The 72,089-nt window shown below is 41.0% G+C and overlaps 1 long non-coding RNA gene across 1 annotated transcript; it reads right to left on the minus strand.

Annotated features, from left to right (window-relative positions):
* Window positions 1-6,359: 6,359 nt before the first annotated feature.
* LOC128639150 (uncharacterized) lies at window positions 6,360-36,609 on the minus strand. The gene is made up of 6 exons (XR_008399146.1): window positions 36,558-36,609; window positions 30,564-30,881; window positions 24,573-24,890; window positions 18,568-18,885; window positions 12,524-12,841; window positions 6,360-6,793 (listed from the first exon to the last, which is right to left on the minus strand). It is a non-coding gene; the product is annotated as an uncharacterized LOC128639150 (long non-coding RNA).
* Between the last annotated feature and the right edge of the window lie 35,480 nt (window positions 36,610-72,089).

Here is a 72,089-nt window from a genome sequence, read left to right on the forward strand (position 1 = left end):
CCTTCACAACAACCAGACTCAACGACTGGTCAATGCTATTATGCACCGTATGTGTCAATATAAATTCACACCATATACGTATATGTGCGTGAACAGGAGACAGTTACGATCTATGTTTCAGAATATTAAGATACAAATAATTCTGAGTACTAAAAACGGTGATCTAATATGTAAATGTGACGATATAAAACGTGTAAAAATAGTGTTAATTTTAAAAAATCACATGGAAAAAGATCAGAGACTCTGAAAAAAGTAAAATGAGACAAAACCGGTTTGTCAAAAATGTGAATTAGATAACAGGGTGATATAAGCAAAAATAACGACCAAAATGTGCAGAAAAGTGATCAATGTTGTGCAAGAAAGGTGCTTCTGTGCTTGACTCCTAATAAACAATAGTGTCTGACTCCAATGGATTGCTAACAATTGACAAATCCAATCAATATATCTTTGCAATAATAACACATGAAAACATAAAAAACATATCTAAAAAGCAAATGGCCAATAATAAAAGTCCTAAAATATTGTCCAGTTTAAAGTCCAATATTGTTGGTCCACACTGGTATGGGACTGGAGGGAGAAAAAAACCAAATCAACTTTGGATTGTATCCTGATCCAGAGTCCTAATACTTGCTGGATGAATCTGTGAAAAAACAGAAAGAATACCTCACATAAAGGGCCTCTAGGGTGAAGTTCAAATGGTATCAAACTTACCCCCAAAGCCAAAATTCCTGGTACTGGTGTAGCCTCACAAACCTCTACGCGTTTCGGCCCTGCAGCGGGGCCTTTTTCAAGATTAGAAAAAGGCCCCGCTGCAGGGCCGAAACGCGTAGAGGTTTGTGAGGCTACACCAGTACCAGGAATTTTGGCTTTGGGGGTAAGTTTGATACCATTTGAACTTCACCCTAGAGGCCCTTTATGTGAGGTATTCTTTCTGTTTTTTCACAGATTCATCCAGCAAGTATTAGGACTCTGGATCAGGATACAATCCAAAGTTAATTTGGTTTTTTTCTCCCTCCAGTCCCATACCAGTGTGGACCAACAATATTGGACTTTAAACTGGACAATATTTTAGGACTTTTATTATTGGCCATTTGCTTTTTAGATATGTTTTTTATGTTTTCATGTGTTATTATTGCAAAGATATATTGATTGGATTTGTCAATTGTTAGCAATCCATTGGAGTCAGACACTATTGTTTATTAGGAGTCAAGCACAGAAGCACCTTTCTTGCACAACATTGATCACTTTTCTGCACATTTTGGTCGTTATTTTTGCTTATATCACCCTGTTATCTAATTCACATTTTTGACAAACCGGTTTTGTCTCATTTTACTTTTTTCAGAGTCTCTGATCTTTTTCCATGTGATTTTTTAAAATTAACACTATTTTTACACGTTTTATATCGTCACATTTACATATTAGATCACCGTTTTTAGTACTCAGAATTATTTGTATCTTAATATTCTGAAACATAGATCGTAACTGTCTCCTGTTCACGCACATATGCGTATATGGTGTGAATTTATATTGACACATACGGTGCATAATAGCATTGACCAGTCGTTGAGTCTGGTTGTTGTGAAGGTCTATAGTTTGGTATAAAAACCTTGTTGTAATTGAGGATACAAATCCTGCCATATATGTTTGCTTATTTTTGCTTATTTTTTGCATATTTTTTGCATGTGATTGATTCTTAAACAAGAAACTGTTGTAACTTAGTAGTACCCTTTGTTTTTTATGAGGTTTTAATATTATATATTATAATAAATAATCAATTTTAGTACATAACCCACCCTGAGTGTGATCCCTGATTGTACCTAAGCCATAGGCGCTCCTATTTATCTTTCTTGGAAAAAGGGGGGTAGCCTTGCCTACAGGTATTTAAGGTGTAGTACTGCTGGCAGTGTCAAACTAACCTTTGTTTTTTGTTTCCCACCCTCCCTCCCTAGAAGCCATGAAGGTAGAAATAACAAACAACTCGAAGAGGTCACTAAATCGGAGAGCAGTACCAGCAAGGTTAGGGGCAAGATTTAGCTAGTTGGTCGAGTCGACGTAAGACCACACATGCTCCTCATTATGGGGAAGAATACAGCTGCAGTGGAAGGTGGCAGGTGACTCGTGTGGTCTATGTCAGCCGGAAAATAAGTTCATATGCACCTGTTTTTAAGTATTCGATATGTGATTTTTGCTATTGCGGTGAAATTCTGGTCTGGCACATGGACGGGGCAGCGAGGGGATGGGAAGAGCCTGTGACATGCACGTGAGTGGTGATCCGGTGGTCTATCTACTGGGTGGGCTATGCTGCGGGTTATCCTTACCCCTTTCTACCCTACCACAGGGAGGTTTGTGGTCCTCCCCCTGATAAGTGGACCCAAAGTTTAGATTGTGGTCAAATGCTGGCTCATTTTTAAGAGAATGTTAATTTTGTTGATGATGGCAACTTTTTGCTCTCCTCTCTAAAACAGCCACTTGGTGGCAAAAATTAATTAAATAGTAACTTTTCCAATTTTCTTCAAAAATTCTTTTATTGCGTCTTTATTTTAAGTCAATACATCGGGTAATGGGTAAATGGGTTTATTTAGTGTTTAAGATGGTGAATGGGAAGCAACTAGAAGCATCCAAGACCTTAAAAGAAAATTAAATGTGCATGGGTGCATTTCATTTTGAAATAGAAAATTGATTCAAGTAAAAGTTATTTCTGTTCTTCATTGGCATAAGCAGATATACTGTGAGGTCCTGTGCACCAGTATATAAGCTCAGATAGCTGGTGTTGAAGTGTATTATGTCTGTGAAGACTTAATTTGTGTCAAACTGGTGCACAAAGCCTCATAGCACCATCTATTGGTTGTTCAAATTACTGTTTACATTCCAGAACCAAACACAGCGCCATCTATTGGTTGTTCAAATTACTGTTTACATTCCAGAACCAAACACAGCGCCATCTATTGGTTGTTAAAATTACTGTTTATATTCCAGAACTAAACACAGCGCCATCTATTGGTTGTTCAAATTAATGTTTACATTCCAGAACCAAACACAGCACCATCTATTGGTTGTTCAAATTACTGTTTACAATCCAGAACCAAACACAGCGCCATCTATTGGTTGTTCAATTTACTGTTTACATTCCAGAACCAAACACAGTGCCATCTATTGGTTGCTTACATTTACATTTCTGCAAAATAATAAGGATTACTCCTGGAAAGCTAAAATACATTATTATTTCCAATTTTGCCCGTCTTGCAATTTAAGGTAAAAAATGGCATTTATAAAATATCTAACCATAAAAATACAGAGCTCCCGACTGTCCTATATATTGCATGATTGTCACTGTGTGGGACTTTGTAATGATGTCGCTCTTGCATCTTCCCCTTCTGGGCAAATGTCGCTGGTAACAAAACCAGGTACTGATCTGGCTCTGCCTGACCTAACTCTACCCTCTATACGCCCACCCTGCACTTGGCATACCTACTATTGTGTCTCTTTTGTAAGGGCTTCACCCACAAAATACCTCTCTCATCTCCCAGCCTCAGAGAGACTATGGCTGGGAGATATGGAAATGTTAAATACATCACAATATTACATAACCATTTCTAATATCCCAGGGGGTGACTTTAACCTATTTTGACAACCTACACATACTGCTACTTCTCCCCTAACTGACTCAATATAGCTAAACATGAAGACAACAAAAAAACCCCAAACGGAAAATAGAGGCTCCAAAACTCATTTACACTTTACAAATTGTTATCTAAATTTACACTCATACATTTATTTAGCTTATTTCTTTTCCTGTATTTCTATTAGTTAGAAAATAAGATCTATACATCTTCACATTGACAACACAATACATGAGGCTAGGGGTGCCGCCAGGTGATCATTACTGCTATGGCCGCTATAAGGACAGGAATCTACTTATTGCCAGGATCTCACTCTATTAAATGGGGGTCTTATCCTTATCTGATCCAATGCTGTGAGATATTTGTGATAATTACGGCCTCATAAGGACCACTTGTCTGAGAGAGCAGCATACGTTTCTTGATGTATTAAAGGGATAGTAAACCCAAACATTTTCTTTTGTGATTCAGACAGAACGCAGCATTTTAAAAACGTTTCCAATGTTCTTCTATTATCAAATATGATTTGTTGCTATAATATTCCGTGTTGAAGAGATACCTAGATAGGCATCTGGAGCATTTCATGGCAGGAAATAGTGCTCTTGCAAATGGATAACATTCTTGTAATACTACTGCTGCCATTTAGTGCTCCAGAAATGGGCTGGCTCCTAAGCATACATCCCTGCTTTACAAAAAAGATACCAAGAGAACAATTGACAATAGAAGTAAATTTGAAAGTTGTTTAAAATCCTATGATCTATCTGAATCGTGAAAGAAACATTTTGGGTTTCATTTCCCTTTACTGAGGGCAACATAAGGAGGACAATATATATGGGATATGTCCCTTTTATATAGTTCCATATGATCACTGTTGTGATGGTGATAACCAGATACTTATCTTACCATATAAATCCTTAAAAAGAAGATTCACTTGGCACATTATAGCGCTTATATTGGGTTACAGTGCCCCCTATTAAAGCCCATGGTACAGTAAAATTATCACCTAACATTAAGAGTTCCAGGGGTGCAGATAAAAGAGTCATTTTAAGGAGTAGTTATCCCCCCCCCGTGATATATACAAACCTCATTATTAAAAGTTTATATAGATCCTAAGGTTTTTATTTCCCAATAGAGGGCACTGTGTAACAAGAGCTACATTCATAGTTCTCTGCAGTTAAGTGATACAGCAACCCCTTGGCTTCAGTAATACACAAATTGCATGATCCAATAACTAAAAGCATAGTAAATGTTTTCACTAAAATATTGCTTTAAAAAGATACACAGGATATTTAAGATGATAATATAGGCAATCTTCATATATAAATGACATGAGAGTGTATGTAGAACTATATAAGTTTTATGTGATCTAGTGCAGTTTAGAAGTGCTATTATGTTGATGAAGAAAAAAACACTCAACCAAGGATCACTCTACATACAATCTTCTTATTCACCGCTAGGAAATATGGGTAGGGGAGAAATTTAGGAAATAAGATTTACTGTATAATATTATGATTAATGAAAAGGTTTTGTAAAATATGGGTTTTAAGGCAGAATGGTTTAAAAATAAGTTTCCTTATGGCATTTGTTCAAGTGCATATGTGTGTGTGTGTGTGTGTTTCTCTCCACGAGTCAAAGGAAAGGAGTGTAGGGCCTATCAATGAGATAGTTTTTATTATAGCTATAAGAATGCGTTTGGGCGGCGAAGCTAGGATGCTCTGTAAGCCTTAAAAGCGCATGTTCTGGGGCACGATAAGGTTAGTGTCTCTCCTTGCACTGCTGCAGGTATGGGACACAAAGACTTTATTAAAGGGACATGAAACCCCACAATTTTCTTTCATGATTTAGGTAGAACATACCATTTTAAACAACTTTCCAGTTTACTTCTTTTATCAAATTTGCTTCATTCTCTTGGTATCATTTAATGAAGGAGCAGCATTGCACTACTGCTTTCTAACTGAACACATGGTAGAGCCAATGACAATCGGTAACTATATATGCAGTCACCAATTAGCAGCTAGAACCTAGGTTCTCTGCTGCTCCTGAGCTCACCTAGATAATCCTTTCAGCAAAGGATAACAAGAGAAGGAAGCAAATTAAGTAATAAAAGTAAATTGGAAAGTTGTTTAAAATTGCATGCTCTTTCTGAATCATGAAAGAAAAAAAAATATATATAGGGTTTCGTGTCCCTTTAATACCAGTTCATTCAGCACCAGTGTACAAGTGCAGGCTGCCAGGCTTCACACCAAAAGCCCAAACATGCATCAAAAAAACCCCAACAATATGCAGCAGCATTGTAGTGATAGTGAGTTCCAATACATTTCCTATCACTGCAGTGCTGCTGCATATTGGATTTTTTGTCACAAAGACTTTATCACAGATGTGTTTCACCTTGCTCACTGCTTTACTGGGCATAGGATCATAGGTTAAAGTGTGCAAATGTTGGGAACACAAGGTACATGTTAAAGGGTCATGAAACTCCTAATTTTTCTTTAGGATTTAGAAAGAGTATACCATTTTAAACAACTTTCTAATTTACTTTTATCACCTAATATGCTTCATTCAATCGATATCCTTTGCTGAAAAGCATATCTAGATAGGCTCAGTAGCTGCTGATTGGTGGCTGCACATAGATGCCTCATGTGATTGGCTCACCCATGTGCATTGCTATTTCTTCAACAAAAGATATCTGAAGAATGAAGCAAATTAGATAACAGAAGTAAATTGGAAAGTTGTTTAAAATTGAATCCTCTATCTGCATCATGAAATAATTTTTTGGGGTTTAATGTCCCTTTAAGGCACAAACCCTTAGGCAGCAAATACTCCATAGGATTTCATAGGAAACAACGAACAAAACTTACAGCCTTTGTGAAGATCTCTTGAAAGCTGCTGGCGCTGTTGTGCTACTCCCGGTGCAGGGGAGGTAACATGCTCAGGTTTCGTTAGATCTCAAGGAGAACAGGAATGAGGGGCATGCATAAGAGCGGTGCTGTTATTTCATTGCCGGCGGCCATCTTAGTTAAGGTCGCCGGCACAGTGGTGAAAGGTGAGGAGAGAGCGCAGGAGCCCTTCGGACTTTGGTGCCCCCCCAGCACTTGGGCCCTGGTGCTGCTGCACCAACGGTAGTTCCATCCTTGGGAAATCCCAAGCCTAGGTTGCAGAATTTGCTTTGGGTCCCTCTAGAAAGAGTGAGAAAAGCACAATATTTAACACAAAAGCAAGCAAGGAAGTGTTTAATGTCTCTTTAAGGAAATAAAATTGAATAACATTTGCAAAACAAATTTTTATCTTGGAAATTCAGTTTGCAATCAGTTAAGTAATAGGGAATGCAGCATAGAAACCCAACAGCCAGACCAGGATTTGAACTCTAAACCTTTTGCTTACAAGGCACCTTAGCTATCCACTAGGCCACAACGGAATATCTTGCTGCTTGCTGGCAGGGCCACTACCCATTATTTTCTGGTTTTAAACCATTAATAGAAGAATAGGTGCATAAGCAATAAGTATGTGACTTCCTTTAGGAAAATAAAATAGAATACAATTTCCGGGGGGAAAAAATAAAGAAGAAATAATCTTAAGATAGTTTGTTGTAAACTGCATAGAGAATGACTTGCAACATATAAGAGTAACAACTGGGGGTGGATTCAAACCCTTGACCTTTCACTTACAAAGCTGACATGCTAACCATCGGGCCACATTAACACTTGGAACGTTGAGCCGCTGCACCAATGGTAGTTTTATCCTTGGGAAATCCCAACCCTAGGTTGCAGAATTTGCTTTGGGCCCCTCTAGAAAGAGTGAGAAAAGCACAATTTTTAACACAAAAGCAAGGAAGTGTTTAATGTCTCTTTAAGGAAATAAAATTGAATAACATTTGCAAAATAAATTTTTATCTTGGGAATTCATTTTGCAATATATTAAGTAGAAGGGCAGGCAGCATGGAAACCCAACAGCAAGACCGGGATTTGAACTCTAAACCTCTCGCTTGCAAGGGAACTCATCTATCCGCTAGGCCACAATGGAATATCTTGCTGCTCTTTGCTTGCAGGGCCACTACCCATTATTTTCTGGTTTTAGACCATTAATAGAAGAATAGGTGCAAAAGCAATAAGTATGTGACTTCCTTTAGGAAAATAAAATAGAATACAATTTCTGGGGGGGGGGGGGGGGAATAAAGAAATAATAGTTGGTTTTTTTTTAACTACATAGAGAATGACATGCAACACATAAGATTTGCACCTGGGGGTGGATTCAAACCCACAACCTTTCACTTAGAAAGCTGACATGCTAACCATCGGGCCACATTAGAAGCACAGTGGTAAGGGACGGCAGGAAAAGTAGCCATCACTTTTATGATTTTAGCCCTATCATGGCACAAACAGTGTAGAAGTAAAGTGATTATTTGACACTAAGGACATTGAACATCTCTTCTTTTTGCTTAAATATTGTTCTTTCCCCATACTCCCTAAAGAGGTAAAAAAGCTAATTCCGTTACTTGCTAATGCAGCAGATCAAATAGCGGTTTTAGGCAGTTTGCAGCATTTTGAAAAGATGGGTGGCAGAACACAACATCAAGGGGTTTTTAATTTCTCTTTAAGGAAATAAAACAGAACTACATTGGCAAAAGCACAAATACCACTTAAATGCAATTTTTAACCCTAAATGAAAAGCAAAGCAGGCGGAGAGCAGCAGAAGCTAGATTCAAACCACTAACCTTCAGCTTGCTAGGCTACTAAGCTAACCAGTGGACCACTTCTTCAGGCTGTGGAGAAGCAGGCCGGTCCATTACCCATGATTTTCATTTTCCAGTCAGGTGAGTCAACCTGACTCTATCTATAAACATATAGCTGCTGTGGAGCAGTGGTAAGGTTACCGGTTAGCATGCTCAAGGCCAGTGGTTCGAATCCACCCTACGGCTACCATTTCCATGGCATACCTGCCATCCATCAATTGGTCTGCAATAAACACCCGTTTAAAACATTCCATATCTCAGGGGTATAATAATAATAACTGTATGGTATAACATAGTCAATATGGGTTAAAATATGCATTGGGAAAATTACAAATCTGGAAGAGGAGTGGGTGAGACTGCAAATGGGGGAGGGGTCTGGATAAGAAGGGGGAGGGGTCTGGATAAGAAAGGGGAGGGGTCTGAGGATCAGAAGCGGAGAATAGGGGAGGAGATTGGGGGGAATTGAAGGTGGAGGGAGGAGCCTGGATAGGAAAGTGGGGAGGGGTGGAGGGAGGAGCCTGGATAGGAAAGTGGGGAGGGGTCTGGATAAGAAAAAGACACTAAATAGGGAGGGACTGGGTTGGGAAGATAAAAGGGGGAGACAGGGATTGAGGGCTCTGGAGGGGGAAGGACAATATGGAGGGAGGAGCCTGGATAAGAAAAAGACACTAATAGGGAGGGACTGGGTTGGGAAGATAAAAGGGGGAGACAGGGAATGAGGGCTCCAAAGGGGTAGGGGGAAGGACAATAGAGGGGAGGAGAAAAGGATGTGGAGGGAGGAGTCTGGATGGGAAAAATGGGGAGGAATCGGTATGGGAATGAGGGAGATGGAGGGAAAGGATAATAGGAGCAGAGAAGGTGGAGAGAGGAGTATGGATAGGAAAATGGGGAGGGATCTTGAGGGGAAAGGATAATAGGGGGAGGAGAAAGGGTTAAGAAAAAACAGGATGGGGTTAGTGGAGAGGGGGAGGGAATCGGTTCAGGAAAAATAGGAGGGGAGGAGACTAGGGCTTAAAAAAAGGAGGAGGAGTACCTTGTGGAAGGGATAGGAAGAGGAGGGGCCTGAATGGAAAAAAATAGTAGGAGGAGGAGCCCGGTTGAAGAAAATTTTAAGGAGCCTTGGTTCTTACCAAGGAGCATGCTAATTTTACTTCTTTGTGATACCTGTGCTAAAGGTAGCGCAGCCTGGATATCAGAAGTGACCATGCAGGGGTTTTGGCACCATGACCCCTGGGGAACCATTCCTGTAACCTGACTTAAAGGGGCAGTCAAGTCCAAAAAAACCTTTCATGATTTAAATAGGGCAATTTTAGACAACTTTCCAATTTACTTTTATCACCAACTTTGTTTTGTTCTCTTGGTATTCTTAGTTGAAAGCTAAACCTAGGAGGTTCATATGCCAATTTCTTGGACCTTGAAGGCCGCCACTAATCTAAATGCATGTTGACAGTTTTTCACCACTAGAGGGCGTTAGTTCATGTGTTTCATATAGATACCATTGAGCTCATGTAAGTGAATTTAACGAGGAGTGAGCACTTTAAATGGCTAAAATGCAAGTTTGTCAAAAGAACTGAAATAAGAGGGCAGTCTGCAGAGGCTTAGATACAAGGTAATTACAGAGGTAAAAAGTATATTTATATAACAGTATTGGTAATGCAAAACTGGGGAATGGGTAATTAAGGGATTATCTATCTCTTAAAACAACAAAAATTCTGGTGTTGACTGTCCCGTTAAGGACAGATTTATTGGCTGCTGACCTCTGATAAAGAATGTTTGACAATTGTTTTAGCTGTTCCCGAAGCCTTGACGTCTGTTTCCTGATGGAACCTCTGACATTAAACTTAAGCCTGGCAATCGACAACTAAGTGGGAATAAGTAGAGTCTGGAGTGGGAGGGCTCTGGATGGGATAACAATTGGGAAAGGGGTTTAATTGTTAAGATAAAAGAATGTGGATTGGTAGGGGCAGGATCTTGATGGAAAAAATAGGATGTAGAGAGGGTCTGGATGAGAAAAGCAGGATGTGGATCTAGAGGGGAGGTGGCCTGATGATCTGAGGAGGAGGAGGGATCGGTTTGTTAAAATACAATATGGCGTCGATGGGGAAAGGGTTCTAGTTGGGGGAAAAATAGGATGTAGGTAAGGGGCACGGATCTGGTTGGGAAAAATAGGAGGGGGGCTGGTCTGGGAAAGAGAAGTGATCTGGTGGGGGAAGGGCCTAGCTTAGGAAAACTCGGAGGGGAAGGGTACTGGAAAAGGAAAAACTGAGGATCTGGGGGGGGGGATCAGGTTGCGAAACAGAGGTCGGGATGGGAAAGGATTGAATGTGGATCGGCACGGCCAGATTGTGATGGAAGACCAGATGGCAATAATAGGGTTTGTAGAGGGGCTTTATGGGCAGGATCCGGCACATCATTTAAAAAGAGGATGCGCTGTCAGAGATGTAGCATTATGTAAAATCAGGATGGGGTGGATGGGTGCATATTTAGCATGGGGTGTAGGGAGAGTATGACTATGGTTGTGACGGAGGATTTGCCCTTTGAAAGGGGGACTGGTTGGAATGTGTAAAGAGCAAGATGAAAATGCACCAGACCTATGTAGAATGGGCTTTGGGAGGCAGAGATATGGAAGGAATCTGTGGGGCAAGATCAGACTTACAATGCGGTTTAGGTGACGGGGTAAAATGTGGGATCTAGTGAGGTAAAAGGGATATAGATATATTGATTGGTTCCTGCATGGTTAGTGGCTTAGGCCCCTGTTACTTTCTCAAATGTTCCACTTTTTGAATGAGAGAAACCCTAAGACTTACTTGAAGTGGCTGACTGGCATTGCCTTTTTCTGAGCTGTTAGTGAAAGAATGTTAAAAGTGAACAGATACAGATTTAATACCCTTATGGCATTTGTTCAAGTGCATATGTGTGTGTGTGTGTGTGTGTGTTTCTCTCCACGAGTCAAAGGAAAGGAGTGTAGGGCCTATCAATGAGATAGTTTTTATTATAGCTATAAGAATGCGTTTGGGCGGCGAAGCTAGGATGCTCTGTAAGCCTTAAAAGCGCATGTTCTGGGGCACGATAAGGTTAGTGTCTCTCCTTGCACTGCTGCAGGTATGGGACACAAAGACTTTATTAAAGGGACATGAAACCCCACAATTTTCTTTCATGATTTAGGTAGAACATACCATTTTAAACAACTTTCCAGTTTACTTCTTTTATCAAATTTGCTTCATTCTCTTGGTATCATTTAATGAAGGAGCAGCATTGCACTACTGCTTTCTAACTGAACACATGGTAGAGCCAATGACAATCGGTAACTATATATGCAGTCACCAATTAGCAGCTAGAACCTAGGTTCTCTGCTGCTCCTGAGCTCACCTAGATAATCCTTTCAGCAAAGGATAACAAGAGAAGGAAGCAAATTAAGTAATAAAAGTAAATTGGAAAGTTGTTTAAAATTGCATGCTCTTTCTGAATCATGAAAGAAAAAAAATATATATAGGGTTTCGTGTCCCTTTAATACCAGTTCATTCAGCACCAGTGTACAAGTGCAGGCTGCCAGGCTTCACACCAAAAGCCCAAACATGCATCAAAAAAACCCCAACAATATGCAGCAGCATTGTAGTGATAGTGAGTTCCAATACATTTCCTATCACTGCAGTGCTGCTGCATATTGGATTTTTTGTCACAAAGACTTTATCACAGATGTGTTTCACCTTGCTCACTGCTTTACTGGGCATAGGATCATAGGTTAAAGTGTGCAAATGTTGGGAACACAAGGTACATGTTAAAGGGTCATGAAACTCCTAATTTTTCTTTAGGATTTAGAAAGAGTATACCATTTTAAACAACTTTCTAATTTACTTTTATCACCTAATATGCTTCATTCAATCGATATCCTTTGCTGAAAAGCATATCTAGATAGGCTCAGTAGCTGCTGATTGGTGGCTGCACATAGATGCCTCATGTGATTGGCTCACCCATGTGCATTGCTATTTCTTCAACAAAAGATATCTGAAGAATGAAGCAAATTAGATAACAGAAGTAAATTGGAAAGTTGTTTAAAATTGAATCCTCTATCTGCATCATGAAATAATTTTTTGGGGTTTAATGTCCCTTTAAGGCACAAACCCTTAGGCAGCAAATACTCCATAGGATTTCATAGGAAACAACGAACAAAACTTACAGCCTTTGTGAAGATCTCTTGAAAGCTGCTGGCGCTGTTGTGCTACTCCCGGTGCAGGGGAGGTAACATGCTCAGGTTTCGTTAGATCTCAAGGAGAACAGGAATGAGGGGCATGCATAAGAGCGGTGCTGTTATTTCATTGCCGGCGGCCATCTTAGTTAAGGTCGCCGGCACAGTGGTGAAAGGTGAGGAGAGAGCGCAGGAGCCCTTCGGACTTTGGTGCCCCCCCAGCACTTGGGCCCTGGTGCTGCTGCACCAACGGTAGTTCCATCCTTGGGAAATCCCAAGCCTAGGTTGCAGAATTTGCTTTGGGTCCCTCTAGAAAGAGTGAGAAAAGCACAATATTTAACACAAAAGCAAGCAAGGAAGTGTTTAATGTCTCTTTAAGGAAATAAAATTGAATAACATTTGCAAAACAAATTTTATCTTGGAAATTCAGTTTGCAATCAGTTAAGTAATAGGGAATGCAGCATAGAAACCCAACAGCCAGACCAGGATTTGAACTCTAAACCTTTTGCTTACAAGGCACCTTAGCTATCCACTAGGCCACAACAGAATATCTTGCTGCTTGCTGGCAGGGCCACTACCCATTATTTTCTGGTTTTAGACCATTAATAGAAGAATAGGTGCATAAGCAATAAGTATGTGACTTCCTTTAGGAAAATAAAATAGAATACAATTTCCGGGGGGAAAAAATAAAGAAGAAATAATCTTAAGATAGTTTGTTGTAAACTGCATAGAGAATGACATGCAACATATAAGAGTAACAACTGGGGGTGGATTCAAACCCTTGACCTTTCACTTACAAAGCTGACATGCTAACCATCGGGCCACATTAACACTTGGAACGTTGAGCCGCTGCACCAATGGTAGTTTTATCCTTGGGAAATCCCAACCCTAGGTTGCAGAATTTGCTTTGGGCCCCTCTAGAAAGAGTGAGAAAAGCACAATTTTTAACACAAAAGCAAGGAAGTGTTTAATGTCTCTTTAAGGAAATAAAATTGAATAACATTTGCAAAATAAATTTTTATCTTGGGAATTCATTTTGCAATATATTAAGTAGAAGGGCAGGCAGCATGGAAACCCAACAGCAAGACCGGGATTTGAACTCTAAACCTCTCGCTTGCAAGGGAACTCATCTATCCGCTAGGCCACAATGGAATATCTTGCTGCTCTTTGCTTGCAGGGCCACTACCCATTATTTTCTGGTTTTAGACCATTAATAGAAGAATAGGTGCAAAAGCAATAAGTATGTGACTTCCTTTAGGAAAATAAAATAGAATACAATTTATGGGGGGGGGGGGGGAATAAAGAAATAATAGTTGTTTTTTTTTTAACTACATAGAGAATGACATGCAACACATAAGATTTGCACCTGGGGGTGGATTCAAACCCACAACCTTTCACTTAGAAAGCTGACATGCTAACCATCGGGCCACATTAGAAGCACAGTGGTAAGGGACGGCAGGAAAAGTAGCCATCACTTTTATGATTTTAGCCCTATCATGGCACAAACAGTGTAGAAGTAAAGTGATTATTTGACACTAAGGACATTGAACATCTCTTCTTTTTGCTTAAATATTGTTCTTTCCCCATACTCCCTAAAGAGGTAAAAAAGCTAATTCCGTTACTTGCTAATGCAGCAGATCAAATAGCGGTTTTAGGCAGTTTGCAGCATTTTGAAAAGATGGGTGGCAGAACACAACATCAAGGGGTTTTTAATTTCTCTTTAAGGAAATAAAACAGAACTACATTGGCAAAAGCACAAATACCACTTAAATGCAATTTTTAACCCTAAATGAAAAGCAAAGCAGGCGGAGAGCAGCAGAAGCTAGATTCAAACCACTAACCTTCAGCTTGCTAGGCTACTAAGCTAACCAGTGGACCACTTCTTCAGGCTGTGGAGAAGCAGGCCGGTCCATTACCCATGATTTTCATTTTCCAGTCAGGTGAGTCAACCTGACTCTATCTATAAACATATAGCTGCTGTGGAGCAGTGGTAAGGTTACCGGTTAGCATGCTCAAGGCCAGTGGTTCGAATCCACCCTACGGCTACCATTTCCATGGCATACCTGCCATCCATCAATTGGTCTGCAATAAACACCCGTTTAAAACATTCCATATCTCAGGGGTATAATAATAATAACTGTATGGTATAACATAGTCAATATGGGTTAAAATATGCATTGGGAAAATTACAAATCTGGAAGAGGAGTGGGTGAGACTGCAAATGGGGGAGGGGTCTGGATAAGAAGGGGAGGGGTCTGGATAAGAAAGGGGAGGGGTCTGAGGATCAGAAGCGGAGAATAGGGGAGGAGATTGGGGGGAATTGAAGGTGGAGGGAGGAGCCTGGATAGGAAAGTGGGGAGGGGTGGAGGGAGGAGCCTGGATAGGAAAGTGGGGAGGGGTCTGGATAAGAAAAAGACACTAAATAGGGAGGGACTGGGTTGGGAAGATAAAAGGGGGAGACAGGGATTGAGGGCTCTGGAGGGGGAAGGACAATATGGAGGGAGGAGCCTGGATAAGAAAAAGACACTAATAGGGAGGGACTGGGTTGGGAAGATAAAAGGGGGAGACAGGGAATGAGGGCTCCAAAGGGGTAGGGGGAAGGACAATAGAGGGGAGGAGAAAAGGATGTGGAGGGAGGAGTCTGGATGGGAAAAATGGGGAGGGATCGGTATGGGAATGAGGGAGATGGAGGGAAAGGATAATAGGAGCAGAGAAGGTGGAGAGAGGAGTATGGATAGGAAAATGGGGAGGGATCTTGAGGGGAAAGGATAATAGGGGGAGGAGAAAGGGTTAAGAAAAACAGGATGGGGTTAGTGGAGAGGGGGAGGGAATCGGTTCAGGAAAAATAGGAGGGGAGGAGACTAGGGCTTAAAAAAAGGAGGAGGAGTACCTTGTGGAAGGGATAGGAAGAGGAGGGGCCTGAATGGAAAAAAATAGTAGGAGGAGGAGCCCGGTTGAAGAAAATTTTAAGGAGCCTTGGTTCTTACCAAGGAGCTTGCTAATTTTACTTCTTTGTGATACCTGTGCTAAAGGTAGCGCAGCCTGGATATCAGAAGTGACCATGCAGGGGTTTTGGCACCATGACCCCTGGGGAACCATTCCTGTAACCTGACTTAAAGGGGCAGTCAAGTCCAAAAAAACCTTTCATGATTTAAATAGGGCAATTTTAGACAACTTTCCAATTTACTTTTATCACCAACTTTGTTTTGTTCTCTTGGTATTCTTAGTTGAAAGCTAAACCTAGGAGGTTCATATGCCAATTTCTTGGACCTTGAAGGCCGCCACTAATCTAAATGCATGTTGACAGTTTTTCACCACTAGAGGGCGTTAGTTCATGTGTTTCATATAGATACCATTGAGCTCATGTAAGTGAATTTAACGAGGAGTGAGCACTTTAAATGGCTAAAATGCAAGTTTGTCAAAAGAACTGAAATAAGAGGGCAGTCTGCAGAGGCTTAGATACAAGGTAATTACAGAGGTAAAAAGTATATTTATATAACAGTATTGGTAATGCAAAACTGGGGAATGGGTAATTAAGGGATTATCTATCTCTTAAAACAACAAAAATTCTGGTGTTGACTGTCCCGTTAAGGACAGATTTATTGGCTGCTGACCTCTGATAAAGAATGTTTGACAATTGTTTTAGCTGTTCCCGAAGCCTTGACGTCTGTTTCCTGATGGAACCTCTGACATTAAACTTAAGCCTGGCAATCGACAACTAAGTGGGAATAAGTAGAGTCTGGAGTGGGAGGGCTCTGGATGGGATAACAATTGGGAAAGGGGTTTAATTGTTAAGATAAAAGAATGTGGATTGGTAGGGGCAGGATCTTGATGGAAAAAATAGGATGTAGAGAGGGTCTGGATGAGAAAAGCAGGATGTGGATCTAGAGGGGAGGTGGCCTGATGATCTGAGGAGGAGGAGGGATCGGTTTGTTAAAATACGATATGGCGTCGATGGGGAAAGGGTTCTAGTTGGGGGAAAAATAGGATGTAGGTAAGGGGGGACGGATCTGGTTGGGAAAAATAGGAGGGGGGCTGGTCTGGGAAAGAGAAGTGATCTGGTGGGGGAAGGGCCTAGCTTAGGAAAACTCGGAGGGGAAGGGTACTGGAAAAGGAAAAACTGAGGATCTGGGGGGGGGGATCAGGTTGCGAAACAGAGGTCGGGATGGGAAAGGATTGAATGTGGATCGGCACGGCCAGATTGTGATGGAAGACCAGATGGCAATAATAGGGTTTGTAGAGGGGCTTTATGGGCAGGATCCGGCACATCATTTAAAAAGAGGATGCGCTGTCAGAGATGTAGCATTATGTAAAATCAGGATGGGGTGGATGGGTGCATATTTAGCATGGGGTGTAGGGAGAGTATGACTATGGTTGTGACGGAGGATTTGCCCTTTGAAAGGGGGACTGGTTGGAATGTGTAAAGAGCAAGATGAAAATGCACCAGACCTATGTAGAATGGGCTTTGGGAGGCAGAGATATGGAAGGAATCTGTGGGGCAAGATCAGACTTACAATGCGGTTTAGGTGACGGGGTAAAATGTGGGATCTAGTGAGGTAAAAGGGATATAGATATATTGATTGGTTCCTGCATGGTTAGTGGCTTAGGCCCCTGTTACTTTCTCAAATGTTCCACTTTTTGAATGAGAGAAACCCTAAGACTTACTTGAAGTGGCTGACTGGCATTGCCTTTTTCTGAGCTGTTAGTGAAAGAATGTTAAAAGTGAACAGATACAGATTTAATACCCTTATGGCATTTGTTCAAGTGCATATGTGTGTGTGTGTGTGTGTGTGTTTCTCTCCACGAGTCAAAGGAAAGGAGTGTAGGGCCTATCAATGAGATAGTTTTTATTATAGCTATAAGAATGCGTTTGGGCGGCGAAGCTAGGATGCTCTGTAAGCCTTAAAAGCGCATGTTCTGGGGCACGATAAGGTTAGTGTCTCTCCTTGCACTGCTGCAGGTATGGGACACAAAGACTTTATTAAAGGGACATGAAACCCCACAATTTTCTTTCATGATTTAGGTAGAACATACAATTTTAAACAACTTTCCAGTTTACTTCTTTTATCAAATTTGCTTCATTCTCTTGGTATCATTTAATGAAGGAGCAGCATTGCACTACTGCTTTCTCACTGAACACATGGTAGAGCCAAAGACAATCGGTAACTATATATGCAGTCACCAATCAGCAGATAGAACCTAGGTTCTCTGCTGCTCCTGAGCTCACCTAGATAATCCTTTCAGCAAAGGATAACAAGAGAAGGAAGCAAATTAAGTAATAAAAGTAAATTGGAAAGTTGTTTAAAATTGCATGCTCTTTCTGAATCATGAAAGAAAAAAAATATATATAGGGTTTCATGTCCCTTTAATACCAGTTCATTCAACACCAGTGTACAAGTGCAGGCTGCCAGGCTTCACACCAAAAGCGCAAACATGCATCAAAAAAACCACAACAATATGCAGCAGCATTGTAGTGATAGTGAGTTCCAATACATTTCCTATCACTGCAGTGCTGCTGCATATTGGATTTTTTGTCACAAAGACTTTATCACAGATGTGTTTCACCTTGCTCACTGCTTTACTGGGCATAGGATCATAGGTTAAAGTGTGCAAATGTTGGGAACACAAGGTACATGTTAAAGGGTCATGAAACTCCTAATTTTTCTTTAGGATTTAGAAAGAGTATACCATTTTAAACAACTTTCTAATTTACTTTTATCACCTAATATGCTTCATTCAATCGATATCCTTTGCTGAAAAGCATATCTAGATAGGCTCAGTAGCTGCTGATTGGTGGCTGCACATAGATGCCTCATGTGATTGGCTCACCCATGTGCATTGCTATTTCTTCAACAAAAGATATCTGAAGAATGAAGCAAATTAGATAACAGAAGTAAATTGGAAAGTTGTTTAAAATTGAATCCTCTATCTGCATCATGAAATAATTTTTTGGGGTTTAATGTCCCTTTAAGGCACAAACCCTTAGGCAGCAAATACTCCATAGGATTTCATAGGAAACAACGAACAAAACTTACAGCCTTTGTGAAGATCTCTTGAAAGCTGCTGGCGCTGTTGTGCTACTCCCGGTGCAGGGGAGGTAACATGCTCAGGTTTCGTTAGATCTCAAGGAGAACAGGAATGAGGGGCATGCATAAGAGCGGTGCTGTTATTTCATTGCCGGCGGCCATCTTAGTTAAGGTCGCCGGCACAGTGGTGAAAGGTGAGGAGAGAGCGCAGGAGCCCTTCGGACTTTGGTGCCCCCCCAGCACTTGGGCCCTGGTGCTGCTGCACCAACGGTAGTTCCATCCTTGGGAAATCCCAAGCCTAGGTTGCAGAATTTGCTTTGGGTCCCTCTAGAAAGAGCGAGAAAAGCACAATATTTAACACAAAAGCAAGCAAGGAAGTGTTTAATGTCTCTTTAAGGAAATAAAATTGAATAACATTTGCAAAACAAATTTTTATGAATTCAGTTTGCAATCAGTTAAGTAATAGGGAATGCAGCATAGAAACCCAACAGCCAGACCAGGATTTGAACTCTAAACCTTTTGCTTACAAGGCGCCTTAGCTATCCACTAGGCCACAACAGAATATCTTGCTGCTTGCTGGCAGGGCCACTACCCATTATTTTCTGGTTTTAGACCATTAATAGAAGAATAGGTGCATAAGCAATAAGTATGTGACTTCCTTTAGGAAAATAAAATAGAATACAATTTCCGGGGGGAAAAAATAAAGAAGAAATAATCTTAAGATAGTTTGTTGTAAACTGCATAGAGAATGACATGCAACATATAAGAGTAACAACTGGGGGTGGATTCAAACCCTTGACCTTTCACTTACAAAGCTGACATGCTAACCATCGGGCCACATTAACACTTGGAACATTGAGCCGCTGCACCAATGGTAGTTTTATCCTTGGGAAATCCCAACCCTAGGTTGCAGAATTTGCTTTGGGCCCCTCTAGAAAGAGTGAGAAAAGCACAATTTTTAACACAAAAGCAAGGAAGTGTTTAATGTCTCTTTAAGGAAATAAAATTGAATAACATTTGCAAAATAAATTTTTATCTTGGGAATTCATTTTGCAATATATTAAGTAGAAGGGCAGGCAGCATGGAAACCCAACAGCAAGACCGGGATTTGAACTCTAAACCTCTCGCTTGCAAGGGAACTCATCTATCCGCTAGGCCACAATGGAATATCTTGCTGCTCTTTGCTGGCAGGGCCACTACCCATTATTTTCTGGTTTTAGACCATTAATAGAAGAATAGGTGCAAAAGCAATAAGTATGTGACTTCCTTTAGGAAAATAAAATAGAATACAATTTATGGGGGGGGGGAATAAAGAAATAATATTTTTTTTTTTTTAACTACATAGAGAATGACATGCAACACATAAGATTTGCACCTGGGGGTGGATTCAAACCCACAACCTTTCACTTAGAAAGCTGACATGCTAACCATCGGGCCACATTAGAAGCACAGTGGTAAAGGACGGCAGGAAAAGTAGCCATCACTTTTATGATTTTAGCCCTATCATGGCACAAACAGTGTAGAAGTAAAGTGATTATTTGACACTAAGGACATTGAACATCTCTTCTTTTTGCTTAAATATTGTTCTTTCCCCATACTCCCTAAAGAGGTAAAAAAGCTAATTCCGTTACTTGCTAATGCAGCAGATCAAATAGCGGTTTTAGGCAGTTTGCAGCATTTTGAAAAGATGGGTGGCAGAACACAACATCAAGGGGTTTTTAATTTCTCTTTAAGGAAATAAAACAGAACTACATTGGCAAAAGCACAAATACCACTTAAATGCAATTTTTAACCCTAAATGAAAAGCAAAGCAGGCGGAGAGCAGCAGAAGCTAGATTCAAACCACTAACCTTCAGCTTGCTAGGCTACTAAGCTAACCAGTGGACCACTTCTTCAGGCTGTGGAGAAGCAGGCCGGTCCATTACCCATGATTTTCATTTTCCAGTCAGGTGAGTCAACCTGACTCTATCTATAAACATATAGCTGCTGTGGAGCAGTGGTAAGGTTACCGGTTAGCATGCTCAAGGCCAGTGGTTCGAATCCACCCTACGGCTACCATTTCCATGGCATACCTGCCATCGATCAATTGGTCTGCAATAACCATAACTCAGGGGTATAATAATAATAACTGTATGGTATAACATAGCCAATATGGGTTAAAATATGCATTGGGAAAATTACAAATCTGGAAGAGGAGTGGGTGAGACTGCATATGGGGGAGGGGTCTGGATAAGAAAGGGGAGGGTCTGGAAAAATGGGGAAAAATAGGGGAGGGGTCTGAGGATCAGAAGCGGAGAATAGGGGAGGAGATTGGGGGAATTGAAGGTGGAGGGAGGAGCCTGGATAGGAAAGTGGGGAGGGGTGGAGGGAGGAGCCTGGATAGGAAAGTGGGGAGGGGTCTGGATAAGAAAAAGACACTAAATAGGGAGCGACTGGGTTGGGAAGATAAAAGGGGGAGACAGGGATTGAGGGCTCTGGAGGGGGAAGGACAATATGGAGGGAGGAGCCAGGATAAGAAAAAGACACTAATAGGGAGGGACTGGGTTGGGAAGATAAAAGGGGGAGACAGGGAATTAGGGCTCCAAAGGGGTAGGGGGAAGGACAATAGAGGGGAGGAGAAAAGGATGTGGAGGGAGGAGTCTGGATGGGAAAAATGGGGAGGTATGGGAATGAGGGAGATGGAGGGAAAGGATAATAGGTGGAGAGAGGAGTATGGATAGGAAAATGGGGAGGGATCTTGAGGGGAAAGGATAATAGGGGGAGGAGAAAGGGTTAAGAAAAACAGGATGGGGTTAGTGGAGAGGGGGAGGGAATCGGTTCAGGAAAAATAGGAGGGGAGGAGACTAGGGCTTAAAAAAAGGAGGAGGAGTACCTTGTGGAAGGGATAGGAAGAGGAGGGGCCTGAATGGAAAAAAATAGTAGGAGGAGGAGCCCGGTTGAAGAAAATTTTAAGGAGCCTTGGTTCTTACCAAGGAGCTTGCTAATTTTACTTCTTTGTGATACCTGTGCTAAAGGTAGCGCAGCCTGGATATCAGAAGTGACCATGCAGGGGTTTTGGCACCATGACCCCTGGGGAACCATTCCTGTAACCTGACTTAAAGGGGCAGTCAAGTCCAAAAAAACCTTTCATGATTTAAATAGGGCAATTTTAGACAACTTTCCAATTTACTTTTATCACCAACTTTGTTTTGTTCTCTTGGTATTCTTAGTTGAAAGCTAAACCTAGGAGGTTCATATGCCAATTTCTTGGACCTTGAAGGCCGCCACTAATCTAAATGCATGTTGACAGTTTTTCACCACTAGAGGGCGTTAGTTCATGTGTTTCATATAGATACCATTGAGCTCATGTAAGTGAATTTAACGAGGAGTGAGCACTTTAAATGGCTAAAATGCAAGTTTGTCAAAAGAACTGAAATAAGAGGGCAGTCTGCAGAGGCTTAGATACAAGGTAATTACAGAGGTAAAAAGTATATTTATATAACAGTATTGGTAATGCAAAACTGGGGAATGGGTAATTAAGGGATTATCTATCTCTTAAAACAACAAAAATTCTGGTGTTGACTGTCCCGTTAAGGACAGATTTATTGGCTGCTGACCTCTGATAAAGAATGTTTGACAATTGTTTTAGCTGTTCCCGAAGCCTTGACGTCTGTTTCCTGATGGAACCTCTGACATTAAACTTAAGCCTGGCAATCGACAACTAAGTGGGAATAAGTAGAGTCTGGAGTGGGAGGGCTCTGGATGGGATAACAATTGGGAAAGGGGTTTAATTGTTAAGATAAAAGAATGTGGATTGGTAGGGGCAGGATATTGATGGAAAAAATAGGATGTAGAGAGGGTCTGGATGAGAAAAGCAGGATGTGGATCTAGAGGGGAGGTGGCCTGATGATCTGAGGAGGAGGAGGGATCGGTTTGTTAAAATACGATATGGCGTCGATGGGGAAAGGGTTCTAGTTGGGGGAAAAATAGGATGTAGGTAAGGGGGACGGATCTGGTTGGGAAAAATAGGAGGGGGGCTGGTCTGGGAAAGAGAAGTGATCTGGTGGGGGAAGGGCCTAGCTTAGGAAAACTCGGAGGGGAAGGGTACTGGAAAAGGAAAAACTGAGGATCTGGGGGGGGGGATCAGGTTGCGAAACAGAGGTCGGGATGGGAAAGGATTGAATGTGGATCGGCACGGCCAGATTGTGATGGAAGACCAGATGGCAATAATAGGGTTTGTAGAGGGGCTTTATGGGCAGGATCCGGCACATCATTTAAAAAGAGGATGCGCTGTCAGAGATGTAGCATTATGTAAAATCAGGATGGGGTGGATGGGTGCATATTTAGCATGGGGTGTAGGGAGAGTATGACTATGGTTGTGACGGAGGATTTGCCCTTTGAAAGGGGGACTGGTTGGAATGTGTAAAGAGCAAGATGAAAATGCACCAGACCTATGTAGAATGGGCTTTGGGAGGCAGAGATATGGAAGGAATCTGTGGGGCAAGATCAGACTTACAATGCGGTTTAGGTGACGGGGTAAAATGTGGGATCTAGTGAGGTAAAAGGGATATAGATATATTGATTGGTTCCTGCATGGTTAGTGGCTTAGGCCCCTGTTACTTTCTCAAATGTTCCACTTTTTGAATGAGAGAAACCCTAAGACTTACTTGAAGTGGCTGACTGGCATTGCCTTTTTCTGAGCTGTTAGTGAAAGAATGTTAAAAGTGAACAGATACAGATTTAATACCCTTATGGCATTTGTTCAAGTGCATATGTGTGTGTGTGTGTGTGTGTGTTTCTCTCCACGAGTCAAAGGAAAGGAGTGTAGGGCCTATCAATGAGATAGTTTTTATTATAGCTATAAGAATGCGTTTGGGCGGCGAAGCTAGGATGCTCTGTAAGCCTTAAAAGCGCATGTTCTGGGGCACGATAAGGTTAGTGTCTCTCCTTGCACTGCTGCAGGTATGGGACACAAAGACTTTATTAAAGGGACATGAAACCCCACAATTTTCTTTCATGATTTAGGTAGAACATACCATTTTAAACAACTTTCCAGTTTACTTCTTTTATCAAATTTGCTTCATTCTCTGGGTATCATTTAATGAAGGAGCAGCATTGCACTACTGCTTTCTCACTGAACACATGGATGAGCCAAAGACAATCGGTAACTATATATGCAGCCACCAATCAGCAGATAGAACCTAGGTTCTCTGCTGCTCCTGAGCTCACCTAGATAATCCTTTCAGCAAAGGATAACAAGAGAAGGAAGCAAATTAAGTAATAAAAGTAAATTGGAAAGTTGTTTAAAATTGCATGCTCTTTCTGAATCATGAAAGAAAAAAAAATATATAGGGTTTTGTGTCCCTTTAATACCAGTTCATTCACACCAGTGTACAAGTGCAGGCTGCCAGGCTTCACACCAAAAGCGCAAACATGCATCAAAAAAACCACAACAATATGCAGCAGCATTGTAGTGATAGTGAGTTCCAATACATTTCCTATCACTGCAGTGCTGCTGCATATTGGATTTTTTGTCACAAAGACTTTATCACAGATGTGTTTCACCTTGCTCACTGCTTTACTGGGCATAGGATCATAGGTTAAAGTGTGCAAATGTTGGGAACACAAGGTACATGTTAAAGGGTCATGAAACTCCTAATTTTTCTTTAGGATTTAGAAAGAGTATACCATTTTAAACAACTTTCTAATTTACTTTTATCACCTAATATGCTTCATTCAATCGATATCCTTTGCTGAAAAGCATATCTAGATAGGCTCAGTAGCTGCTGATTGGTGGCTGCACATAGATGCCTCATGTGATTGGCTCACCCATGTGCATTGCTATTTCTTCAACAAAAGATATCTGAAGAATGAAGCAAATTAGATAACAGAAGTAAATTGGAAAGTTGTTTAAAATTGAATCCTCTATCTGCATCATGAAATAATTTTTTGGGGTTTAATGTCCCTTTAAGGCACAAACCCTTAGGCAGCAAATACTCCATAGGATTTCATAGGAAACAACGAACAAAACTTACAGCCTTTGTGAAGATCTCTTGAAAGCTGCTGGCGCTGTTGTGCTACTCCCGGTGCAGGGGAGGTAACATGCTCAGGTTTCGTTAGATCTCAAGGAGAACAGGAATGAGGGGCATGCATAAGAGCGGTGCTGTTATTTCATTGCCGGCGGCCATCTTAGTTAAGGTCGCCGGCACAGTGGTGAAAGGTGAGGAGAGAGCGCAGGAGCCCTTCGGACTTTGGTGCCCCCCCAGCACTTGGGCCCTGGTGCTGCTGCACCAACGGTAGTTCCATCCTTGGGAAATCCCAAGCCTAGGTTGCAGAATTTGCTTTGGGTCCCTCTAGAAAGAGCGAGAAAAGCACAATATTTAACACAAAAGCAAGCAAGGAAGTGTTTAATGTCTCTTTAAGGAAATAAAATTGAATAACATTTGCAAAACAAATTTTTATATTCAGTTTGCAATCAGTTAAGTAATAGGGAATGCAGCATAGAAACCCAACAGCCAGACCAGGATTTGAACTCTAAACCTTTTGCTTACAAGGCGCCTTAGCTATCCACTAGGCCACAACAGAATATCTTGCTGCTTGCTGGCAGGGCCACTACCCATTATTTTCTGGTTTTAGACCATTAATAGAAGAATAGGTGCATAAGCAATAAGTATGTGACTTCCTTTAGGAAAATAAAATAGAATACAATTTCCGGGGGGAAAAAATAAAGAAGAAATAATCTTAAGATAGTTTGTTGTAAACTGCATAGAGAATGACATGCAACATATAAGAGTAACAACTGGGGGTGGATTCAAACCCTTGACCTTTCACTTACAAAGCTGACATGCTAACCATCGGGCCACATTAACACTTGGAACATTGAGCCGCTGCACCAATGGTAGTTTTATCCTTGGGAAATCCCAACCCTAGGTTGCAGAATTTGCTTTGGGCCCCTCTAGAAAGAGTGAGAAAAGCACAATTTTTAACACAAAAGCAAGGAAGTGTTTAATGTCTCTTTAAGGAAATAAAATTGAATAACATTTGCAAAATAAATTTTTATCTTGGGAATTCATTTTGCAATATATTAAGTAGAAGGGCAGGCAGCATGGAAACCCAACAGCAAGACCGGGATTTGAACTCTAAACCTCTCGCTTGCAAGGGAACTCATCTATCCGCTAGGCCACAATGGAATATCTTGCTGCTCTTTGCTGGCAGGGCCACTACCCATTATTTTCTGGTTTTAGACCATTAATAGAAGAATAGGTGCAAAAGCAATAAGTATGTGACTTCCTTTAGGAAAATAAAATAGAATACAATTTATGGGGGGGGGGGGAATAAAGAAATAATATTTTTTTTTTTTTAACTACATAGAGAATGACATGCAACACATAAGATTTGCACCTGGGGGTGGATTCAAACCCACAACCTTTCACTTAGAAAGCTGACATGCTAACCATCGGGCCACATTAGAAGCACAGTGGTAAAGGACGGCAGGAAAAGTAGCCATCACTTTTATGATTTTAGCCCTATCATGGCACAAACAGTGTAGAAGTAAAGTGATTATTTGACACTAAGGACATTGAACATCTCTTCTTTTTGCTTAAATATTGTTCTTTCCCCATACTCCCTAAAGAGGTAAAAAAGCTAATTCCGTTACTTGCTAATGCAGCAGATCAAATAGCGGTTTTAGGCAGTTTGCAGCATTTTGAAAAGATGGGTGGCAGAACACAACATCAAGGGGTTTTTAATTTCTCTTTAAGGAAATAAAACAGAACTACATTGGCAAAAGCACAAATACCACTTAAATGCAATTTTTAACCCTAAATGAAAAGCAAAGCAGGCGGAGAGCAGCAGAAGCTAGATTCAAACCACTAACCTTCAGCTTGCTAGGCTACTAAGCTAACCAGTGGACCACTTCTTCAGGCTGTGGAGAAGCAGGCCGGTCCATTACCCATGATTTTCATTTTCCAGTCAGGTGAGTCAACCTGACTCTATCTATAAACATATAGCTGCTGTGGAGCAGTGGTAAGGTTACCGGTTAGCATGCTCAAGGCCAGTGGTTCGAATCCACCCTACGGCTACCATTTCCATGGCATACCTGCCATCGATCAATTGGTCTGCAATAAACACCCGTTTAAAATCCATAACTCAGGGGTATAATAATAATAACTGTATGGTATAACATAGCCAATATGGGTTAAAATATGCATTGGGAAAATTACAAATCTGGAAGAGGAGTGGGTGAGACTGCAAATGGGGGAGGGGTCTGGATAAGAAAGGGGAGGGGTCTGAGGATCAGAAGCGGAGAATAGGGGAGGAGATTGGGGGGAATTGAAGGTGGAGGGAGGAGCCTGGATAGGAAAGTGGGGAGGGGTGGAGGGAGGAGCCTGGATAGGAAAGTGGGGAGGGGTCTGGATAAGAAAAAGACACTAAATAGGGAGCGACTGGGTTGGGAAGATAAAAGGGGGAGACAGGGATTGAGGGCTCTGGAGGGGGAAGGACAATATGGAGGGAGGAGCCAGGATAAGAAAAAGACACTAATAGGGAGGGACTGGGTTGGGAAGATAAAAGGGGGAGACAGGGAATTAGGGCTCCAAAGGGGTAGGGGGAAGGACAATAGAGGGGAGGAGAAAAGGATGTGGAGGGAGGAGTCTGGATGGGAAAAATGGGGAGGTATGGGAATGAGGGAGATGGAGGGAAAGGATAATAGGTGGAGAGAGGAGTATGGATAGGAAAATGGGGAGGGATCTTGAGGGGAAAGGATAATAGGGGGAGGAGAAAGGGTTAAGAAAAACAGGATGGGGTTAGTGGAGAGGGGGAGGGAATCGGTTCAGGAAAAATAGGAGGGGAGGAGACTAGGGCTTAAAAAAAGGAGGAGGAGTACCTTGTGGAAGGGATAGGAAGAGGAGGGGCCTGAATGGAAAAAAATAGTAGGAGGAGGAGCCCGGTTGAAGAAAATTTTAAGGAGCCTTGGTTCTTACCAAGGAGCTTGCTAATTTTACTTCTTTGTGATACCTGTGCTAAAGGTAGCGCAGCCTGGATATCAGAAGTGACCATGCAGGGGTTTTGGCACCATGACCCCTGGGGAACCATTCCTGTAACCTGACTTAAAGGGGCAGTCAAGTCCAAAAAAACCTTTCATGATTTAAATAGGGCAATTTTAGACAACTTTCCAATTTACTTTTATCACCAATTTTGTTTTGTTCTCTTGGTATTCTTAGTTGAAAGCTAAACCTAGGAGGTTCATATGCCAATTTCTTGGACCTTGAAGGCCGCCACTAATCTAAATGCATGTTGACAGTTTTTCACCACTAGAGGGCGTTAGTTCATGTGTTTCATATAGATACCATTGAGCTCATGTAAGTGAATTTAACGAGGAGTGAGCACTTTAAATGGCTAAAATGCAAGTTTGTCAAAAGAACTGAAATAAGAGGGCAGTCTGCAGAGGCTTAGATACAAGGTAATTACAGAGGTAAAAAGTATATTTATATAACAGTATTGGTAATGCAAAACTGGGGAATGGGTAATTAAGGGATTATCTATCTCTTAAAACAACAAAAATTCTGGTGTTGACTGTCCCGTTAAGGACAGATTTATTGGCTGCTGACCTCTGATAAAGAATGTTTGACAATTGTTTTAGCTGTTCCCGAAGCCTTGACGTCTGTTTCCTGATGGAACCTCTGACATTAAACTTAAGCCTGGCAATCGACAACTAAGTGGGAATAAGTAGAGTCTGGAGTGGGAGGGCTCTGGATGGGATAACAATTGGGAAAGGGGTTTAATTGTTAAGATAAAAGAATGTGGATTGGTAGGGGCAGGATATTGATGGAAAAAATAGGATGTAGAGAGGGTCTGGATGAGAAAAGCAGGATGTGGATCTAGAGGGGAGGTGGCCTGATGATCTGAGGAGGAGGAGGGATCGGTTTGTTAAAATACGATATGGCGTCGATGGGGAAAGGGTTCTAGTTGGGGGAAAAATAGGATGTAGGTAAGGGGCACGGATCTGGTTGGGAAAAATAGGAGGGGGGCTGGTCTGGGAAAGAGAAGTGATCTGGTGGGGGAAGGGCCTAGCTTAGGAAAACTCGGAGGGGAAGGGTACTGGAAAAGGAAAAACTGAGGATCTGGGGGGGGGATCAGGTTGCGAAACAGAGGTCGGGATGGGAAAGGATTGAATGTGGATCGGCACGGCCAGATTGTGATGGAAGACCAGATGGCAATAATAGGGTTTGTAGAGGGGCTTTATGGGCAGGATCCGGCACATCATTTAAAAAGAGGATGCGCTGTCAGAGATGTAGCATTATGTAAAATCAGGATGGGGTGGATGGGTGCATATTTAGCATGGGGTGTAGGGAGAGTATGACTATGGTTGTGACGGAGGATTTGCCCTTTGAAAGGGGGACTGGTTGGAATGTGTAAAGAGCAAGATGAAAATGCACCAGACCTATGTAGAATGGGCTTTGGGAGGCAGAGATATGGAAGGAATCTGTGGGGCAAGATCAGACTTACAATGCGGTTTAGGTGACGGGGTAAAATGTGGGATCTAGTGAGGTAAAAGGGATATAGATATATTGATTGGTTCCTGCATGGTTAGTGGCTTAGGCCCCTGTTACTTTCTCAAATGTTCCACTTTTTGAATGAGAGAAACCCTAAGACTTACTTGAAGTGGCTGACTGGCATTGCCTTTTTCTGAGCTGTTAGTGAAAGAATGTTAAAAGTGAACAGATACAGATTTAATACCCTTATGGCATTTGTTCAAGTGCATATGTGTGTGTGTGTGTGTGTGTGTTTCTCTCCACGAGTCAAAGGAAAGGAGTGTAGGGCCTATCAATGAGATAGTTTTTATTATAGCTATAAGAATGCGTTTGGGCGGCGAAGCTAGGATGCTCTGTAAGCCTTAAAAGCGCATGTTCTGGGGCACGATAAGGTTAGTGTCTCTCCTTGCACTGCTGCAGGTATGGGACACAAAGACTTTATTAAAGGGACATGAAACCCCACAATTTTCTTTCATGATTTAGGTAGAACATACCATTTTAAACAACTTTCCAGTTTACTTCTTTTATCAAATTTGCTTCATTCTCTGGGTATCATTTAATGAAGGAGCAGCATTGCACTACTGCTTTCTCACTGAACACATGGATGAGCCAAAGACAATCGGTAACTATATATGCAGCCACCAATCAGCAGATAGAACCTAGGTTCTCTGCTGCTCCTGAGCTCACCTAGATAATCCTTTCAGCAAAGGATAACAAGAGAAGGAAGCAAATTAAGTAATAAAAGTAAATTGGAAAGTTGTTTAAAATTGCATGCTCTTTCTGAATCATGAAAGAAAAAAAAATATATAGGGTTTTGTGTCCCTTTAATACCAGTTCATTCAACACCAGTGTACAAGTGCAGGCTGCCAGGCTTCACACCAAAAGCGCAAACATGCATCAAAAAAACCACAACAATATGCAGCAGCATTGTAGTGATAGTGAGTTCCAATACATTTCCTATCACTGCAGTGCTGCTGCATATTGGATTTTTTGTCACAAAGACTTTATCACAGATGTGTTTCACCTTGCTCACTGCTTTACTGGGCATAGGATCATAGGTTAAAGTGTGCAAATGTTGGGAACACAAGGTACATGTTAAAGGGTCATGAAACTCCTAATTTTTCTTTAGGATTTAGAAAGAGTATACCATTTTAAACAACTTTCTAATTTACTTTTATCACCTAATATGCTTCATTCAATCGATATCCTTTGCTGAAAAGCATATCTAGATAGGCTCAGTAGCTGCTGATTGGTGGCTGCACATAGATGCCTCATGTGATTGGCTCACCCATGTGCATTGCTATTTCTTCAACAAAAGATATCTGAAGAATGAAGCAAATTAGATAACAGAAGTAAATTGGAAAGTTGTTTAAAATTGAATCCTCTATCTGCATCATGAAATAATTTTTTGGGGTTTAATGTCCCTTTAAGGCACAAACCCTTAGGCAGCAAATACTCCATAGGATTTCATAGGAAACAACGAACAAAACTTACAGCCTTTGTGAAGATCTCTTGAAAGCTGCTGGCGCTGTTGTGCTACTCCCGGTGCAGGGGAGGTAACATGCTCAGGTTTCGTTAGATCTCAAGGAGAACAGGAATGAGGGGCATGCATAAGAGCGGTGCTGTTATTTCATTGCCGGCGGCCATCTTAGTTAAGGTCGCCGGCACAGTGGTGAAAGGTGAGGAGAGAGCGCAGGAGCCCTTCGGACTTTGGTGCCCCCCCAGCACTTGGGCCCTGGTGCTGCTGCACCAACGGTAGTTCCATCCTTGGGAAATCCCAAGCCTAGGTTGCAGAATTTGCTTTGGGTCCCTCTAGAAAGAGCGAGAAAAGCACAATATTTAACACAAAAGCAAGCAAGGAAGTGTTTAATGTCTCTTTAAGGAAATAAAATTGAATAACATTTGCAAAACAAATTTTTATATTCAGTTTGCAATCAGTTAAGTAATAGGGAATGCAGCATAGAAACCCAACAGCCAGACCAGGATTTGAACTCTAAACCTTTTGCTTACAAGGCGCCTTAGCTATCCACTAGGCCACAACAGAATATCTTGCTGCTTGCTGGCAGGGCCACTACCCATTATTTTCTGGTTTTAGACCATTAATAGAAGAATAGGTGCATAAGCAATAAGTATGTGACTTCCTTTAGGAAAATAAAATAGAATACAATTTCCGGGGGGAAAAAATAAAGAAGAAATAATCTTAAGATAGTTTGTTGTAAACTGCATAGAGAATGACATGCAACATATAAGAGTAACAACTGGGGGTGGATTCAAACCCTTGACCTTTCACTTACAAAGCTGACATGCTAACCATCGGGCCACATTAACACTTGGAACATTGAGCCGCTGCACCAATGGTAGTTTTATCCTTGGGAAATCCCAACCCTAGGTTGCAGAATTTGCTTTGGGCCCCTCTAGAAAGAGTGAGAAAAGCACAATTTTTAACACAAAAGCAAGGAAGTGTTTAATGTCTCTTTAAGGAAATAAAATTGAATAACATTTGCAAAATAAATTTTTATCTTGGGAATTCATTTTGCAATATATTAAGTAGAAGGGCAGGCAGCATGGAAACCCAACAGCAAGACCGGGATTTGAACTCTAAACCTCTCGCTTGCAAGGGAACTCATCTATCCGCTAGGCCACAATGGAATATCTTGCTGCTCTTTGCTTGCAGGGCCACTACCCATTATTTTCTGGTTTTAGACCATTAATAGAAGAATAGGTGCAAAAGCAATAAGTATGTGACTTCCTTTAGGAAAATAAAATAGAATACAATTTATGGGGGGGGGGGGGGAATAAAGAAATAATAGTTTTTTTTTTTTAACTACATAGAGAATGACATGCAACACATAAGATTTGCACCTGGGGGTGGATTCAAACCCACAACCTTTCACTTAGAAAGCTGACATGCTAACCATCGGGCCACATTAGAAGCACAGTGGTAAAGGACGGCAGGAAAAGTAGCCATCACTTTTATGATTTTAGCCCTATCATGGCACAAACAGTGTAGAAGTAAAGTGATTATTTGACACTAAGGACATTGAACATCTCTTCTTTTTGCTTAAATATTGTTCTTTCCCCATACTCCCTAAAGAGGTAAAAAAGCTAATTCCGTTACTTGCTAATGCAGCAGATCAAATAGCGGTTTTAGGCAGTTTGCAGCATTTTGAAAAGATGGGTGGCAGAACACAACATCAAGGGGTTTTTAATTTCTCTTTAAGGAAATAAAACAGAACTACATTGGCAAAAGCACAAATACCACTTAAATGCAATTTTTAACCCTAAATGAAAAGCAAAGCAGGCGGAGAGCAGCAGAAGCTAGATTCAAACCACTAACCTTCAGCTTGCTAGGCTACTAAGCTAACCAGTGGACCACTTCTTCAGGCTGTGGAGAAGCAGGCCGGTCCATTACCCATGATTTTCATTTTCCAGTCAGGTGAGTCAACCTGACTCTATCTATAAACATATAGCTGCTGTGGAGCAGTGGTAAGGTTACCGGTTAGCATGCTCAAGGCCAGTGGTTCGAATCCACCCTACGGCTACCATTTCCATGGCATACCTGCCATCGATCAATTGGTCTGCAATAAACACCCGTTTAAAACCATATCTCAGGGGTATAATAATAATAACTGTATGGTATAACATAGCCAATATGGGTTAAAATATGCATTGGGAAAATTACAAATCTGGAAGAGGAGTGGGTGAGACTGCAAATGGGGGAGGGGTCTGGATAAGAAAGGGGAGGGGTCTGAGGATCAGAAGCGGAGAATAGGGGAGGAGATTGGGGGAATTGAAGGTGGAGGGAGGAGCCTGGATAGGAAAGTGGGGAGGGGTGGAGGGAGGAGCCTGGATAGGAAAGTGGGGAGGGGTCTGGATAAGAAAAAGACACTAAATAGGGAGCGACTGGGTTGGGAAGATAAAAGGGGGAGACAGGGATTGAGGGCTCTGGAGGGGGAAGGACAATATGGAGGGAGGAGCCAGGATAAGAAAAAGACACTAATAGGGAGGGACTGGGTTGGGAAGATAAAAGGGGGAGACAGGGAATTAGGGCTCCAAAGGGGTAGGGGGAAGGACAATAGAGGGGAGGAGAAAAGGATGTGGAGGGAGGAGTCTGGATGGGAAAAATGGGGGAGGTATGGGAATGAGGGAGATGGAGGGAAAGGATAATAGGTGGAGAGAGGAGTATGGATAGGAAAATGGGGAGGGATCTTGAGGGGAAAGGATAATAGGGGGAGGAGAAAGGGTTAAGAAAAACAGGATGGGGTTAGTGGAGAGGGGGAGGGAATCGGTTCAGGAAAAATAGGAGGGGAGGAGACTAGGGCTTAAAAAAAGGAGGAGGAGTACCTTGTGGAAGGGATAGGAAGAGGAGGGGCCTGAATGGAAAAAAATAGTAGGAGGAGGAGCCCGGTTGAAGAAAATTTTAAGGAGCCTTGGTTCTTACCAAGGAGCTTGCTAATTTTACTTCTTTGTGATACCTGTGCTAAAGGTAGCGCAGCCTGGATATCAGAAGTGACCATGCAGGGGTTTTGGCACCATGACCCCTGGGGAACCATTCCTGTAACCTGACTTAAAGGGGCAGTCAAGTCCAAAAAAACCTTTCATGATTTAAATAGGGCAATTTTAGACAACTTTCCAATTTACTTTTATCACCAATTTTGTTTTGTTCTCTTGGTATTCTTAGTTGAAAGCTAAACCTAGGAGGTTCATATGCCAATTTCTTGGACCTTGAAGGCCGCCACTAATCTAAATGCATGTTGACAGTTTTTCACCACTAGAGGGCGTTAGTTCATGTGTTTCATATAGATACCATTGAGCTCATGTAAGTGAATTTAACGAGGAGTGAGCACTTTAAATGGCTAAAATGCAAGTTTGTCAAAAGAACTGAAATAAGAGGGCAGTCTGCAGAGGCTTAGATACAAGGTAATTACAGAGGTAAAAAGTATATTTATATAACAGTATTGGTAATGCAAAACTGGGGAATGGGTAATTAAGGGATTATCTATCTCTTAAAACAACAAAAATTCTGGTGTTGACTGTCCCGTTAAGGACAGATTTATTGGCTGCTGACCTCTGATAAAGAATGTTTGACAATTGTTTTAGCTGTTCCCGAAGCCTTGACGTCTGTTTCCTGATGGAACCTCTGACATTAAACTTAAGCCTGGCAATCGACAACTAAGTGGGAATAAGTAGAGTCTGGAGTGGGAGGGCTCTGGATGGGATAACAATTGGGAAAGGGGTTTAATTGTTAAGATAAAAGAATGTGGATTGGTAGGGGCAGGATATTGATGGAAAAAATAGGATGTAGAGAGGGTCTGGATGAGAAAAGCAGGATGTGGATCTAGAGGGGAGGTGGCCTGATGATCTGAGGAGGAGGAGGGATCGGTTTGTTAAAATACGATATGGCGTCGATGGGGAAAGGGTTCTAGTTGGGGGAAAAATAGGATGTAGGTAAGGGGGACGGATCTGGTTGGGAAAAATAGGAGGGGGGCTGGTCTGGGAAAGAGAAGTGATCTGGTGGGGGAAGGGCCTAGCTTAGGAAAACTCGGAGGGGAAGGGTACTGGAAAAGGAAAAACTGAGGATCTGGGGGGGGGGATCAGGTTGCGAAACAGAGGTCGGGATGGGAAAGGATTGAATGTGGATCGGCACGGCCAGATTGTGATGGAAGACCAGATGGCAATAATAGGGTTTGTAGAGGGGCTTTATGGGCAGGATCCGGCACATCATTTAAAAAGAGGATGCGCTGTCAGAGATGTAGCATTATGTAAAATCAGGATGGGGTGGATGGGTGCATATTTAGCATGGGGTGTAGGGAGAGTATGACTATGGTTGTGACGGAGGATTTGCCCTTTGAAAGGGGGACTGGTTGGAATGTGTAAAGAGCAAGATGAAAATGCACCAGACCTATGTAGAATGGGCTTTGGGAGGCAGAGATATGGAAGGAATCTGTGGGGCAAGATCAGACTTACAATGCGGTTTAGGTGACGGGGTAAAATGTGGGATCTAGTGAGGTAAAAGGGATATAGATATATTGATTGGTTCCTGCATGGTTAGTGGCTTAGGCCCCTGTTACTTTCTCAAATGTTCCACTTTTTGAATGAGAGAAACCCTAAGACTTACTTGAAGTGGCTGACTGGCATTGCCTTTTTCTGAGCTGTTAGTGAAAGAATGTTAAAAGTGAACAGATACAGATTTAATACCCTTATGGCATTTGTTCAAGTGCATATGTGTGTGTGTGTGTGTGTGTGTTTCTCTCCACGAGTCAAAGGAAAGGAGTGTAGGGCCTATCAATGAGATAGTTTTTATTATAGCTATAAGAATGCGTTTGGGCGGCGAAGCTAGGATGCTCTGTAAGCCTTAAAAGCGCATGTTCTGGGGCACGATAAGGTTAGTGTCTCTCCTTGCACTGCTGCAGGTATGGGACACAAAGACTTTATTAAAGGGACATGAAACCCCACAATTTTCTTTCATGATTTAGGTAGAACATACCATTTTAAACAACTTTCCAGTTTACTTCTTTTATCAAATTTGCTTCATTCTCTGGGTATCATTTAATGAAGGAGCAGCATTGCACTACTGCTTTCTCACTGAACACATGGATGAGCCAAAGACAATCGGTAACTATATATGCAGCCACCAATCAGCAGATAGAACCTAGGTTCTCTGCTGCTCCTGAGCTCACCTAGATAATCCTTTCAGCAAAGGATAACAAGAGAAGGAAGCAAATTAAGTAATAAAAGTAAATTGGAAAGTTGTTTAAAATTGCATGCTCTTTCTGAATCATGAAAGAAAAAAAAAATATATAGGGTTTTGTGTCCCTTTAATACCAGTTCATTCAACACCAGTGTACAAGTGCAGGCTGCCAGGCTTCACACCAAAAGCGCAAACATGCATCAAAAAAACCACAACAATATGCAGCAGCATTGTAGTGATAGTGAGTTCCAATACATTTCCTATCACTGCAGTGCTGCTGCATATTGGATTTTTTGTCACAAAGACTTTATCACAGATGTGTTTCACCTTGCTCACTGCTTTACTGGGCATAGGATCATAGGTTAAAGTGTGCAAATGTTGGGAACACAAGGTACATGTTAAAGGGTCATGAAACTCCTAATTTTTCTTTAGGATTTAGAAAGAGTATACCATTTTAAACAACTTTCTAATTTACTTTTATCACCTAATATGCTTCATTCAATCGATATCCTTTGCTGAAAAGCATATCTAGATAGGCTCAGTAGCTGCTGATTGGTGGCTGCACATAGATGCCTCATGTGATTGGCTCACCCATGTGCATTGCTATTTCTTCAACAAAAGATATCTGAAGAATGAAGCAAATTAGATAACAGAAGTAAATTGGAAAGTTGTTTAAAATTGAATCCTCTATCTGCATCATGAAATAATTTTTTGGGGTTTAATGTCCCTTTAAGGCACAAACCCTTAGGCAGCAAATACTCCATAGGATTTCATAGGAAACAACGAACAAAACTTACAGCCTTTGTGAAGATCTCTTGAAAGCTGCTGGCGCTGTTGTGCTACTCCCGGTGCAGGGGAGGTAACATGCTCAGGTTTCGTTAGATCTCAAGGAGAACAGGAATGAGGGGCATGCATAAGAGCGGTGCTGTTATTTCATTGCCGGCGGCCATCTTAGTTAAGGTCGCCGGCACAGTGGTGAAAGGTGAGGAGAGAGCGCAGGAGCCCTTCGGACTTTGGTGCCCCCCCAGCACTTGGGCCCTGGTGCTGCTGCACCAACGGTAGTTCCATCCTTGGGAAATCCCAAGCCTAGGTTGCAGAATTTGCTTTGGGTCCCTCTAGAAAGAGCGAGAAAAGCACAATATTTAACACAAAAGCAAGCAAGGAAGTGTTTAATGTCTCTTTAAGGAAATAAAATTGAATAACATTTGCAAAACAAATTTTTATATTCAGTTTGCAATCAGTTAAGTAATAGGGAATGCAGCATAGAAACCCAACAGCCAGACCAGGATTTGAACTCTAAACCTTTTGCTTACAAGGCGCCTTAGCTATCCACTAGGCCACAACAGAATATCTTGCTGCTTGCTGGCAGGGCCACTACCCATTATTTTCTGGTTTTAGACCATTAATAGAAGAATAGGTGCATAAGCAATAAGTATGTGACTTCCTTTAGGAAAATAAAATAGAATACAATTTCCGGGGGGAAAAAATAAAGAAGAAATAATCTTAAGATAGTTTGTTGTAAACTGCATAGAGAATGACATGCAACATATAAGAGTAACAACTGGGGGTGGATTCAAACCCTTGACCTTTCACTTACAAAGCTGACATGCTAACCATCGGGCCACATTAACACTTGGAACATTGAGCCGCTGCACCAATGGTAGTTTTATCCTTGGGAAATCCCAACCCTAGGTTGCAGAATTTGCTTTGGGCCCCTCTAGAAAGAGTGAGAAAAGCACAATTTTTAACACAAAAGCAAGGAAGTGTTTAATGTCTCTTTAAGGAAATAAAATTGAATAACATTTGCAAAATAAATTTTTATCTTGGGAATTCATTTTGCAATATATTAAGTAGAAGGGCAGGCAGCATGGAAACCCAACAGCAAGACCGGGATTTGAACTCTAAACCTCTCGCTTGCAAGGGAACTCATCTATCCGCTAGGCCACAATGGAATATCTTGCTGCTCTTTGCTGGCAGGGCCACTACCCATTATTTTCTGGTTTTAGACCATTAATAGAAGAATAGGTGCAAAAGCAATAAGTATGTGACTTCCTTTAGGAAAATAAAATAGAATACAATTTATGGGGGGGGGGGGGGAATAAAGAAATAATAGTTGTTTTTTTTTTAACTACATAGAGAATGACATGCAACACATAAGATTTGCACCTGGGGGTGGATTCAAACCCACAACCTTTCACTTAGAAAGCTGACATGCTAACCATCGGGCCACATTAGAAGCACAGTGGTAAGGGACGGCAGGAAAAGTAGCCATCACTTTTATGATTTTAGCCCTATCATGGCACAAACAGTGTAGAAGTAAAGTGATTATTTGACTCTAAGGACATTGAACATCTCTTCTTTTTGCTTAAATATTGTTCTTTCCCCATACTCCCTAAAGAGGTAAAAAAGCTAATTCTGTTACTTGCTATGGCAGCAGATCAAATAGCGGTTTTAGGCAGTTTGCAGCATTTTGAAAAGATGGGTGGCAGATAAAAAAAACACAACATCAAGGGGTTTTTAATTTCTCTTTAAGGAAATAAAACAGAACTACATTGGCAAAAGCACAAGTACCACTTAAATGCAATTTTTAACCCTAAATGAAATGCAAAGCAAGCGGAAAGCAGCAGAAGCTAGATTCAAACCACTAACCTTCAGCTTGCTAGGCCGCTAAGCTAACCAGTGGACCACTTCTTCAGGCTGTGGAGAAGCAGGCCGGTCCATTACCCATGATTTTCATTTTCCAGTCAGGTGAGTCAACCTGACTCTATTTATAAACAGAGTACAAGATATCTAACAGCGCTCAGCCCGGTTCCTTATAGCTCCTGGATAGAGGGTATCTAGCTTACCCTAGTGAGAACAACAGAAAAAAACACAAATAATCCAAGAGCGCCAACTATAAGGCAAAGGAAAAATCTAACAAATACATCAGTGATTATAAAACATTATCAAACATTTAATTCAAAAACATATAGTTAAAAACATGGATCCATGTAACAAAATAGACTTGAAAAATGGAATTTCACAGTACTAGCAGATAAATACTAAAAACACAATGGTTGCTAAAAACGATAAAGGGTATAAGGGTATGTCACCAATTACGGGGATATACAAAATTATAGAAAAGTCCAGATATGTCAATAGAAGTCTATGAAAAGTCCAGTGAGTAAATCCAGTGGAAATAACCAGTGAAAAAATCAGTGAAAAAATCAAATGTTAAAAATAAAATGTTAAAAATAAACTGATGAAAAAATCAAATGTTAAAAATAAAATTGTTAAAAATAAACTGATGATAAAAAGATCCCTTGGAGGGAGGTTGTGAAAAAAAGTGTGAAAAAAGTGATGTAAAAATTGTAAAAAATTGTATAAAAATATGTAAAAAATGTGTATTAAAATTAAAAGTGGGGGACCCCCTAAAAATAGGTGTCAAAAATATGTGTCAAAAATAGTGAAAAATATAAAATCCGGTTAAACAAAAATTAAAAATTAAAAATATAAGAGAAATAATAAATAGTGTGTATATAGTATAATCCAGGTGAAAGTCTTAGTAATTAGGTATTAGTGAATGATCCTCCATGTGGCTAACTCCGTATGAATGATGGCGATGAACTCTTTGAGATAGATGGTTTTACCTTCCTGTTCAATATAAACTCTTGTAATCCCTGTAAATCAAAAGAATAACATAGTGCAATAAAATTTCAAAAAGCAAGAAATAAAGAAATAATGCTCACCAAAAATGTCAACGCGTTTTGGCCTCTTTAACAGGCCTTTTTCAAGACTATCTAGGGGTGAGTGCTGGTGGCTATATTTATATGTATCACAAACCTATGAATTAGCATAGTTTTGGCGGCAAAAGAGGGGAATTTGGCGCCAAAAAATGACCCAACCCGGAAGTGCTTTTATTGTTGTGTATCCGTTTTTTGCTTATTTGCCCCTTTTACTCAGATAATTACGGCTCTATATTGGTCCTATAATTTGGAACGAATAAGGGGTTCTGTCAGCATTAGTTTCTCATACATTATCATGTACGTTGCCGATCGCTCTGTTTCTACATACATCAGCGTCGGGCCGGAAGTGACATAGTGTTTGTTTACTTCCGGTTTTCTCATACTTCCGGTTGCGGTAATCACAAAGCGGTTTTTCGCATATGGCGATAACTAGAGAAGGGGTATTGAAAATTTTACATATACATGATATATTGTAAAATTTACACTTCATAAGACTTGATTGTACCAATTTATGTTAGTGGTATAGCGAGCAATAAAAACGAGCAATATTATTACGATTAGAAATTACAAATGAGAGTAAAAATATATATGTTGGATAAATATCAGTTTGTGCATTAGTACATTTAAACATTGTACATTATACATTAAAAAACACCAAAGAAAAAACTTAAAATACAATTAAAATCGACATCTTCAATAAAATAACTTACTAATAAAATTCTTATTAAAATTGGAATCAAATTTTAATTTTAACAGAAGGGTTGATTAAAACTAGTAAAATGCAGATAAAATACAGCAATAAGCCCGAACATGGGGAATGGAAATAGATATATATATATACACCCTGTGCATATTGAAATATAAGGCAGAGATATGGTAGCTACACAGAGCTACACGAAAGACTACATCAAAGGCAAAAAAGGATCACGGTATTCCTGAATAAGAGCATATCTGAAAATAATTAGAAATGGGACTTGGAATAGGACTAATAATAGGACTTCAAAATAGGGTACGTGTACTATGCTCGAGAGGCTGAATAACTCCAGTTCAAAAGAAGGGACCTCAGTAAGACAAATGTATGATAATTGTAGTGACGCTTAGCTATAAGAAGCTAGTATGAAAATACATGCAAACTGGCCATGTGTCACCTACTGTCTAAGATCAGTGATTATTTGTACTTACTAAGTGTGAGAGGTCCTCCCTATTATTCAAACCCCTAGGGTAAAGACAATCTATATTAAAAATCCACTTGGATTCTACCGTCAGTAAGCGCCTTTCATAGTCACCTCCCCTCCAGTTTGGTGTCACTAATTGTATACCTATATAATTAAAATCTTTGAGACTAGCTCGGTGGTGGTTAGTGAAGTGTTTGTAGAGGGCTGTTTCGGTGCTTTCATGTTCAATCTTTAATATGTGTTCTCTAATACGATCTTTGAGGTGTCTGGACGTTTGTCCTATATATTTGAGTCCACAGCTGCACCATATCAAATAGACAACTCCTCTATCACTGCATCTTATGAGGTCATTAATCTTATATTTGACTCCTGAATTGTACGAGGTAAATTCTTTGGTTTTTATGCCTCTTTTACAGGCTTTACAGCCCAGACATGGGAAAAAACCTTTAATTTCCTTGCCGAATACATCCCTTGTTTTATTTGGTGTTCTTTTAGGTATACTTGGGGATAGTCTATTTTTAAGATTGTCTGTTTTCCTGTATATGAAGACAGGTCGACTTGACAGTTTATCCCCTATGATTTCATCATTCCTTAAAAGTGCCCAGTGCTTCTCTATAATTTTCTCCACAATGTGTCTGTTTTCACTATACTCGGTAATAAACGGAATAGTGAGTATGTTATCGTCAGAATAGTGGATAGTTTTTTTCGGTTTATATACCAGGAGATCTTTCCGGTCTTTCTTCCTGACCTCTTCCATGGTTTGAATTAGGGACTCTTCTTCATAACCTCTTTCTAAGAATTTTTCTTTGAGAGTAGCGGCTTGTTCTTCCCACTTTTTGGGATTGGAACAGTTTTTCTTCAGTCTTTGGAATTGGCCTTTTGGTATATTCGTCTTCCATCTGTTAAGATGACAGCTTTCCATGTGTATGTAATTATTGCAGTCCACTTTCTTAAAGAAAGTGGACGTCTCCAATTCCCCTTCGATAATCTCAATTTTTAAATCCAAATAGTTAATTGTTTTATTGCTCATCTCGTGTGTAAATTTAAGGTTGCAAGTGTTGTCATTCATGACTTCCAAGGTGTGTTCCAAGTCTTCTCTAGATCCCTTCCAAATCATAATAATATCGTCAATGTACCTGTTATAGAGGACCAGGTCCGCGCTAACTGGGCATGATTCCCAGAAAATCGATTCCCAGTAGCCCATGTATAGATTAGCATAGCTAGGCGCGAACCTGGTCCCCATGGCTGTACCACATATTTGTTTATAAAAAATCCCATTGTTGTTAAAATAATTATGGGTTAAAATGAACCGTATTCCTTTGAGAATGAATTCTCTCTGTAGTTCAGGTAAATTGGGGTCTTTTTTTAAAAAGAAATCCACTGCCTCTATACCGCCTTCATGTGGTATGCTGGTATAGAGGGACACGACGTCACATGTGACGAGTGTATAATTCTCTCCCCATTGTATATTCTCCAATTTGTTGAGAATTTGGGTAGAGTCCCTCAGATATGACGGTAATTCCGTAACGTATTTTTGTAACAATCTGTCTATATATTCAGACAGATTGCTAGACAGACCCCCTATTCCTGATATTATTGGCCGACCAGGGGGTCTGTCGAGGGATTTATGAACTTTGGGGAGGTAGTATAGAACTGGAGTTATGGGATGTTTGGTGTTTATATATTTATATTCTTTTTCATTGAGAATACCAATATTTCTGGCTTCCCCCAACATTTCTTCTAATTCTTTTTTATAAACTTCAACTGGATTTTTCCTTAATGTTTCATATGTCTGTTGGTCCGATAAGATTCTGTTACACTCGTGGTCATAATCTATTTTGTTCAAAACCACGATGCCCCCGCCTTTATCAGCTGGTTTAATAACCACGTCATGGTTATTTTCGAGGGTCTTTATGGTGTTCATTTGTTCCTTAGATAGATTATGTTTATGTCTGTTCAGTTTCTTGTGGTTGATGTCCCTGATCTCATTACAGATCAAGGTATCAAATGTATCTATGGCATTACCCTTACTTGCCAATGGGTAAAAATTCGATCTCGGTCTTAAATCCGTATGGAGGTAGGTATTTCCATTAGTGGTTTGAGTGTCTGAGTAAACCTTTTCGTGTCGAGTGGATTGTGTTTCCAGTGGCGTTTTCATAAAATGTCTTTTAAGAGTCAGTTTCCTGACTAGTTCTTTGGCATTTATGAAGGTGTTAAATTTGTTCAAACCCTTTGATGGGGCGAATGACAATCCATAACTTAACACAGATGATTCTTTTTCTGTGAGTTCCTTTGAGCTTAAGTTAAAAATGCCTGTAGTGGTAACCTTGGCATTTGATGGGAGGGGAGATGGTAACTCCTTTTTTCTTCTTATTCTTCTTCCTCCTCTCTTGCCCCTGTGGGTCTTCTTTTGTCTGTAGGAGTTTGGAAATCTTCTGAGTTTGGGTTCTTTCTCTTCATAGATCCTCTTTCTGGTTCTTTGAGAGTTTTCTGAGGAACCCCTAAAAAAGAATGCCCTGATGTTGTTGCTTGGTATTCTTCATTTGTGCCTAAATCCGGTATTCTCTTATTTTGTTGTCTGTCTTCTTGTTTAGACTGGGGATTCATCCCACGTATGTTTTTATCTGGTCGTGGTCCTGGGTAGTTAGATCTGGGGGGCTGATAGTTATCATTATAATGGTGATTATGCCAATTTTCACCTCTATTGTATGGCTGTCGGTGTCTTTGGTTTGGGTAGGGGTGTCTTGGATATCCTCCTTGTCCCCAAGCTGAGTCTATGTCTTCTCTGTTATTACCGTTTATTCTCCTATATTGGCTCTGGTAATAATTTGAATATGGATGTTCTCGTCTCCTGTTATCATGTCTATAGGGAGAGTAAGTATAGCCTCGATTGTTGTCCCTTTTAAAAAATCCCTCACCATTATAAAAAGGATCTTGTCTTCGGTTATGTTGGTGACTGAAGCCTGGAGTGTGGGACCAATGATTTCTATTGTCACCCCCCCAACCCCTAGAGTGTTTAAATTGGTGAAATGGGGTTCTGGGGGTTCTGTTGTCCTCTCTATAGGGAGGTTCATAGTTCCAGCTATCATTTCTAGGTGTATGTGCTGGGTTCCATGATCTATAATTGTGTGTCTGTTGATTTCTGGTCTCATGGAATCTAATGTCCTCATTTCTAGATGGTAACCTAGGTCTTTGCCCCCTCCTTTTATTGGTCACTTCTACCCATTCGCCCTCATTAATTGTATCTTTCTGTACATTTTCGTTGTTATTAGTGTTGTCGTCATTCATTAAATGTTCGTTAGTCTGATCTTTGTTTAGCTTAATCAGTTCTAACTCTCTGTTTAGTTTTTTAGATTTTTTGTTGGTTATATCTTCTCTTATTTTGGTTACCTTTTTAATCAGGTTTTCTTTTCTGTCTAGAAAGTCCTTGCATTCTATTACACAACCATCAGGGCCAATAAGATTAACTTCGGTATTCTTAATTTCGATATCTAACTTGCTCAAAAAGGATTCTCTATAGTCTATTATGGTCTGCATCAATTTCCTAGAGGTCTCTACTAGAGCCTCTGACCATTGGGTTAGAAATACTGGGTCTTCTGTTTGAAATGCACAGTCTTTTCTAATCACTAACCCTTTTGGGATAATGTTAAGTTCAAGACACTTCTTTAAAAATGATATTTCTGCTTTAAATTTGACCTCTTGTAAGAGTAATTTCTCCAAAGATTTAAAAATTGTGGCAAGATCTAGGTTCTCAATGTTGCTGTTTTCAGCATTGGTACCATAGTGATGGATATCTAGTTGGATATCTTGCCTAATGGACTTTGTTATGTCCATATTAATCTAAACAGTGCTTAAAAAAGACTAAAAATTTTCAAAGTAAATTGGATTAGATAATTCACAATAAAAAATTCACAATAAAAGATTAAATGACATAATAAATGGAATAAAATAAAATAGAATATACTCCTTGGAGAGCTGCTGAAAGGTTGCTAGAGGAAAGAAAGATAGAGTACAAGATATCTAACAGTGCTCAGCCCGGTTCCTTATAGCTCCTGGATAGAGGGTATCTAGCTTACCCTAGTGAGAACAACAGAAAAAACACAAATAATCCAAGAGCGCCAACTATAAGGCAAAGGAAAAATCTAACAAATACATCAGTGATTATAAAACATTATCAAACATTTAATTCAAAAACATATAGTTAAAAACATGGATCCATGTAACAAAATAGACTTGAAAAATGGAATTTCACAGTACTAGCAGATAAATACTAAAAACACAATGGTTGCTAAAAACGATAAAGGGTATAAGGGTATGTCACCAATTACGGGGATATACAAAATTATAGAAAAGTCCAGATATGTCAATAGAAGTCTATGAAAAGTCCAGTGAGTAAATCCAGTGGAAATAACCAGTGAAAAAATCAGTGAAAAAATCAAATGTTAAAAATAAAATGTTAAAAATAAACTGATGAAAAAATCAAATGTTAAAAATAAAATTGTTAAAAATAAACTGATGATAAAAAGATCCCTTGGAGGGAGGTTGTGAAAAAAAGTGTGAAAAAAGTGATGTAAAAGAGAACACATATTAAAGATTGAACATGAAAGCACCGAAACAGCCCTCTACAAACACTTCACTAACCACCACCGAGCTAGTCTCAAAGATTTTAATTATATAGGTATACAATTAGTGACACCAAACTGGAGGGGAGGTGACTATGAAAGGCGCTTACTGACGGTAGAATCCAAGTGGATTTTTAATATAGATTGTCTTTACCCTAGGGGTTTGAATAATAGGGAGGACCTCTCACACTTAGTAAGTACAAATAATCACTGATCTTAGACAGTAGGTGACACATGGCCAGTTTGCATGTATTTTCATACTAGCTTCTTATAGCTAAGCGTCACTACAATTATCATACATTTGTCTTACTGAGGTCCCTTCTTTTGAACTGGAGTTATTCAGCCTCTCGAGCATAGTACACGTACCCTATTTTGAAGTCCTATTATTAGTCCTATTCCAAGTCCCATTTCTAATTATTTTCAGATATGCTCTTATTCAGGAATACCGTGATCCTTTTTTGCCTTTGATGTAGTCTTTCGTGTAGCTCTGTGTAGCTACCATATCTCTGCCTTATATTTCAATATGCACAGGGTGTATATATATATATCTATTTCCATTCCCCATGTTCGGGCTTATTGCTGTATTTTATCTGCATTTTACTAGTTTTAATCAACCCTTCTGTTAAAATTAAAATTTGATTCCAATTTTAATAAGAATTTTATTAGTAAGTTATTTTATTGAAGATGTCGATTTTAATTGTATTTTAAGTTTTTTCTTTGGTGTTTTTTAATGTATAATGTACAATGTTTAAATGTACTAATGCACAAACTGATATTTATCCAACATATATATTTTTACTCTCATTTGTAATTTCTAATCGTAATAATATTGCTCGTTTTTATTGCTCGCTATACCACTAACATAAATTGGTACAATCAAGTCTTATGAAGTGTAAATTTTACAATATATCATGTATATGTACAATTTTCAATACCCCTTCTCTAGTTATCGCCATATGCGAAAAACCGCTTTGTGATTACCGCAACCGGAAGTATGAGAAAACCGGAAGTAAACAAACACTATGTCACTTCCGGCCCGACGCTGATGTATGTAGAAACAGAGCGATCGGCAACGTACATGATAATGTATGAGAAACTAATGCTGACAGAACCCCTTATTCGTTCCAAATTATAGGACCAATATAGAGCCGTAATTATCTGAGTAAAAGGGGCAAATAAGCAAAAAACGGATACACAATAATAAAAGCACTTCCGGGTCGGGTCATTTTTTGGCGCCAAATTCCCCTCTTTTGCCGCCAAAACTATGCTAATTCATAGGTTTGTGATACATATAAATATAGCCACCAGCACTCACCCCTAGATAGTCTTGAAAAAGGCCTGTTAAAGAGGCCGAAACGCGTTGACATTTTTGGTGAGCATTATTTCTTTATTTCTTGCTTTTTGAAATTTTATTGCACTATGTTATTCTTTTGATTTACAGGGATTACAAGAGTTTATATTGAACAGGAAGGTAAAACCATCTATCTCAAAGAGTTCATCGCCATCATTCATACGGAGTTAGCCACAAGGAGGATCATTCACTAATACCTAATTACTAAGACTTTCACCTGGATTATACTATATACACACTATTTATTATTTCTCTTATATTTTTAATTTTTAATTTTTGTTTAACCGGATTTTATATTTTTCACTATTTTTGACACATATTTTTGACACCTATTTTTAGGGGGTCCCCCACTTTTAATTTTAATACACATTTTTTACATATTTTTATACAATTTTTTACAATTTTTACATCACTTTTTTCACACTTTTTTTCACAACCTCCCTCCAAGGGATCTTTTTATCATCAGTTTATTTTTAACAATTTTATTTTTAACATTTGATTTTTTCATCAGTTTATTTTTAACATTTTATTTTTAACATTTGATTTTTTCACTGATTTTTTCACTGGTTATTTCCACTGGATTTACTCACTGGACTTTTCATAGACTTCTATTGACATATCTGGACTTTTCTATAATTTTGTATATCCCCGTAATTGGTGACATACCCTTATACCCTTTATCGTTTTTAGCAACCATTGTGTTTTTAGTATTTATCTGCTAGTACTGTGAAATTCCATTTTTCAAGTCTATTTTGTTACATGGATCCATGTTTTTAAGTATATGTTTTTGAATTAAATGTTTGATAATGTTTTATAATCACTGATGTATTTGTTAGATTTTTCCTTTGCCTTATAGTTGGCGCTCTTGGATTATTTGTGTTTTTTCTATCTATAAACATATAACTGCTGTGGAGCAGTGGTAAGGTTACCGGTTAGCATGCTCAAGGCCAGTGGTTCGAATCCACCCTACGGCTACCATTTTCATGGCATACCTGCCATTCATCAATTGGTCTGTAATAAACACCCTATAAAGCATTCCATAGCTCAGGGGTATAATAATAATAACTGTATGGTATAACATAGTCGATATGGGTTAAAATATGCATTGGGAAAATTGCAAATCTGGAAGAGGAGTGGGTGAGACTGCAAATGGGGGAGGGGTCTGGATAAGAAAGGGGAGGGTCTGGAAAAATGGGGAAAAATAGGAGGAGGAGTCTGAGGATCAGAAACGGAGAATAGGGGAGGAGATTGGGGGGAATTGAAGGTGGAGGGAGGAGCCTGGATAGGAAAGTGGGGAGGGGTCTGGATAAGAAAAAGACAATAAATTGGGAGGGACTGGGTTGGGAAGATAAAAGGGGGAGAAAGGGATTGGGGGCTCTGGAGGGGGAAGGACAATATGGAGGGAGGAGCCTGGATAAGAAAAAGACACTAATAGGGAGGGACTGGGTTGGGAAGATAAAAGGGGGAGACAGGGAATGAGGGCTCCAAAGGGGTAGGAGGAAGGACAATAGAGGGGAGGAGAAAAGGATGTGGAGGGAGGAGTCTGGATGGGAAAAATGGGGAGGGATCGGGATGGGAATGAGGGAGATGGAGGGAAAGGATAATAGGAGCAGAGAAGGTGGAGAGAGGAGTATGGATAGGAAAATGGGGAGGGATCTTGAGGGGAAAGGATAATAGGGGGAGGAGAAAGGGTTAAGAAAAACAGGATGGGGTTAGTGGAGAGGGGGAGGAGACTAGGGCTTAAAAAAAGGAGGAGGAGTACCTTATGGAAGGGATAGGAAGAGGAGGGGCCTGAATGGAAAAAAATAGGAGGAGGAGCCCGGTTGAAGAAAATTTTAAGGAGCCTTGGTTCTTACCAAGGAGCTTGCTAATTTTACTTCTTTGTGATACCTGTGCTAAAGGTAGCACAGCCTGGATATCAGAAGTGACCCTGCAGGGGTTTTGGCACCATGACCCCTGGGGAACCATTCCTGTAACCTGACTTAAAGGGGCAGTCCAGTCCAAAAAAACCTTTCATGATTTAAATAGGGCAATTTTAGACAACTTTACAATTTACTTTTATCACCAATTTTGTTTTGTTCTCTTGGTATTCTTAGTTGAAAGCTAAACCTAGGACGTTCATATGCCAATTTCTTGGACCTTGAAGGCCACCGCTAATCTAAATGCATTTTGACAGTTTTTCACCACTAGAGGGCGTTAGTTTATGTGTTTCATATAGATACCATTGAGCTCATGTAAGTGAATTTAACGAGGAGTGAGCACTTTAAATAGCTAAAATGCAAGTTTGTCAAAAGAACTGAAATAAGAGGGCAGTCTGCAGAGGCTTAGATACAAGGTAATTACAGAGGTAAAAAGTATATTTATATAACAGTATTGGTAATGCAAAACTGGGGAATGGGTAATTAAGGGATTATCTATCTCTTAAAACAACAAAAATTCTGGTGCTGACTGTCCCGTTAAGAACAGATTTATTGGCTGCTGACCTCTGATAAAGAATGTTTGACAATTGTTTTAGCTGTTCCCGAAGCCTTGACGTCTGTTTCCTGATGGAACCTCTGACATTAAACTTAAGCCTGGCAATCGACAACTAAGTGGGAATAAGTAGGGTCTGGAGTGGGAGGGCTCTGGATGGGATAACATTTGGGAAAGGGGTTTAATTGTTAAGATAAAAGAATGTGGATTGGTAGGGGCAGGATCTTGATGGAAAAAATAGGATGTAGAGAGGGTCTGGATGAGAAAAGCAGGATGTGGATCTAGAGGGGAGGTGGCCTGATGATCTGAGGAGGAGGAGGGATCGGTTTGTTAAAATAGGATATGGCGTCGATGGGGAAAGGGTTCTAGTTGGGGGAAAAATAGGATGTAGGTAAGGGGGACGGATCTGGTTGGGAAAAATAGGAGGGGGGCTGGTCTGGGAAAGAGAAGTGATCTGGTGGGGGAAGGGCCTAGCTTAGGAAAACTCGGAGGGGAAGGGTACTGGAAAAGGAAAAACTGAGGATCTGGGGGGGGGGATCAGGTTGCGAAACAGAGGTCGGGATGGGAAAGGATTGAATGTGGATCGGCACGGCCAGATTGTGATTGAAGACCAGATGGCAATAATAGGGTATGTAGAGGGGCTTTATGGGCAGGATCCGGCACATCATTTAAAAAGAGGATGCGCTGTCAGAGATGTAGCATTATGTAAAATCAGGGTGGGGTGGATGGGTGCATATTTAGCATGGGGTGTAGGGAGAGTATGACTATGGTTGTGACGGAGGATTTGCCCTTTGAAAGGGGGACTGGTTGGAATTTGTAAAGAGCAAGATGAAAATGCACCAGACCTATGTAGAATGGGCTTTGGAAGGCAGAGATATGGAAGGAATCTGTGGGGCAAGATCAGACTTACAATGCGGTTTAGGTGACGGGGTAAAATGTGGGATCTAGGGAGGTAAAAGGGATATAGATATATTGATTGGTTCCTGCATGGTTAGTGGCTTAGGCCCCTGTTACTTTCTCAAATGTTCCACTTTTTGAATGAGAGAAACCCTAAGACTTACTTGAAGTGGCTGACTGGCATTGCCTTTTTCTGAGCTGTTAGTGAAAGAATGTTAAAAGTGAACAGATACAGATTTAATATCCTTATGGCATTTGTTCAAGTGCATATGTGTGTGTGTGTGTGTGTGTGTGTGTGTTTCTCTCCACGAGTCAAAGGAAAGGAGTGTAGGGCCTATCAATGAGATAGTTTTTATTATAGCTATAAGAATGTGTTTGGGCGGCGAAGCTAGGATGCTCTGTAAGCCTTAAAAGTGCATGTTCTGGGGCACGATAAGGTTAGTGTCTCTCCTTGCACTGCTGCAGGTATGGGACACAAAGACTTTATTAAAGGGACATGAAACCCCACAATTTTCTTTCATGATTTAGGTAGAACATACAATTTTAAACAACTTTCCAGTTTACTTCTTTTATCAAATTTGCTTCATTCTATGGGTATCATTTAATGAAGGAGCAGCATTGCACTACTGCTTTCTCACTGAACACATGGATGAGCCAAAGACAATCGGTAACTATATATGCAGCCACCAATCAGCAGCTAGAACCTAGGTTCTCTGCTGCTCCTGAGCTCACCTAGATAATCCTTTCAGCAAAGGATAACAAGAGAAGGAAGCAAATTAAGTAATAAAAGTAAATTGGAAAGTTGTTTAAAATTGCATGCTCTTTCTGAATCATGAAAGAAAAAAAAATATATATAGGGTTTCGTGTCCCTTTAATACCAGTTCATTCAACACCAGTGTACAAGTGCAGGCTGCCAGGCTTCACACCAAAAGCCCAAACATGCATCAAAAAAAAAACCCCAACAATATGCAGCAGCATTGTAGTGATAGTGAGTTCCAATACATTTCCTATCACTGCAGTGCTGCTGCATATTGGATTTTTTGTCACAAAGACTTTATCACAGATATGTTTCACCTTGCTCACTGCTTTACTGGGCATAGGATCATAGGTTAAAGTGTGCAAATGTTGGGAACACAAGGTACATGTTAAAGGGTCATGAAACTCCTAATTTTTCTTTAGGATTTAGAAAGAGTATACCATTTTAAACAACTTTCTAATTTACTTTTATCACCTAATATGCTTCATTCAATCGATATCCTTTGCTGAAAAGCATATCTAGATAGGCTCAGTAGCTGCTGATTGGTGGCTGCACATAGATGCCTCATGTGATTGGCTCACCCATGTGCATTGCTATTTCTTCAACAAAAGATATCTGAAGAATGAAGCAAATTAGATAACAGAAGTAAATTGGAAAGTTGTTTAAAATTGAATCCTTTATCTGCATCATGAAATCATTTCTCCAATATTGGTGTGTCCGGTCCACGGCGTCATCCTTACTTGTGGGATATTCTCTTCCCCAACAGGAAATGGCAAAGAGTCCCAGCAAAGCTGGTCACATGATCCCTCCTAGGCTCCGCCCACCCCAGTCATTCTCTTTGCCGTTGCACAGGCAACATCTCCACGGAGATGGTTAAGAGTTTTTTGGTGTTTAAATGTAGTTTTATTCTTCTATCAAGTGTTTGTTATTTTAAAATAGTGCTGGTATGTACTATTTACTCTGAAACAGAAAAGGATGAAGATTTCTGTTTGTAAGAGGAAGATGATTTTAGCAGACAGTAACTAAAATCGATTGCTGTTTCCACACAGGACTGTTGAGATGAAGTAACTTCAGTTGGGGGAAACAGTTCGCAGTCTTTTCTGCTTAAGGTATGACTAGCCATATTTCTAACAAGACCATGTAATGCTGGAAGGCTGTCATTTCCCCTCATGGGGACCGGTAAGCCATTTTCTTAGTTAAACATAAAAGAATAAAGGGCTTCAAAAAGGGCTTAAAAACTGGTAGACATTTTTCTGGGCTAAAACAATTGCTTTACTAGGCATATTATGCAGATTCTAACTAATTATTGGTATTATAATCTTGGGGAATGTTTAGAAAAACGGCAGGCACTGTGTTGGACACCTTTTTCAGATGGGGGCCTTTCTAGTTATAGACAGAGCCTCATTCTGGGACTGTATAGGGGTTAAATGTAAAAACGGCTCCGGTTCCGTTAATTTAAGGGTTAAAGCTCTGAAATTTGGTGTGCAATACTTTTAATGCTTTAAGACACTGTGGTGAAATTTTGGTGAATTTTGAACAATTCCTTCATACTTTTTCACATATTCAGTAATAAAGTGTTTTCAGTTTGAAATTTAAAGTGACAGTAACGGTTTTATTTTAAAACGTTTTTTGTGCTTTGTTGACAAGTTTAAGCCTGTTTAACATGTCTGTACCATCAGATAAGCTATGTTCTATATGTATGAAAGCCAATGTGTCTCCCCATTTAAATTTATGTGATAATTGTGCCATAGTGTCCAAACAAAGTAAGGACAGTAATGCAACAGATAATAATATTGCCCAAGATGATTCCTCAAATGAGGGGAGTAAATATGATACTACATCATCCCCTACTGTGTCTACACCAGTTATGCCCACACAGGAGGCCCCTAGTACATCTAGTGCGCCAATACTTATTACCATGCAACAATTAACGGCTGTAATGGATAACTCCATAGCAAATCTTTTATCCAAAATGCCTACTTATCAGAGAAAGCGCGATTGCTCTGTTTTAAACACTGAAGAGCAAGAGGACGCTGATGATAACTGTTCTGACATACCCTCACACCAATCTCAAGGGGCCATGAGGGAGGTTTTGTCTGATGGAGAAATTTCAGATTCAGGAAAAATTTCTCATCAAGCTGAACCTGATGTTGTGACATTTAAATTTTAAATTAGAACATCTCCGCGCACTGCTTAAGGAGGTGTTATCTACTCTGGATGATTGTGACAATTTGGTCATTCCAGAGAAATTATGTAAGATGGGCAAGTTCCTAGAGGTTCCGGTGCCCCCCGACGCTTTTCCTATACCCAAGCGGGTGGCGGACATAGTAAATAAAGAGTGGGAAAGGCCCGGCATACCTTTTGTTCCCCCCCCTATATTTAAGAAATTATTTCCTATAGTCGACCCCAGAAAGGACTTATGGCAGACAGTCCCCAAGGTCGAGGGGGCGGTTTCTACTCTAAACAAACGCACTACTATTCCTATCGAAGATAGTTGTGCTTTCAAAGATCCTATGGATAAGAAATTAGAGGGTTTGCTTTGTACAGCAAGGTTACCTTCTACAACCAATTTCATGCATTGTTCCTGTCACTATGGCAGCGTGTTTCTGGTTCGAGGAACTAGAAAAATCGCTCAGTAAAGAATCTTCGTATGAGGAGGTTATGGACAGAGTTCAAGCACTTAAATTGGCTAACTCTTTTGTTTTAGATGCCGCTTTGCAATTAGCTAGATTAGCGGCGAAAAATTCAGGGTTTGCTGTCGTGGCGCGCAGAGTGCTTTGGCTAAAGTCTTGGTCAGCGGATGTGTCTTCCAAGACAAAATTGCTTAACATTCCTTTCAAAGGTAAAACATTATTTGGACCTGATTTGAAAGAGATTATTTCAGACATCACTGGGGGAAAGGGCCACGCCCTCCCACAGGATAGGTCTTTTAAGGCTAATAATAAGCCTAATTTTCGTCCCTTTCGCAGAAACGGACCAGTCTCTAATTCTGTATCCTCTAAGCAAGAGGGTAATACTTCACAACCCAAACCAGCCTGGAAACCAATGCAAGGCTGGAACAAGGGTAAGCAGGCCAAGAAGCCTACCACTGCTACCAAAACAGCATGAAGGGATAGCCCCCGATCTGGGACCGGATCTAGTGGGGGGCACACCTTTCTCTCTTTGCTCAGGCTTGGGCAAGAGATGTTCAGGATCCTTGGGCGCTAGAAATAGTTTCTCAAGGTTATCTCCTGGAATTCAAGGAACTACCCCCAAGGGGAAGGTTCCACAGGTCTCAATTATCTTCAAACCAAATAAAGAGACAGGCATTCTTACATTGTGTAGAAGACCTGTTAAAGATGGGAGTGATACATCCAGTTCCAATAAGAGAACAAGGAATGGGATTTTATTCCAATCTGTTCATAGTTCCCAAAAAAGAGGGAACATTCAGACCAATTTTGGATCTAAAGATCCTAAACAAATTTCTCAGGGTACCATCGTTCAAAATGGAAACTATTCGAACGATCCTACCTACTATCCAGGAAAATCAATTTATGACTACCGTGGATTTAAAGGATGCGTACCTACATATTCCTATCCACAAGGAACATCATCAGTTCCTAAGGTTCGCTTTTCTGGACAAGCATTACCAGTTTGTGGCACTTCCATTTGGATTAGCCACTGCTCCAAGGATTTTCACAAAGGTACTAGGGTCCCTTCTAGCAGTTCTAAGACCAAGGGGCATTGCAGTAGTACCTTACTTGGACGACATCCTGATTCAAGCGTCGTCCCTGTCAAAAGCAAAGGCTCATACGGACATCGTCCTAGCCTTTCTCAGATCTCACAGATGGAAGGTGAACAAAGAAAAAAGTTCTCTGTCCCCGTCAACAAGAGTTCCCTTCTTGGGAACAATAATAGATTCCTTAGAAATGAGGATTTTTCTGACAGAGGTCAGAAAATCAAAACTTCTAAGCTCTTGTCAAGTACTTCATTCTGTTCCTCGTCCTTCCATAGCGCAGTGCATGGAAGTAATAGGATTGATGGTTGCAACAATGGACATAGTTCCTTTTGCACGAATTCATCTAAGACCATTACAACTGTGCATGCTCAGACAGTGGAATGGGGATTATACAGACTTGTCTCCGACGATTCAAGTAGATCAAAAGACCAGAGATTCACTCCGTTGGTGGCTGACCCTGGACAATCTGTCACAGGGAATGAGCTTCCGCAGACCAGAGTGGGTCATTGTCACGACCAACGCCAGCCTAGTAGGCTGGGGCGCGGTCTGGGAATCCCTGAAAGCTCAGGGTCTATAGTCTCGGGAAGAGTCTCTTCTCCCGATAAACATTCTGGAACTGAGAGCGATATTCAATGCTCTCAGAGCTTGGCCTCAACTAGCAAAGGCCAAATTCATAAGGTTTCAGTCAGACAACATGACGACCGTTGCATATATCAATCATCAGGGGGGAACAAGGACTTCCCTGGCGATGAAAGAAGTGACCAAGATAATTCAATGGGCGGAGGATCACTCCTGCCACTTGTCTGCGATCCACATCCCAGGAGTGGAAAATTGGGAAGCGGATTTTCTGAGTCGTCAGACATTCCATCCGGGGGAGTGGGAACTCCATCCGGAAATCTTTCCCCAAATAACTCAATTATGGGGCATTCCAGACATGGATCTGATGGCGTCTCGTCAGAACTTCAAGGTTCCTTGCTACGGGTCCAGATCCAGGGATCCCAAGGCGACCCTAGTAGATGCACTAGTAGCACCTTGGACCTTCAACCTAGCTTATGTATTCCCACCGTTTCCTCTCATCCCCAGGCTGGTAGCCAGGATCAATCAGGAGAGGGCCTCGGTGATCTTGATAGCTCCTGCGTGGCCACGCAGGACTTGGTATGCAGACCTGGTGAATATGTCATCGGCTCCACCATGGAAGCTACCTTTGAGACAAGACCTTCTTGTTCAGGGTCCATTCGAACATCCGAATCTGGTTTCCCTCCAACTGACGGCTTGGAGATTGAACGCTTGATTTTATCAAAGCGTGGGTTTTCAGATTCTGTAATAGATACTCTGATTCAGGCTAGAAAGCCTGTAACTAGAAAAATTTACCATAAAATATGGAAAAAATATATCTGTTGGTGTGAATCTAAAGGATTCCCATGGAACAAGATAAAAATTCCTAAGATTCTATCCTTTCTACAAGAAGGTTTGGAGAAAGGATTATCTGCAAGTTCTCTGAAGGGACAGATCTCTGCTTTATCTGTTTTACTTCACAAAAGACTGGCAGCTGTGCCAGATGTTCAAGCATTTGTTCAGGCTCTGGTTAGGATCAAGCCTGTTTACAGACCTTTGACTCCTCCCTGGAGTCTAAATCTAGTTCTTTCAGTTCTTCAAGGGGTTCCGTTTGAACCCTTACATTCCGTAGATATTAAGTTATTATCTTGGAAAGTTTTGTTTTTGGTTGCAATTTCTTCTGCTAGAAGAGTTTCAGAGTTATCTGCTCTGCAGTGTTCTCCACCCTATCTGGTGTTCCATGCAGATAAGGTGGTTTTGCGTACTAAGCCTGGTTTTCTTCCGAAAGTTGTTTCCAACAAAAATATTAACCAGGAGATAGTTGTACCTTCTTTGTGTCCGAATCCAGTTTCAAAGAAGGAACGTTTGTTACACAATTTGGACGTAGTCCGTGCTCTAAAATTCTATTTAGAGGCTACTAAAGATTTCAGACAAACATCTTCCTTGTTTGTTGTTTATTCTGGTAAAAGGAGAGGTCAAAAAGCGACTTCTACCTCTCTTTCCTTTTGGCTTAAAAGCATTATCCGATTGGCTTATGAGACTGCCGGACGGCAGCCTCCTGAAAGAATCACAGCTCACTCCACTAGGGCTGTGGCTTCCACATGGGCCTTCAAGAACGAGGCTTCTGTTGACCAGATATGTAAGGCAGCGACTTGATCTTCACTGCACACTTTTGCCAAATTTTACAAATTTGATACTTTTGCTTCTTCGGAGGCTATTTTTGGGAGAAAGGTTTTGCAAGCCGTGGTGCCTTCCATTTAGGTGACCTGATTTGCTCCCTCCCTTCATCCGTGTCCTAAAGCTTTGGTATTGGTTCCCACAAGTAAGGATGACACCGTGGACCGGACACACCAATGTTGGAGAAAACAGAATTTATGCTTACCTGATAAATTACTTTCTCCAACGGTGTGTCCGGTCCACGGCCCGCCCTGGTTTTTTAATCAGGTCTGATGAATTATTTTCTCTAACTACAGTCACCACGGTATCATATGGTTTCTCCTATATATATTTCCTCCTGTCCGTCGGTCGAATGACTGGGGTGGGCGGAGCCTAGGAGGGATCATGTGACCAGCTTTGCTGGGACTCTTTGCCATTTCCTGTTGGGGAAGAGAATATCCCACAAGTAAGGATGACGCCGTGGACCGGACACACCGTTGGAGAAAGTAATTTATCAGGTAAGCATAAATTCTGTTTTTGGGGGTTTAATGTCCCTTTAAGGCACAAACCCTTAGGCAGCAAATACTCCATAGGATTTCATAGGAAAAAACAAACAAACAAAACTTACAGCCTTTGTAAAGATCTCTTGAAAGCTGCTGGCGCTGTTGTGCTACTCCCGGTGCAGGGGAGGTAACATGCTCAGGTTTTCGTAAGATCTCAAGGAGAACAGGAATGGGGGGCATGCATAAGAGTCTTCCTGTGCTGAATCTGCTCTCCCACCTTCCAGTGGTACATTTGCAGAAGTAGCTCTGGGCTAATCCGATATGTATGCTAAGAAGGAGCAATCTTTCCTTCAATGAAGGTCTCCTCCTCGCCTTTGAGGGCAGGAGTTACCATCCTAATATGCTGCAGAGCATCATTGCATGATTCCAACATTAAATAAATCCTACCCATTATTCAAAAGGGAAAGCCAGTGAAAAGTTGCCTGTGGGTTTTCTGAAGACCTTCTTCCCCTTCTTCTATACGAAACAGAGCCAAATTTATAATAAGGCAGAGTAGGTATGTGCCTACAGGCACCCTCTGCCTACTATCAGAGAAATAACAGCACTGCTCATGCGCGGCAGCCATCTTTGTTATGCGCTTCCTTGAGCATGCGCAATGCTTGCGACGGCCTTGACAAAGATGGCCGCCGCACACGCACGGTGCTGTTATTTCATTGCCGGCGGCCATCTTAGTTAAGGTCGCCGGCACAGTGGTGAAAGGTGAGGAGAGAGCGCAGGAGCCCTTCGGACTTTGGTGCCCCCCCAGCACTTGGGCCCTGGTGCTGCTGCACCAACGGTAGTTCCATCCTTGGGAAATCCCAAGCCTAGGTTGCAGAATTTGCTTTGGGTCCCTCTAGAAAGAGTGAGAAAAGCACAATATTTAACACAAAAGCAAGCAAGGAAGTGTTTAATGTCTCTTTAAGGAAATAAAATTGAATAACATTTGAAAAACAAATTTTTATCTTGGGAATTCAGTTTGCAATCAGTTAAGTAATAGGGAATGCAGCATAGAAACCCAACAGCCAGACCAGGATTTAAACTCTAAACCTCTTGCTTACAAGGCGCCTTAGCTATCCACTAGGCCACAATGGAATATCTTGCTGCTTGCTGGCAGGGCCACTACCCATTATTTTCTGGTTTTAGACCATTAATAGAAGAATAGGTGCATAAGCAATACGTATGTGACTTCCTTTAGGAAAATAAAATAGAATACAATTTCTGGGGGGAAAAAATAAAGAAGAAATAATCTTAAGATAGTTTGTTGTAAACTGCATAAAGAATGACATGCAACATATAAGAGTAACAACTGGGGGTGGATTTAAACCCTTGACTTTTCACTTACAAAGCTGACATGCTAACCATCGGGCCACATTAACACTTGGAACATTGAGCCGCTGCACCAATGATAGTTTCATCCTAGGGAAATCCCAACCCTAGGTTGCAGAATTTGCTTTAGGCCCCTCTAGAAAGAGTGAGAACAGCACAATTTTTAACACAAAAGCAAGGAAGTGTTTAATTTCTCTTTAAGGAAATAAAATTGAATAACATTTGCAAAATAAATTTTTATCTTGGAAATTCATTTTGCAATATATTAAGTAGAAGGGCAGGCACCACGGAAACCCAACAGCAAGACCAGGATTTGAACTCTAAACCTCTCGCTTGCAAGGGAACTCATCTATCCGCTAGGCCACAATGGAATACCTTACTGCTTGCTGGCAGGGCCACTACCCATTATTTTCTGGTTTTAGACCATTAATAGAAGAATAGGTGCAAAAGCAATAAGTATGTGACTTCCTTTAGGAAAATAAAATAGAATACAATTTCTGGGGGGGGGGGGGGAATAAAGAAATAATCTTAAAATAGTTTTTTTTTTTTTTTTAACTACATAGAGAATGACATGCAACATATAAGAGTTGCACCTGGGGGTGGATTCAAACCCACGACCTTTCACTTAGAAAGCTGACATGCTAACCATCGGGCCACATTAGAAGCACAGTGGTAAGGGACGGCAGGAAAAGTAGCCATCACTTTTATGATTTTAGCCCTATCATGGCACAAACAGTGTTGAAGAAAAGTGATTATTTGACTCTAAGGACATTGAACATCTCTTCTTTTTGCTTAAATATTGTTCTTTCCCCATACTCCCTAAAGAGGTAAAAAAGCTAATTCTGTTACTTGCTAATGCAGCAGATCAAATAGCGGTTTTAGGCAGTTTGCAGCATTTTCAAAAGATGGGTGGCAGAACAATTTAAGACTTAAAAAATAAAAAAAAACACAACATCAAGGGGTTTTTAATTTCTCTTTAAGGAAATAAAACAGAACTACGTTGGCAAAAGCAAAAGTACCACTTAAATGCAATTTTTAACCCTAAATGAAATGCAAAGCAAGCGGAAGCTAGATTCAAACCACTAACCTTCAGCTTGCTAGGCCGCTAAGCTAACCAGTGGACCACTTCTTCAGGCTGTGGAGAAGCAGGCCGGTCCATTACCCATGATTTTCATTTTCCAGTCAGGTGAGTCAACCTGACTCTATCTATAAACATATAGCTGCTGTGGAGCAGTGGTAAGGTTACCGGTTAGCATGCTCAAGGCCAGTGGTTCGAATCCACCCTACAGCTACCATTTCCATGGCATACCTGCCATCCATCAATTGGTCTGCAATAAACACCCGTTTAAAACATTCCATAACTCAGGGGTATAATAATAATAACTGTATGGTATAACATAGTCAATATGGGTTAAAATATGCATTGGGAAAATTGCAAATCTGGAAGAGGAGTGGGTGAGACTGCAAATGGGGGAGGGGTCTGGATAAGAAAGGGCAGGGGTCTGGAAAAATGGGGAAAAATAGGAGGAGGAGTCTGAGGATGAGAATAGGGGAGGAGATTGGGGGGAATTGAAGGTGGAGGGAGGAGCCTGGATAGGAAAGTGGGGAGGGGTCCAGATAAGAAAAAGACACTAAATTGGGAGGGACTGGGTTGGGTAGATAAAAGGGGGAGACAGGGAATGAGGGCTCCAAAGGGGTAGGGGGAAGGACAATAGAGGGGAGGAGAAAAGGATGTGGAGGGAGGAGTCTGGATGGGAAAAATGGGGAGGGATCGGGATGGGAATGAGGGAAAGGATAATAGGAGCAGAGAAGGTGGAGAGAGGAGTATGGATAGGAAAATGGGGAGGGATCTTGAGGGGAAAGGATAATAGGGGGAGGAGAAAGGGTTAAGAAAAACAGGATGGGGTTAGTGGAGAGGGGGAGGGAATCGGTTCAGGAAAAATAGGAGGGGAGAAGACTAGGGCTTAAAAAAAGGAGGAGGAGTACCTTATGGAAGGGATAGGAAGAGGAGAAGCCTGAATGGAAAAAAATAGGAGGAGGAGCCCGGTTGAAGAAAATTTTAAGGAGCCTTGGTTCTTACCAAGGAGCTTGCTAATTTTACTTCTTTGTGATACCTGTGCTAAAGGTAGCACAGCCTGGATATCAGAAGTGACCCTGCAGGGGTTTTGGCACCATGACCCCTGGGGAACCATTCCTGTAACCTGACTTAAAGGGGCAGTCCAGTCCAAAAAAACCTTTCATGATTTAAATAGGGCAATTTTAGACAACTTTACAATTTACTTTTATCACCAATTTTGTTTTGTTCTCTTGGTATTCTTAGTTGAAAGCTAAACCTAGGAGGTTCATATGCCAATTTCTTGGACCTTGAAGGCCGCCGCTAATCTAAATGCATTTTGACAGTTTTTCACCACTAGAGGGCGTTAGTTTATGTGTTTCATATAGATACCATTGAGCTCATGTAAGTGAATTTAACGAGGAGTGAGCACTTTAAATGGCTAAAATGCAAGTTTGTCAAAAGAACTGAAATAAGAGGGCAGTCTGCAGAGGCTTAGATACAAGGTGATTACAGAGGTAAAAAGTATATTTATATAACAGTATTGGTAATGCAAAACTGGGGAATGGGTAATTAAGGGATTATCTATCTCTTAAAACAACAAAAATTCTGGTGCTGACTGTCCCGTTAAGGACAGATTTATTGGCTGCTGACCTCTGATAAAGAATGTTTGACAATTGTTTTAGCTGTTCCCGAAGCCTTGACGTCTGTTTCCTGATGGAACCTCTGACATTAAACTTAAGCCTGGCAATCGACAACTAAGTGGGAATAAGTAGGGTCTGGAGTGGGAGGGCTCTGGATGGGATAACATTTGGGAAAGGGGTTTAATTGTTAAGATAAAAGAATGTGGATTGGTAGGGGCAGGATCTTGATGGAAAAAATAGGATGTAGAGAGGGTCTGGATGAGAAAAGCAGGATGTGGATCTAGAGGGGAGGTGGCCTGATGATCTGAGGAGGAGGAGGGATCGGTTTGTTAAAATAGGATATGGCGTCGATGGGGAAAGGGTTCTAGTTGGGGGAAAAATAGGATGTAGGTAAGGGGGACGGATCTGGTTGGGAAAAATAGGAGGGGGGCTGGTCTGGGAAAGAGAAGTGATCTGGTGGGGGAAGGGCCTAGCTTAGGAAAACTCGGAGGGGAAGGGTACTGGAAAAGGAAAAACTGAGGATCTGGGGGGGGGGGATCAGGTTGCGAAACAGAGGTCGGGATGGGAAAGGATTGAATGTGGATCGGCACGGCCAGATTGTGATTGAAGACCAGATGGCAATAATAGGGTATGTAGAGGGGCTTTATGGGCAGGATCCGGCACATCATTTAAAAAGAGGATGCGCTGTCAGAGATGTAGCATTATGTAAAATCAGGATGGGGTGGATGGGTGCATATTTAGCATGGGGTGTAGGGAGAGTATGACTATGGTTGTGACGGAGGATTTGCCCTTTGAAAGGGGGACTGGTTGGAATTTGTAAAGAGCAAGATGAAAATGCACCAGACCTATGTAGAATGGGCTTTGGAAGGCAGAGATATGGAAAGAATCTGTGGGGCAAGATCAGACTTACAATGCGGTTTAGGTGACGGGGTAAAATGTGGGATCTAGGGAGGTAAAAGGGATATAGATATATTGATTGGTTCCTGCATGGTTAGTGGCTTAGGCCCCTGTTACTTTCTCAAATGTTCCACTTTTTGAATGAGAGAAACCCTAAGACTTACTTGAAGTGGCTGACTGGCATTGCCTTTTTCTGAGCTGTTAGTGAAAGAATGTTAAAAGTGAACAGATACAGATTTAATATCCTTATGGCATTTGTTCAAGTGCATATGTGTGTGTGTGTGTGTGTGTTTCTCTCCATGAGTCAAAGGAAAGGAGTGTAGGGCCTATCAATGAGATAGTTTTTATTATAGCTATAAGAATGTGTTTGGGCGGCGAAGCTAGGATGCTCTGTAAGCCTTAAAAGCGCATGTTCTGGGGCACGATAAGGGTAGTGTCTCTCCTTGCACTGCTGCAGGTATGGGACACAAAGACTTTATTAAAGGGACATGAAACCCCACAATTTTCTTTCATGATTTATGTAGAACATACAATTTTAAACAACTTTCCAGTTTACTTCTTTTATCAAATTTGCTTCATTCTATGGGTATCATTTAATGAAGGATCAGCATTGCACTACTGCTTTCTCACTGAACACATGGATGAGCCAAAGACAATCGGTAACTATATATGCAGCCACCAATCAGCAGCTAGAACCTAGGTTCTCTGCTGCTCCTGAGCTCACCTAGATAATCCTTTCAGCAATGGATAACAAGAGAAGGAAGCAAATTAAGTAATAAAAGTAAATTGGAAAGTTGTTTAAAATTGCATGCTCTTTCTGAATCATGAAAGAAAAAAAATATATATATATAGGGTTTCGTGTCCCTTTAATACCAGTTCATTCAACACCAGTGTACAAGTGCAGGCTGCCAGGCTTCACACCAAAAGCCCAAACATGCATCAAAAAAAAACCCCCAACAATATGCAGCAGCATTGTAGTGATAGTGAGTTCCAATACATTTCCTATCACTGCAGTGCTGCTGCATATTGGATTTTTTGTCACAAAGACTTTATCACAGATGTGTTTCACCTTGCTCACTGCTTTACTGGGCATAGGATCATAGGTTAAAGTGTGCAAATGTTGGGAACACAAGGTACATGTTAAAGGGTCATGAAACTCCTAATTTTTCTTTAGGATTTAGAAAGAGTATACCATTTTAAACAACTTTCTAATTTACTTTTATCACCTAATATGCTTCATTCAATCGATATCCTTTGCTGAAAAGCATATCTAGATAGGCTCAGTAGCTGCTGATTGGTGGCTGCACATAGATGCCTCATGTGATTGGCTCACCCATGTGCATTGCTATTTCTTCAACAAAAGATATCTGAAGAATGAAGCAAATTAGATAACAGAAGTAAATTGGAAAGTTGTTTAAAATTGAATCCTCTATCTGCATCCTGAAATCATTTTTGGGGTTTAATGTCCCTTTAAGGCACAAACCCTTAGACAGCAAATACTCCATAGGATTTCATAGGAAAAAACAAACGAACAAAACTTACAGCCTTTGTAAAGATCTCTTGAAAGCTGCTGGCGCTGTTGTGCTACTCCCGGTGCAGGGGAGGTAACATGCTCAGGTTTTCGTTATATCTCAAGGAGAACAGGAATGGGGGGCATGCATAAGAGTCTTCCTGTGCTGAATCTGCTCTCCCACCTTCCAGTGGTACATTTGCAGAAGTAGCTCTGGGCTAATCCGATATGTATGCTAAGAAGGAGCAATCTTTCCTTCAATGAAGGTCTCCTCCTCGCCTTTGAGGGCAGGAGTTACCATCCTAATATGCTGCAGAGCATCATTGCATGATTCCAACATTAAATAAATCCTACCCATTATTCAAAAGGGAAAGCCAGTGAAAAGTTGCCTGTGGGTTTTCTGAAGACCTTCTTCCCCTTCTTCTATACGAAACAGAGCCAAATTTATAATAAGGCAGAGTAGGTATGTGCCTACAGGCACCCTCTGCCTACTATCAGAGAAATAACAGCACTGCTCATGCGCGGCAGCCATCTTTGTTATGCGCTTCCTTGAGCATGCGCAATGCTTGCAACGGCCTTGACAAAGATGGCCGCCGCACACGCACGGTGCTGTTATTTCATTGCCGGCGGCCATCTTAGTTAAGGTCGCCGGCACAGTGGTGAAAGGTGAGGAGAGAGCGCAGGAGCCCTTCGGACTTTGGTGCCCCCCCAGCACTTGGGCCCTGGTGCTGCTGCACCAACGGTAGTTCCATCCTTGGGAAATCCCAAGCCTAGGTTGCAGAATTTGCTTTGGGTCCCTCTAGAAAGAGTGAGAAAAGCACAATATTTAACACAAAAGCAAGCAAGGAAGTGTTTAATGTCTCTTTAAGGAAATAAAATTGAATAACATTTGAAAAACAAATTTTTATCTTGGGAATTCAGTTTGCAATCAGTTAAGTAATAGGGAATGCAGCATAGAAACCCAACAGCCAGACCAGGATTTGAACTCTAAAACTCTTGCTTACAAGGCGCCTTAGCTATCCACTAGGCCACAATGGAATATCTTGCTGCTTGCTGGCAGGGCCACTACCCATTATTTTCTGGTTTTAGACCATTAATAGAAGAATAGGTGCATAAGCAATACGTATGTGACTTCCTTTAGGAAAATAAAATAGAATACAATTTCCGGGGGGATAAAATAAAGAAGAAATAATCTTAAGATAGTTTGTTGTAAACTGCATAAAGAATGACATGCAACATATAAGAGTAACAACTGGGGGTGGATTCAAACCCTTGACCTTTCACTTACAAAGCTGACATGCTAACCATCGGGCCACATTAACACTTGGAACATTGAGCCGCTGCACCAATGGTAGTTTCATCCTTGGGAAAGTTGCAGAATTTGCTTTGGGCCCCTCTAGAAAGAGTGAGAAAAGCACAATTTTTAACACAAAAGCAAGGAAGTGTTTAATGTCTCTTTAAGGAAATAAAATTGAATAACATTTGCAAAATAAATTTTTATAAATTTTTATCTTGGGAATTCATTTTGCAATATATTAAGTAGAAGGGCAGGCAGCATGGAAACCCAACAGCAAGACCAGGATTTGAACTCTAAACCTCTCGCTTGCAAGGGAACTCATCTATCCGCTAGGCCACAATGGAATACGTTGCTGCTTGCTGGCAGGGCCACTACCCATTATTTTCGGGTTTTAGACCATTAATAGAAGAATAGGTGCAAAAGCAATAAGTATGTGACTTCCTTTAGGAAAATAAAATAGAATACAATTTCTGGGGGGGGGGGGGGGGGAAATAAAGAAATAATCTTAAAATATTTTTTTTTTTTTTAACTACATAGAGAATGACATGCAACATATAAGAGTTGCACCTGGGGGTGGATTCAAACCCACGACCTTTCACTTAGATAGCTGACATGCTAACCATCGGGCCACATTAGAAGCACAGTGATAAGGGATGGCAGGAAAAGTAGCCATCACTTTTATGATTTTAGCCCTATCATGGCACAAACAGTGTTGAAGAAAAGTGATTATTTGACTCTAAGGACATTGAACATCTCTTCTTTTTGCTTAAATATTGTTCTTTCCCCATACTCCCTAAAGAGGTAAAAAAGGTAATTCTGTTACTTGCTAATGCAGCAGATCAACATCAATGGGTTTTTAATTTCTCTTTAAGGAAATAAAACAGAACTACATTGGCAAAAGCACAAGTACCACTTAAATGCAATTTTTAACCCTAAATGAAATGCAAAGCAAGCGGAAAGCAGCAGAAGCTAGATTCAAACCACTAACCTTCAGCTTGCTAGGCCGCTAAGCTAACCAGTGGACCACTTCTTCAGGCTGGGGAGAAGCAGGCCGGTCCATTACCCATGATTTTCATTTTCCAGTCAGGTGAGTCAACCTAACTCTATCTATAAACATATAGCTGCTGTGGAGCAGTGGTAAGGTTACCGGTTAGCATGCTCAAGGCCAGTGGTTCGAATCCACCCTACGGCTACCATTTCCATGGCATCAATTGGTCTGCAATAAACACCCGTTTAAAACATTCCATAACTCAGGGGTATAATAATAATAACTGTATGGTATAACATAGTCAATATGGGTTAAAATATGCATTGGGAAAATTGCAAATCTGGAAGAGGAGTGGGTGAAACTGCAAATGGGGGAGGGGTCTGGATAAGAAAGGGCAGGGGTCTGGAAAAATGGGGAAAAATAGGAGGAGGAGTCTGAGTATCAGAAACAGAGAATAGGGGAGGAGATTGGGGGGAATTGAAGGTGGAGGGAGGAGCCTGGATAGGAAAGTGGGGAAGGGTCTGGATAAGAAAAAGACACTAAATTGGGAAGGACTGGGTTGGGAAGATAAAAGGGGGAGACAAGGATTGGGGGCTCTGGAGGGGGAAGGACAATATGGAGGGAGGAGCCTGGATAAAAAAAAAAAACACTAATAGGGAGGGACTGGGTTGGGAAGATAAAAGGGGGAGACAGGGAATGAGGGCTCCAAAGGGGTAGGGGAAGGACAATAGAGGGGAGGAGAAAAGGATGTGGAGGGAGGAGTCTGGATGGGAAAAATGGGGAGGGATCGGGATGGGAATGAGGGAGATGGAGGGAAAGGATAATAGGAGCAGAGAAGGTGGAGAGAGGAGTATGGATAGGAAAATGGGGAGGGATCTTGAGGGGAAAGGATAATAGGGGGAGGAGAAAGGGTTAAGAAAAACAGGATGGGGTTAGTGGAGAGGGGGAGGGAATTGGTTCAGGAAAAATAGGAGGGGAGGAGACTAGGGCTTAAAAAAAGGAGGAGGAGTACCTTATGGAAGGGATAGGAAGAGGAGGGGCCTGAATGAAAAAAAATAGGAGGAGGAGCCCGGTTGAAGAAAATTTCAAGGAGCCTTGGTTCTTACCAAGGAGCTTGCTAATTTTACTTCTTTGTGATACCTGTGCTAAAGGTTATCCAGCCTGGATATCAGAAGTGACCCTGCAGGGGTTTTGGCACCATGACCCCTGGGGAACCATTCCTGTAACCTGACTTAAAGGGGCAGTCCAGTCCAAAAAAACCTTTCATGAATTAAATAGGGCAATTTTAGACAACTTTACAATTTACTTTTATCACCAATTTTGTTTTGTTCTCTTGGTATTCTTAGTTGAAAGCTAAACCTAGGAGGTTCATATGCCAATTTCTTGGACCTTGAAGGCCGCCGCTAATCTAAATGCATTTTGACAGTTTTACACCACTAGAGGGCGTTAGTTTATGTGTTTCATATAGATACCATTGAGCTCATGTAAGTGAATTTAACGAGGAGTGAGCACTTTAAATGGCTAAAATGCAAGTTTGTCAAAAGAACTGAAATAAGAGGGCAGTCTGCAGAGGCTTAGATACAAGGTAATTACAGAGGTAAAAAGTATATTTATATAACAGTATTGGTAATGCAAAACTGGGGAATGGGTAATTAAGGGATTATCTATCTCTTAAAACAACAAAAATTCTGGTGCTGACTGTCCCGTTAAGGACAGATTTATTGGCTGCTGACCTCTGATAAAGAATGTTTGACAATTGTTTTAGCTGTTCCCGAAGCCTTGACGTCTGTTTCCTGATGGAACCTCTGACATTAAACTTAAGCCTGGCAATCGACAACTAAGTGGGAATAAGTAGGGTCTGGAGTGGGAGGGCTCTGGATGGGATAACATTTGGGAAAGGGGTTTAATTGTTAAGATAAAAGAATGTGGATTGGTAGGGGCAGGATCTTGATGGAAAAAATAGGATGTAGAGAGGGTCTGGATGAGAAAAGCAGGATGTGGATCTAGAGGGGAGGTGGCCTGATGATCTGAGGAGGAGGAGGGATCGGTTTGTTAAAATAGGATATGGCGTCAATGGGGAAAGGGTTCTAGTTGGGGGAAAAATAGGATGTAGGTAAGGGGGACGGATCTGGTTGGGAAAAATAGGAGGGGGGCTGGTCTGGGAAAGAGAAGTGATCTGGTGGGGGAAGGGCCTAGCTTAGGAAAACTCGGAGGGGAAGGGTACTGGAAAAGGAAAAACTGAGGATCTGGGGGGGGGGATCAGGTTGCGAAACAGAGGTCGGGATGGGAAAGGATTGAATGTGGATCGGCACGGCCAGATTGTGATTGAAGACCAGATGGCAATAATAGGGTATGTAGAGGGGCTTTATGGGCAGGATCCGGCACATCATTTAAAAAGAGGATGCGCTGTCAGAGATGTAGCATTATGTAAAATCAGGATGGGGTGGATGGGTGCATATTTAGCATGGGGTGTAGGGAGAGTATGACTATGGTTGTGACGGAGGATTTGCCCTTTGAAAGGGGGACTGGTTGGAATTTGTAAAGAGCAAGATGAAAATGCACCAGACCTATGTAGAATGGGCTTTGGAAGGCAGAGATATGGAAGGAATCTGTGGGGCAAGATCAGACTTACAATGCGGTTTAGGTGACGGGGTAAAATGTGGGATCTAGGGAGGTAAAAGGGATATAGATATATTGATTGGTTCCTGCATGGTTAGTGGCTTAGGCCCCTGTTACTTTCTCAAATGTTCCACTTTTTGAATGAGAGAAACCCTAAGACTTACTTGAAGTGGCTGACTGGCATTGCCTTTTTCTGAGCTGTTAGTGAAAGAATGTTAAAAGTGAACAGATACAGATTTAATATCCTTATGGCATTTGTTCAAGTGCATATGTGTGTGTGTGTGTGTGTGTGTTTCTCTCCACGAGTCAAAGGAAAGGAGTGTAGGGCCTATCAATGAGATAGTTTTTATTATAGCTATAAGAATGTGTTTGGGCGGCGAAGCTAGGATGCTCTGTAAGCCTTAAAAGCGCATGTTCTGGGGCACGATAAGGTTAGTGTCTCTCCTTGCACTGCTGCAGGTATGGGACACAAAGACTTTATTAAAGGGACATGAAACCCCACAATTTTCTTTCATGATTTAGGTAGAACATACAATTTTAAACAACTTTCCAGTTTACTTCTTTTATCAAATTTGCTTCATTCTATGGGTATCATTTAATGAAGGAGCAGCATTGCACTACTGCTTTCTCACTGAACACATGGATGAGCCAAAGACAATCGGTAACTATATATGCAGCCACCAATCAGCAGCTAGAACCTAGGTTCTCTGCTGCTCCTGAGCTCACCTAGATAATCCTTTCAGCAAAGGATAACAAGAGAAGGAAGCAAATTAAGTAATAAAAGTAAATTGGAAAGTTGTTTAAAATTGCATGCTCTTTCTGAATCATGAAAGAAAAAAAAAATATAGGGTTTCGTGTCCCTTTAATACCAGTTCATTCAACACCAGTGTACAAGTGCAGGCTGCCAGGCTTCACACCAAAAGCCCAAACATGCATCAAAAAAAAAACCCCAACAATATGCAGCAGCATTGTAGTGATAGTGAGTTCCAATACATTTCCTATCACTGCAGTGCTGCTGCATATTGGATTTTTTGTCACAAAGACTTTATCACAGATGTGTTTCACCTTGCTCACTGCTTTACTGGGCATAGGATCATAGGTTAAAGTGTGCAAATGTTGGGAACACAAGGTACATGTTAAAGGGTCATGAAACTCCTAATTTTTCTTTAGGATTTAGAAAGAGTATACCATTTTAAACAACTTTCTAATTTACTTTTATCACCTAATATGCTTCATTCAATCGATATCCTTTGTTGAAAAGCATATCTAGATAGGCTCAGTAGCTGCTGATTGGTGGCTGCACATAGATGCCTCATGTGATTGGCTCGCTCATGTGCATTGCTATTTCTTCAACAAAAGATATCTGAAGAATGAAGCAAATTAGATAACAGAAGTAAATTGGAAAGTTGTTTAAAATTGAATCCTCTATCTGCATCATGAAATAATTTTTTGGGGTTTAATGTCCCTTTAAGGCACAAATCCTTAGGCAGCAAATACTCCAAAGGATTTCATAGGAAACAACGAACAAAACTTACAGCCTTTGTAAAGATCTCTTGAAAGCTGCTGGCGCTGTTGTGCTACTCCCGGTGCAGGGGAGGTAACATGCTCAGGTTTTCGTTAGATCTCAAGGAGAACAGGAATGGGGGGCATGCATAAGAGTCTTCCTGTGCTGAATCTGCTCTCCCACCTTCCAGTGGTACATTTGCAGAAGTAGCTCTGGGCTAATCCGATATGTATGCTAAGAAGGAGCAATCTTTCCTTCAATGAAGGTCTCCTCCTCGCCTTTGAGGGCAGGAGTTACCATCCTAATATGCTGCAGAGCATCATTGCATGATTCCAACATTAAATAAATCCTACCCATTATTCAAAAGGGAAAGCCAGTGAAAAGTTGCCTGTGGGTTTTCTGAAGACCTTCTTCCCCTTCTTCTATACGAAACAGAGCCAAATTTATAATAAGGCAGAGTAGGTATGTGCCTACAGGCACCCTCTGCCTACTATCAGAGAAATAACAGCACTGCTCATGTGCGGCAGCCATCTTTGTTATGCGCTTCCTTGAGCATGCGCAATCCTTGCGACGGCCTTGACAAAGATGGCCGCCGCACACGCGCGATGCTGTTATTTCATTGCCGGCGGCCATCTTAGTTAAGGTCGCCGGCACAGTGGTGAAAGGTGAGCAGAGAGCGCAGGAGCCCTTCGGACTTTGGTGCCCCCCCAGCACTTGGGCCCTGGTGCTGCTGCACCAACGGTAGTTCCATCCTTGGGAAATCCCAAGCCTAGGTTGCAGAATTTGCTTTGGGTCCCTCTAGAAAGAGTGAGAAAAGCACAATATTTAACACAAAAGCAAGCAAGGAAGTGTTTAATGTCTCTTTAAGGAAATAAAATTGAATAACATTTGCAAAACAAATTTTTATCTTGGGAATTCAGTTTGCAATCAGTTAAGTAATAGGGCATGCAGCATAGAAACCCAACAGCCAGACCAGGATTTGAACTCTAAATCTCTTGCTTACAAGGTGCCTTACAATTGTTCCCATGGAGATCGGAATAGCCCGAGGTCCCTTAACATCTGAAGAAAGATACTGCAGGAAGAATAATAACCTGTGTATGTATTGCGCAAGTTCTTCGCACTCAGTCCAGGAGTGTCCCATTCTGCAGAAAAGCAAGAAATGTAAGTTCAAAGTTATAAATTCTTCAATTAACAAGAGCAAAGCTAATACTTATTGTATGTTATCTCTCTCCATACAGTGGGGCCAAGATCAGCTGACAACTGATGCCATCATAGACTCAGGAGCTTATGACTGCTTTATTGATTATAATGTTGTAAAGCATAATAAAATACCCCTTATTCAAAAACAAACTCCTTTCTGTTTTCGTATGATTGATGGTTCAGAACCTAAAACAGGTCCTATCACACACCACACCACTCCATTGTCAATTACTACACACACAGAACACAATTCTCATTTGACGTTCTATCTTCGCCCCATTTTCCAGTGGTTTTGGGTATAAATTGGCTCAAATTGCATAATCCTGTTATTCACTGGTCACCATTTTCCATAAAATTCACTTCAGAATATTGTAAAACAACATGTATTCACAAACATATTCTACTACAAACCGAAATACCTGAGCTACAGATTCCTTCACCCTATGCAGATTTTGAGGATGTATTCAGTAAAGTAGAAGCAGAAAACCTGCCCCCTCACCGTCCATATGACTGCCCAATACAACTTCAACCTGGTTCTTCCATTCCTTACGGTCACTTGTACCCTCTCTGCAAACCAGAATTGGATCATCTAAAACAATATCTAGAAGAAAATTTACGGAAAAGATTTATTAGAGCATCAACATCACCAGCAGGTGCCGGAATTTTCTTTGTACGGAACAAAGATTCATCTTTACGACCTATAATCGTCTACAGAGAACTCAACAAACGCACAATAAAAAATCGCTACCCGCTCCCATTAATTCCTGAACTAATTGAAAGGTTATCAGAGGCAACAATTTATACGAAACTCGACTTAAGGG

The sequence above is a fragment of the Bombina bombina genome, chromosome 1, assembly GCF_027579735.1.
Source record: "Bombina bombina isolate aBomBom1 chromosome 1, aBomBom1.pri, whole genome shotgun sequence".
Classification (NCBI taxonomy): Eukaryota; Metazoa; Chordata; class Amphibia; order Anura; family Bombinatoridae; genus Bombina; species Bombina bombina.